Source organism: Podarcis liolepis (assembly GCF_965112155.1).
Source record: "Podarcis liolepis genome assembly, chromosome: 3".
In the NCBI taxonomy this organism is placed as follows: Eukaryota; Metazoa; Chordata; class Lepidosauria; order Squamata; family Lacertidae; genus Podarcis; species Podarcis liolepis.
This window is the reverse complement of record NC_139557.1, coordinates 119,411,446-119,483,534: the sequence shown is the minus strand read 5'-3', so window position 1 is coordinate 119,483,534 and position 72,089 is coordinate 119,411,446. Positions and strand designations below refer to the sequence as shown.

Sequence of the window (72,089 nt, the reverse complement as noted above, 5' to 3'; positions counted from 1 at the left end):
GACTGACAGAATGCAGGAATGCCTTTGCAGAGGCACGTGATTTTGGCAACATTCTTGTCCACGTCAGCCTAAGTCACAACGTCCCCAAAAAATTTCATTTATGCAATCTGCTTCTCCCTCCCAGCCCTCTCTTGGCAAGCTTTGGGGCTCCATTTGGTTTAAAAGCTGGCTTTGCCTGGCTTTGTCACCACAATTCATCCTGAGCCATGAAGATCCTTCACCTGTGCTTGGCAGTTCTCTCTTTGCTGCTCCTGGCTTCCCCAGGTAAGGGATGGAGAGGAAGAAGACAGAGGGACACCTGCCAGCCTATTATGGGGTGGAAGAGGGAGAGGAGTACAGTTGCTGTTCTGTGGCCTTGCAAAGGAAGCTCACTTTTCTTGCTAGAGACATTTCTTTAGTGGTAAAATTAGCATAAAAATGTATATATCAGACAAAACTGCTTACCAAAGTGTGTCTATTAGGGGATATATGCACTGTGTTGGTGAATTTCCCCCATTATGCCCATAATTGCTATGCAATTTACCCTGTTATAACCTATATTTTCATGCTATTGTCATGAAATTACACTTTTTCATGTACATTTTTAAAATACATTACTTGGAGGGAGAGCTGCCTTTCAGAGGATGGCTGTGCTTTGATGTTCACATGTTGACTTCATTATGGCAGAGTAATATAAGGAAAAGGGGACATGAGTGGCCCTGTGGTTTAAACTACTGAGCCTCTTGGGCTTGCTGATCAGAAGGTTGGTGGCTTGAATCCCCACGACGGGGTGAGCTCCCATTGCTCGGTCCCTGGTCCTGCCAACCTAGCAATTCGAAAGCACATCACGTGCAAGTAGATAAATAGGGACAGCTCTGGTGGGAAGGGAAACGGCGTTTCCGTGTGCTGCTCTGGTTCACCAGAAGCAGCTTAGTCATGCTGGCCACGTGACCCGGAAGCTGTCTGTGGTCAAACGCCGGCTCCCAGAGTTGTCTGCAACTGGAACTAACTGTCAAAACAGTCCGTTACCTTTTTATTAATATATGGAAAATGGCATCGCATGTAAAACTGGTAAGGAAAAACAAAAGGAGCCTCTTCTTTTCTCAGTTTGGTAAGATTTTATGCAATTCTATGCAAATTTATGGAATACGTTTTAGAAAATAAAATTTTGATTTGTCTCTTCCACAGGTCTGCCAATAAATTTGGGGTATAAAGTTTCTAATTAGTGGAAAATGTTTCTTGATGTAATATAGAGCCTTTTATTCTGGGTAGTCCTAGGGGCTCTGATGGCTTCAGTTCCAGGCTTTAGTTTCTCTATAACGTATAAGCCATGTGTGCCTCACTTCTTGCTGTCGTGTTTCGTGGACTGACACCCTCCACTCATGAGCAAATATCTGGATAAGCACATTTACCATTTCTCCTTGTGAATGTAGCAAGGCTGGTAAACACCAGGGGCCAGTGGCAAGGGGTGGGGTGGGGGGTAGGAGTTGGGATGCCACAGCACCCAGAGCGTCACAGAGCCACTCCTGTTCAAAGGGCTGTGCAGTTGTTCCTCTCTTTCATTCTATTGTGATTTAACTTCCTTCTCCCCACTTTTGTTTGTTTCTCTCTTTGCACAGGATCTGCACAAAACCAGGAACCTCAGAATATTTGGGATTGCTATCATAAGGCCAATGGTTTTTGCTCACCTCAAGGTTGTCCCAATAATTCTAAAAAGATTGGAATATGTGCTCCTAGAATTCCATGTTGCGACCGGTAATTTCAGCTTACCAAAAGGTAATTTCAGCTTACGCATTACCCCCTGGATTGATCATTTTAAGTACCCAATGCAGCGTTCCCTAAACTGATCATCCTTTGCCTGCAAGCTCAATTCCCCCATTGCAAAAATAAATATAAAAATACCTATGCCAGAATCAGCCAAGGGTGGCACAGCCCATATTGCCGCTTGATGCAAAATGGTAATTGCTGCTTTGCCATTCTGCCAGCACGGCTCCTAAGCCCATCTACCTGCTCCTCCTGCCATGGACTGATCTGCCACTGACACACACCATACCCTGTTGATTGCAGGCACAAAAGCGGCACTACCATTGTTGCCCATTTTAAGCAAGATGGTGCTGAGTTCTTTCGCCACAGGCAGAACCAGCGGGGCAGGAGGGGCACCAATGTGTTTGTTGTCTGGGGGGCTTCTGCCAGCAGAAGCAGGGTCCTCACCTGCCTCATGGCTGGTCCAGCTGTCTTTGGCCCCTTTGCCCTGTGACCTTATGCCAGATCTCCTTTGCCAAATCCCTAAACCACACCAGAGGGGCACATTTAATTTGTTGTGCGGCTTCATTCATTGTTTATCTCAGTGCCTAAGGGATGTCTATTCTGCAGCTTTAACAGATGCTGGGCTCTTACTCTGTGTGGTGTCCTGCCCTCCACCATTTAAGATTACCTCAGTATCACATCCCATACATTCCAGGCAAATCTCCCACTTTCAGTTCCAAGCAGATTCATTCTTATTTTATCTTTTAATTAAAGAACTTGAGGCAGTAGACTTTTGTCTTGGGTGTATACAGAGAAATTAGCAACTGGACTGAATGAACCCAAGGGTGTCCGTTCTCTTGTGTTTCTCAAAACACTCTCACAAAATGGGGTGCAAGCTTCCTGTTAACCTTGAACTCTTCTTCAGGGCCACAAAGACAAGAAATCCCTGCCGTGCATAACATCCAGTCTGCAGGAGAATATTGGAGACCTTGCAAGCTCACTCACTATTCTGTGACATATTTAATTGTACCTAGAAAAGAAAGTCCCCCAGGGATAAGGATGGGCTAGAGACTGCATTCAATTCTCATTGAAAGGGGAATCTATGTAATTCATAGCTTCTGGAAATGAAAAACTGAAACAGACCTATCCCTAACCAATGGTTTATTATCAGGAAAACTTTCTTGTGGTCCAACATGCCTTGCTTTGTATTTTTGTGTCTCAAACATGGTCACTTTGCTATGAAACCGAGTTAACTGTGGTCTTTTTGTTGCTGGTTTCTATGTTTTAGACGGGAGGAGTGATAGATGCCTTTGAAAAATGGAAGATGCTCCCTCTCTTTGAGAGCCGCTGGATCCCGCTTCATCCCCAGTTAGGGACTTCTTCTCCAAAGCATCCAGATTGAAAAAGCAACATTTTCAAGGCTTACCTGAGCTTGTGCCTTGCAATAAAAGCAGATCCAAAAGCCTTTTCCCCTCTGTTTTTCATTTCTAAGCATGAGTGTTATTGCTAGTGAAGCCAAAATGGCACCTTACATCCATGAGAAGGAGGTGTCAGCAAGCATGGTTTGTGAAGAGGCCCAAAATGCCATAAGAAAGGAAGACTAAAAGGGGATGAGGATCTCTATACAGTCTAGTGAGTAGGACTGGGCCACAATGTGGAAAATGAAGAGTGGTAAAATATGGAGGGTGGAATGGGAGGGAGAAGAAGAAGTTTCCTTTTAAATAGGAACCAATCTGAGTTGTACTCTTTGAAAAAGTATGCCAGTTGAAATTTAGTCATCCTTCCAAATTCACAGGTCTCTGAATTTTGGGGTTATTGAACTGACCAGACCAGATCTGGAAGTTTCCTCTTATAGATTCTAGGATTACAGGATGGGAAGTAGCCCTGGCTTTTACAGAAACTAGCCCCACAAAGCCCACTCATTACAGTATGTTGGGCATAATTGCATGCACATGTGCCTACCTGGAAGAATTCTTCATCCTAGGATCCCATGGCTTCCAGTTGGGTGAGATAAGAGAATGCACATCCATTCCTCTCTATGGCAACAGAGCTCACTCTTTTAAGATGTGAATGGTGGGTACTTAGCTCAATGGCTATATACCTCCAGACATAATTTTATGGGAGTGGTGCCTTTCCATAGTTCATACCATGCTTGAGGTGGCTTGCAAGATGGAAAATAATAATAATTACAACATAAAAATTTAGTCTTAAATCATTCAAAAACACACAAACTGAACAAATTAGACATAATTTATTGGATCCGAAATAAAGACACTAAAAGGTTTGCTTCTGGAGTTCTGCAGACATCCTGACTACACTTAAGATGGGTGGGGTATAAATACAGTGGTGTAGCCTTATTAGACTTTACTGATTGGTGGGCTCTGTGTTGCTCCCGGACAGGAGTAAGGATGTCCAATGACACCGAGGGTTGGTTCAGAGAAAGAGTTCTTTATTTCTGCTCTCCGGAAAAGCAGAAAGGCACTTGCGTGGTCAGTCCACAGCAAGTCCAAAGAAATGAGAAATTTCATGCAGTATATATATCCTCCTGGCACCCTCTCCCTCCTTCCCCAGGAATCCAACCACGTCAGCCTATACACGCAGGTTGACATCACATATGTTCCTGCTCCGGTATTTTTAACCATAAAAGGGTATTCCTTCCTGTACTTCTGACCATAAAAGGGTATTTCTGTTCTTCTACTCTTGGAGCAAGAGGTCACCAACTCCAAGAACACACTCTGGCGCTGTTCCCGGACTAGGTCTGTGCATCTTTGTGCTCTTTGTGGTCAGGATGTAAGATAAGGCCCAGAGTGTCATCCCTGTTCCACTCTGGAATGGACAAAGCCATCCGTCATTACCAGCCTTCATAGACTGATAAGAGAGAGAACTTTGAGCACTTGTTTATACAGCTGGGTGTTGGCTCAAGAGCTCAAGTTAAAGCATTTTAGCTAAGGTAAAATAGGGATTTTGGTGCAGTTTCAAACTGCCTGCACTGTCAGTTTTGGGTTTGGGAAACCCATTCCTTCAATGGTACCTCTAGTTACAAACTTAATTATTTCTGGCGATCCATTCTTAACCTGAAACTGTTCTTAACTAGAGGTGTGCTTTCGCTAATGGGGCCTCTTGCTGCCGCTGCGCTGCCGGCACACGATTTCCATTCTCATCCCGGGGCAAAGTTCTCAACGCGTGGTAACTCTTCCAGGTTAGCGAAGTTTGTAACCAGAAATGTTTCTAACCTGAGGCGTTTGTAACTGGAGGTACCACTGTAGTAAAATTATTATTCATAATAAAACAGGATGTCCCTATTTTCATGGAAGGAATTTGGGAGGATTTCTTGAGAACAGCAAGGGACCCTATATGGAGAAAGCAATGGGGAGACTCCATCTGTTTCTCTTCTTCCAAGAATCACAACTATAATTCAGTGTCCCCAACTCTTCCCCCTTGTGTCCTGCCCTGAAGGCCACAGCCTGCTGGCCTCTCTTGCCCATCTGTGCTGTGGCTGGCCTGTTTCTCCTTTGATCTCCTAGCGTAGAGTTTGGAGGTGACTTCTAATCCTAAAGTCCAAGAGAGAGAAGTGTGAGGAGGAGCAGGAAGATGTAAAACAGGGTGAAAGCTAAGATGTATCAGCCTAAAGAACAAAGAGATTCAGAGGTCCGCTGAGAGTGGAGGAAGCACACCACTCTAAGGGTGAATCTACACACAGGGGGAAAAATGTCGGGAAATCTACTGTTGAGAAGTGGAACTGTTATTTTTTCAACTCTGAAGCACATTTTTTCAACCTCTGAAGAACATCTTTCATATGATGTATATGCTGTTCTAGATTCTCTGAATAAATCAAAATTATATCAAAACAGTCCACCAGGACTCTGAGTATGTAGCTGATGAAATCTTAGAACGTTGCTGCTCCTGACTGAAATGTTATCTCCCGCTCTCTCCCTGCCTTCTCTTGGCAACCTTTGGGGCTCCATTTGGCTTAAAAGCTGGCATTCAGCTTTGCCACGTCAACTCATCCTGAGCCCTGAAGTTCCTTCACCTATGCTTGGCAGTTCTCTCTTTGCTGCTCCTGGCTTCCCCAGGATTTTTAGGAAGTCGTTAGTCTGCACCAGGCGTCCTATTGGGAAAACCCAGTTTTCTGAGTTCATGTTCTGGGAGTTGTGCAATAGGGGCAGTACAGGATTCCTTTTGGTGTACTGACCTCCCCGCTGCACCAAGGATTCCCTGCCTGAGCTGCTTCCTGGAGACACCTAGTTTGGTTGTCCTAGGGGATTTTAACATCCAGATCTGCCACAGTTATGTTTCAGAATGAAATAGCTTGGATCAAATTAAAATTTTATGAGGAGGATACAATGCCCAGGGGATTTATCCCTCAGGTAAATAACTCACGCTTCACCTGTCCCCACCAGATTGCTGGATCCTTGCAGTTACCTGAAGGAAGAGCATTTTCACAGGCTCATATCCCAAAATTATTATTAGTTGCGAGGCTATTCCCTCCCCCCCCCCCACAGGTGGAATAAATAAAGACAACGGACACAGCGATTTAGGTTAATGGGCGAAATGGCCACAACTTTATTGATTACAGGAGAGAAGGGTATTGGCTTTAGGCATTGGCCCCTAACCGACTATCCGGTCTAACCGGGAAGGGTTAAACACCAACAGGGGGAGCCACCCGAGATGCGTATCCCTAGGCGCTCCCCGAGGGGTTACCGCTCGGGGGCGCGCTTTAGGCCCTAGCCTCCGTAGGTTTCGGACGAGGCGTCGCCCCTCGGAGTCCTTTAACGAACTACCCTTCAAGCATTGGGGGAGGTGATGGCGTTCCTCCCCCCCAACCTCATCTGCATGACAATACCCCGGCCAATGCCTACCGCCAAAAACCAAGTGAGTTGTGACGATTTGCTACGAGGTAGGCGAAAAAACCAAGTGGCTCACAAAACCAGCCAATTAGCCAAATGGAAAAAACTCCTACCAGGCCCCTTGCGGCGACCAGCCGAAGCCCATAGCAAGATCGGTGGCAGGACCTAAAGGGCGGGTGGGTGGGAAACCGAGTGGTCTCCCAGGCGAAAAGGGGCGAGCCGAGGGCTGCCCCGACCTTAAGAGGCCTTTCTAAGGCCCGCCCCTGCCGCCAGCCGATTGGCTGGCAACACAGGGTATGCAAATTGGGGGAATCCCGGGGCCTCCCGCGAGGCTGGCACTCGCCTCGCGAGAGTGAGTGGGCGGTGTCGGGGATCCCGCAACCCCCCCCCTCCTGACGATCGGAATGGGCATTGCGTGGCTATTCCCTCCCCCCCCCAGGTGGAATAAATAAAGACAACGGACACAGCGATTTAGGTTAATGGGCGAAAATAGCCACAACTTTATTGATTACAGGAGAGAAGGGTATTGGCTTTAGGCATTGGCCCCTAACCGACTATCCGGTCTAACCGGGAAGGGTTAAACACCAACAGGGGGAGCCACCCGAGATGCGTATCCCTAGGCGCTCCCCGAGGGGTTACCGCTCGGGGGCGCGCTTTAGGCCCTAGCCTCCGTAGGTTTCAGACGAGGCGTCGCCCCTCGGAGTCCTTTAACGAACTACCCTTCAAGCATTGGGGGAGGTGATGGCGTTCCTCCCCCCCAACCTCATCTGCATGACAATACCCCGGCCAATGCCTACCGCCACCGAGCCGCAAGCCGGCTCGCCGCCAATACCCTTAGACCTGCAACCAATCCCTCACACCTTGAAAAATATCCGCCAACCAAATATCATTTCCCGCATCTGATAGATGCACGCCATCCCAGCGATAAAGCGTTTCCTTGTCAAACCGTATGCATGGGTGCTGAATGACCCGACCACCCAATGCGACCACTCTGCGCGCCACCGTGCGCTCCACAATCCTTCTAGCTTTATTCACCGCCACGGGTTTCTCTGCATCCCGCCAACAAACGCCTTTCCAGCAAGGATGACCAAATGATTGTAATGCTTTCATGGGAAGCCCTCAACCGTTCCAAGTCATTGATAATGCCCCACATCAAATTTACCCCTTTCCTATACGCCAAGTCGTTCTCGCCCAGCTGGATGACCAAGGCATTGGGTGGGCCCTCGGCAGCAATTCTTTTGGATACGACTGGGAAAAACTCTTCCCAACGCATACCCCGCCTAGTGATCCAAGATAATTTAACCCTGCTGGGTAGCTGAAGCTCTTTAACCCAGCCCCTGCGTTCGGCGCGTCGCTTTGCCCAATAAACGATGCTGTGGCCGAGGATCCACAGTCGGACCACACCAGTACCTGAAAAGAGAGAATCGGAGAACCGGATCAGGAGGAGTGCCCAAGTGGAAAGCTGGGGGGGAATTTTGCAAGGCTAGCGGATATAACCCTGGAATGCGTTGGATTTCCAGCGCCCCATGTCCATAATTCTTTCAGCCGGTAAGCCCATATGGGCGGCCGTGGTCGCCGCCCCAATGCGAAAGGAGTGCGCGGCGTACTCCTCTTGGGGAAGCCCGATGGAGGCAATTGCTTTGCGCATAACCCTCGTGAACTGCTGCTTTGAGAGGGAGGAACCGTCAGCATGCAAGAAAAAGGGGCCACTGGATACTGGTCTCACACACATGTATTTTCTAGCGTCCTTTACCGGGCAAGGGCCCGCCTTTTGAGTCGCCTGGAGGCGAACCAAGGCTCCCCTGCCAAGCTGATCAGTCTTTGAACTACGGATTTTTAACATTACATGGGAACTGCCCACCGTCACGTCTTCGAGCAATAGCCCCCTAGAGGCTGCGCGGTCCTCACATACCACTTCACCTATGCGTAGCGCGCCAAAAAATGCGAAAGAAAACGCAGCAGAAAATAATCTCGCCTCATATCTTGACCAACACAGGGCCCTCAACTTCCGACGGATTTGGGTGAGTATATCTAAAGTTATTGGTCTTCTCCTGTCCCTGCCGTGAGGTCTGGACCTGCGCCAGCCCTCAAGCATCTTACGCACCACGAAATGCGAACAGGGGTCCACAGAAAATAGAGTTTTAGAAAAGAAGGATATAGCCGCTGAATGGATATTGAGGGTTCTGGGGGCCCGGCCAAGATCTCTCAGGTGGACCAAATATTCTATGACTTCGGACTTAGATGGTGGCCTGCCTGACTTGGACCGCCCCTTCTTGATGCGGAAGGCTGTGAAGTCTAGCCATGCCTTATTATACGATCTCAGGGTAGAAGGCGCTAGCGCAGACAATACTCCCTTTATTGCTTCTCGCTGCCAATATTCCAGAGGTGCTCCGGGAATGGTTGCGGCTGCTGCTGCGCATCCGGCGCCAATGAGCGAAAGCGTTCCATCTGGAAACGAGATAGAGCATCCGCGATGTTATTATCGATACCAGGGACAAACTTGGCTGAAGCGTGAAGGTTCAACTGCAGGCAGGAAAGGACAAAGTACCTTAAAAGTGACGCTACTCTGGGTGAGCGTGACGATTGTTTATTCAAAACTGACACCACCGCTTGATTGTCCGTCCAGAAACAGACCCTATGGTTTTTGAACTGGTCTTCCCATAAGTGAATTGCAACTACGATGGGAAAGAATTCTAGGAATGTCAAGTCGCGCAGTATAGGTTTTCCTTGCCAGGAGGGGGGCCAGTGCTGGGCACACCACTGGCCCCTGAAGTAGACCCCAAAACCAAGGGATCCGGCCGCATCCGAATGTACTTGGAAATCGGACTGCAGCGCCAAGCTATCCTGCCACAGCGATATGCCGTTGAACCCCTCCAGGAATTGTAACCAAATGAGGAGGTCCGCCTTTACCGCCTTAGAAAGGCGTACCCTATGATGGGGTGACCGTAAGCCCATGGACAGCTTTGCTAGGCGGCCACAGAAAGGACGACCGGGGGAGATCACCCGGCAGGCAAAGTTGAGGTGCCCCAGGAGGGATTGAATTTGTCTCAAGGTGACCTTCTTTAGGGGCAGCATTTGGCCGATAAGCTCTCTTAAGGCAACCAATTTTTCAGCCGGTAAGCGTGAGGTTTGGGCTACAGTGTCGAGTTCAATGCCCAGGTAGGTCATAGTAGTGACCGGACCCTCAGTCTTCTCGCCTGCCAGAGGGACCCCCAGTTCACCAGCTAAGGATTCGAAGGCCAGGAGGAGGGACCTACACTCCCCTGCGTCGCTTGCCACCAAAATAAAATCATCGAGATAATGACCCACCCCTAGAGAGCCAGTTCTAAACTTTAGGGCCCATTCCAAGAAGGTGCTGAAGGTCTCGAACGCAGCACAGGCAATAGAACAACCCATGGGCATAGCTTTGTCAATGAAGTATGCTCCCTGGAATTTGAAACCCAACCAACGGTGGTCTTCCGGATGAACCGGGAGTAAGCGAAATGCTGACTCGATGTCGCATTTTGCCAAAAAGGCGCCCTTGCCAAAGCTCCGTACTAACTGCACAGCTTGATCGAACGAAGAGTACTTCACCATGCACATCTCTTGGGGAATGGCGTCATTAACTGAGGTTCCTTTGGGATAGGACAGGTTGTGTATCATTCTAAATTCACCTGGGGCCTTCTTTGGGACAATACCCAGCGGGGAGATATGAAGCCCCTCAATAGGCGGAGTTGCGAATGGGCCAGCAACCCTGCCGGCTGTAATTTCCTTCTGTATCTTTTTAAGCGCGATGTCGGGTCTTTCTAACACTGACTTCTGGTTAGGTGGGCAACCGGAATTGGGTGTAAAAGCAATCGGAATTCTAAAACCTTCAGAAAACCCTTCCTCAAGTAGGTGAGCTGCACGTCTATTTGGATAGAACTTCAAGAGTGCTCTCAAGGGCTCCAATTTTATCGGAGAGCACGCGAGGCCCAGGGAGATGTTAGTACCGAGCCCCGGTTGGCCCTTGGGCGGGGGCTGCAGATCCGGCGGAGCCACCCCTGTTTCCCCGGGAGAGGTGACCCCTGCCCCCCGAAAGGGCTGCTGCCTCCCTTTGAAACAGTTGACCGCAGGGTGGCTGCCTAAGCACCTCTCGCATTCGTGCAGGTACTTACAGGTAACGCGCTGACAGGTACCCTTGTTGAAGTCCCAGCACTGTCTACGGCGTTGGGTCTCCACCTTACCAGCTTTTGGCTGTTGAGCGGTCTTCTTCTCGATATTGGGCCCCACATGTTCAAACCAGCAGTTGTTGTCCTTTTGGTCCCAGCGGGTTGAAGACAGCAGCGAGGCATTCCTCCGAAAGTCTTCATCATACGCCAAAGCGGCCTCATCACCTGCCTGCTCCCGTGCCCTCCTGACGTGTGCCAGGTAGGACACGAGATGCGCGCCCCTCTTGGGATAACAACTTGACACCACAGCCATAAACACTTGATAGCCATTAAGCCAATTCTCAAAAGATCGCTCTACCCGGGGTACCCTGTACCTCCTTTTCCCATAGTACTTAATTTTCTCCCCTTTTCCCTTTACCTGGGCCGGGGGCAGCAAGGAAAACATATCCACGTAATTGCCATTCAATATCTTGTTCCTCTTCCTCTTAGAGAGGTGGTTACCCAGAACAAAGTCAGTGGCAGCGTTGGTTGAGACTTTAATGTCTGGGACCAAAGCCCCATCCTTCCAATCAAGCGTGCCATTAAATGCCTTCCTGTGAGAGTTGGCCCTTCGCTCATGCACCCATTGGGGAGCTCCAACTTCCTCCCCCTCCCCCCAATATGTCTCCATTGGAGCGTCACTATCCCCATCTGAAGAAGAGGTACCTGTTTCCTCCTCGGAGTCCGAAGTGTCCCTCTTTTTGCTTTTCTTCGACCGATGCTTCTTCTTCGCCTTCCGCTTACCGCCCCGTGGAGTGTCGTTGCGGGGGGCCTGGTCGCTGGCAGCGGCCACCTGCTGAGGTGGCAGCTCCTCCTTGGAAGATGACTCCTCCGAGGTGCTAGGTTGACTAGGGTTATCCTGGAAAACACTGGGAACGTCAATCACCTCCTGGCGCGGGGCTGATATAGAAGCAACCGCTGGCCTGGCCTTTTGTGCGCTCGACCTAGGTTTTTTAGCTGGTGCCTTGCCTTTCGGTGGACCTGACTTAGATTTTTGAGTTTTGGCAGTTTGTAAGCGTGTCCGTGGCCTGCTGGGGGCCTGCTCAACAACGCTAGCTGCACTAGTGGAGGGACCATCCTGACCCTGCTGGCTGGGGGGGGGTGTCCGGTATGCAATCTTGTGGCAACTCAACAATGTTCGGTGAGGGAGTGATAGGTGCTCTGCACTGCGCGTAGAATGCTTGCAGTGCGGAAAAGAGCTGAGCCACGACCTGCGGGTTACCTGAGCCTGTTGGCATTAGGGCATTACCATGCTGGGATTGTTGGAGGTTGCCGTTGTTCTCCATGCCCAAGCCGAAGGCAGCGCCTCGTGGAGGGGGCGCAAGTCAAGTCAAGTTTGTGAGCAGATCGAAAGTCTATTTTATTTATTTATTTATATATTTATTTATATATTTATTTATTTATTTATGTTATTATTATTTATTTATATATGTGTATATATATCTATATATCTTTTGTTTGTTTATTTGAATTTTTATTTATTTATTTATTTATTTATTTATTTATTTATATTAGTTTATTTATTTATGTGTGTGTGTATGTCTTTATGAGATTGGGGCTATACCGCTATCACTCCAACCCGGTAAAGTTGGCTGGAGACCTGGGAAAACACAGTAGGATCAAGTTGCCAGGAAATCTACTAAGTATGCCTCTGTTAACAATAGCCCTAATTACTGGTCGTTAGCCTTAAAACTTGCCCTGCTGGCTGGCAGGCTAATAGGGCTTTTATGGCAGCAAACAAGCTAGCCAGCAGCAATAGTTAGCCTTAATGCCACAGCACCGGTGTACCTATGGCAACGCTAAATAAATTACCCTATGTTGGGCTACACAATTACAGATCGGCTTCTATGAATTGTTATTACCAATAGCCAGATAATCGTAAATCTCCAGGCAGAGCAGGCCTGGAGAAAACAACAACAACAACTATTTATTTCCTATTTTTTTAACTACCCTATGTAGGCTTTGTATGCTGTTGCACCAACCCTTCTATTATTTTTTTAATTTTTTAATTTTTTTTTTTTTAAGAAAGGGGTTGTTCCCACGTGGTTTGCCTAGCCTAAAATGGCCGCTGGCCTAGCCTAAAATGGCCGCCGCCGGTAGGCCACGTGGGCAAACAAAGATGGCGGCCGAAAGCTCTCCCGTTGCCAGGCAACAGAGAAAACACCTCCCTGCAGCTGTAGCCACCCAAGCAGTAAGAAAAAACTAACCAGGAAAATCAAAGACCCAAGGCAAAACCGCGCTGCAGATAAAAGCCCCTGGTCAAACAGACGAGCCAAAACCAAACAACATAGGCCCCCAATGCTAGCTCTCTGCTAAACAACCAGCACCAGTATCCCCCCGCTCCCCCTTATAACCTTCCGTGAGCGCTGCAGCTGCTCACTACGGCGATCCGATCGTCCAAGGAAGGAGCGCGCAGGGCGGTGCGACACCAGCGGTGTGCCGATGAGGGGAAGATGCAGACAGTGGAGCTCCCGCGGCTCAGCTGAAGCGCGGCTGCCTGCTGGCGAGCTGCCGACCGGCTTCCGGCACGACGATCCGGGGCACGGCTAAAGCGCGGTAGCCGGCGAACCCAAGCTGCCTGCTGGCGTGCTGCCGACCGGCTTCCGGCACGACGATCCGGGGCACGGCTAAAGCGCGGTAGCTGGCGAACCCAAGCTCAGCTGATGGGCGGCCGCTTGCTTGCGAGCTGGATAGCGCAGCTAATGAGCGGCCGCTTGCTTCCGAGCTGAGGAGCAGAAGAGCGGTAGCTGGGCTCTGAATCCAAAGCTCAGCTGATCAGCCGCTTGCTTGCTCGCTGCTTCCCGGCTGCCGGCACGGCGATCTAAAGCAAAGCTGGAGCGCGGCAGATCCGACCCGCTGAAGCGGCAAGTCAGGTAGACGACGACCTCGCGGCGACCTAGTAATCCAAACCACGTCGTCTCACGACTGCTGGCGGTAGCTGGGGAGCTGCAGCGCGTCGCCGGCGCGAAGAACAGGAGCCCGGAAGCCCAACGATCAGCTGCAACGCGGCTGTAACCCGGAAGGGGGAAGGACGACTAGATCCAAACCGAGTGGTCTCCCAGGCGAAAAGGGGCGAGCCGAGGGCTGCCCCGACCTTAAGAGGCCTTTCTAAGGCCCGCCCCTGCCGCCAGCCGATTGGCTGGCAACACAGGGTATGCAAATTGGGGGAATCCCGGGGCCTCCCGCGAGGCTGGCACTCGCCTCGCGAGAGTGAGTGGGCGGTGTCGGGGATCCCGCAACCCCCCCTCCTCCTGACGATCGGAATGGGCATTGTAGTCACAATAGCATCAAACAGTTCTTTGAAAAAAATATCCAAGTCAAACAATTGAAGAGGTTGAGTGGGGACATGCAGGGCAAGGAGATTTCAAAGGTGAATTGATGGACTCTTCATCTTACTTGAAGGAAGGGCAATTTTCACATGTCTCCTCCTCCTCCTCCTCCTCCTCCTCCTCCTCCTCCTCCTCCTCCTCCGCCTCCTCCTAACTCACCACCACCATATCTCCCAGACACCTTTTTCAAACATGACTCAAGACAACTTTAAAAATAATTCAAAACTGGAGGGGATCTTATTCTCTGCTTGCTCCACCTGCCATTTCCCACTCTGCACCCCATAATAATTGGCCAGCCTGTCCTTCCTTTTCTCCTTTCCACCCTAGAAGATGACAAATCCCCCTTTCTCCTTCCCGACCCTGTTTCTGAAGCCGCTTCACTCTTCTGTTTAAAACCCCCTGGAGTCGCTGTCAGTATGGCTGTAGATTGGGGTTGATGGCATCTCCAGATCAGAAACATCCAAAGGGCAACAGGTTCAGGTCCAGTCCTGGTACTTTCAGGCGAAAGGTGCTTGGAACTGAAAGTGGGACACTTTGCATGGAATATATGGGAGCTATCTTAGATCCTGAGCTATCTAAACAAGGTGGAGGGGGGACGTTTTATGCCTCTGCACAACCATGCCTGCTGACACCTCCTTCTCATACAAGAAGTGAGGCATGCATGGCTTATGAGTTATAGAGAAACTAAAGCCTGTAATTGTACTCATCAGAGACTCAAGGACTACCCAGAAAAAAGGCTCTTTATTGCATCAAAAAACCTTTCCCACTAATTAGACGCTACATGTGCCAAATTTCTTGAGAGACTTGTGGAAGAGACAAATCTAAATATTATTTTTAAAAACGTATTCCACAGAGAGGTTAGGCTGGCCCGATTTTGGGTTCCGCCAGATTTTGTGCTGCGTTAAATTTGACAGAAGGAGCCTGTTGCTTTAACATCTCTAACCATGGTGTAGCTATTCGACACCTGGCAACAGAAAGAGAAAAAGTAACCCATGTTCCTGTCTCTACCTGGAACGGATGGGACATGTCTTGGTTGACTGAGTGGCTTAGAGGACTTGTAATAATGTTAATAGACTAATCTTGCTTCTTTTCTGCTCCTGTATACCCTGCTTAAATGCAATGCTTGCAAAATATGATGCGTAAAATGATGTCACGAATGATTCGGCCCCAGATTATAACACTGACATGAGAATACCAGCCAGTGCCTTGGGACGAGCCGTTGTTGTTGTTTAGTCTTTTAGTCGTGTCCGACTCTTCGTGACCCCATGGACCAGAGCACGCCAGGCACTTCTGTCCTCCACTGCCTCCCGCAGTTTGATCAAACTCATGCTAGTAGCTTCAAGAACACCATCCAACCATCTCATTCTCTGTCGTCCCCTTCTCCTTGTGCCCTCCATCTTTCCCAACATCAGGGTCTTTTCCAGGGAGTCTTCTCTTCTCATGAGGTGGCCAAAGTATTGGAGCCTCAGCTTCACGATCTGTCCTTCCAGTGAGCGCTCAGGGCTGATTTCCTTCAGAATGGAGAGGTTTGATCTTCTTGCAGTCCATGGGACTCTCAAGAGTCTCCTCCAGCACCATAATTCAAAAGCATCAATTCTTCGGCGATCAGCCTACTTTATGGTCCAGCTCTCACTTCCATACATCACTACTGGGAAAACCATGGCTTTTACTATACGGACCTTTGTTGGCAAGGTGATGTCTCTGCTTTTTAAGATGTTGTCTAGGTTTGCCATCGCCTTTCTCCCAAGGAGCAGGCGTCTTTTAATTTCGTCACTGCCTCCATTTCTTCCCCATCTATTTGCCAGGAGGTGATGGGCCCAGTGGCCATGATCTTCGTTTTTTTGATGTTGAGCTTCAGACCATATTTTGCGCTCTCCCGTAAGGCTGTCCAAAAGAAGAGGAGGGAATGAAAGAATGGGTTTCTGTGTAGTAAGTTTAAAACTGACTCACCCCCCCTTTTTGTTTTTTCAAAAGAGAGCACTTTTAAGTGCGTAAAACTTGAGCTGTTGAGCAAAAACATAAACAAGCTCTCTCCTTTATCAGTCACAGCAAGGGATGGCCTTGGCTCTCTAAGGGAACAAAGAAAACACGTCAGAACTTTATCTTGTGTGCTGACCACAAAATACGCGCAAGACCAACGTCCGGGAAAAACACCAAAAGCGTGTTCCTGGAGATTATGACATCTTCCCAGACAAGAGTAGGAAGAGGAAGATCCTTTTATGGTTGAGAGTACCAGAGCAGGAACATATGTGATGTCAACCTGCGTATACAAGTTGACGTGGCTGGGGAAGGGGGAGAGGATGCCTGGAGGATATATATACACTGCATGAAACTTGTCATTTCTTTGGACTTGCTGTGGACTTGATCACGCAAGTGCCTTCTGCTATCCAGAGACCAAAATAAACTCTTTCTTTGAACCAACTCGGTGTCATTTGACTTCCTTTCTCCTTTCCTGGAGCAACGCAGACCCAGTCGGTGAACTCCAATAAGGCTACACTGGCTGTATGCCAAGTTGGAAAAATGACAGTTTCACGTCTCAACAGTAGATTTCCCGACATTTCTCCCCGTTTGTTGATTCACCCTTAGAGTGGTGTGGTTCCTCCCTTCTCATGGACCTCTGAATCTCTTTGTTGTTTAGGCTGGTACACCTTAGCTTTCATCCTGTTTTACATCTTCCTCCTCCTCACACTTCTCTCTCTTGGAGTTTTGCTCTATTTTGAGTGTTACGCTTGCATTACGAGTGTTATGCTGAGGACTGTCTTTTTTTCCTATTTATTTTGCCTTTTTGTTTTTGAGGCACTTTTTTGGAATTGTTTTTCTGACTGTTTGGAACACAGTTCAGCTACTGATTGTGGGTTGGCAGTACATTGTTGATTGTTTTCACTTTATGAAACAATGCTCTCATTAGATAGTAAAATTCATGTTAAATTGATGTTTTAGGGGTTGTTTTTAAAAGTCTGGAATGGATTGATCCATTTTGCATTCATTTCTATGGGAAAGGGCACCTTAGTTTTGGAATGCTTTGGTTTTGGAACACACTTTCGGAACGGATTAAGTTTCAGAACCAAGGTACCACTGTATAGCCATTCAGCTAAGTACCCACCATTTACATCTTAAAAGAGTGAGCTCTGTTGCCATAGAGAGGAATGGATGTGCATTCTCTTATCTCACCAGGCTGGATGCCATGGGATCCTAGGATGAAGAATTCTTCCTGGTAGGCACATGTGCATGCAATTATGCCTAATATACTGTAATGAGTGGGCTTTGTGGAGTTAGTTTCTGTAAAAGCCTGGGCTACTTCCCATCCTGTAATTCTGTGGCTGGAGGGGCCTAGAATCTATAAGAGGAAATTTCCAGATCTGGTCTGGTCAGTTTAATAACTCCAAAATTCAAAGACCTGTGAATTTGGAAGGATGACTACCGTATTTTTTGCACCATTGGACGCACCAGACAATAGGACGCACTTTGTTTTAGAGGGGGGAGAACAAGGAAAAAAAAATCTCCCCCTCTCTGCCCAGCGCCCCTTCAGTGAAGCAGCAGGAGGCGCTGCACAGAGAGGGGGAAAACTTTCCCCCTCTTGTTTTCCTGCTCTAAAACAAGGTGTCCTTTAAGGTGCGTTCAGGCGGCTACCTTGGAAGCCTGGAGAGCGAGAGGGGTCGGTGTGCACTGACCCCTCTCGCTCTCCAGGCTTCAGGTTCCTTTCGACCTGCTCGCGACCCTCTCCCAGCTGGAGAGGTGACACGCAGCTATGGCAGGAGCCTCTATAGCAGCGCATCACCTCCCCAGCCAGGAGAGGGTCGCGGGGTGCTTCTTTAGCGCCGCGTGCGCTCTCCCGGCTGGAGAGGTGACGTGGGGCTGTAGAGGCTCCTGCCATAGCTGCGCTTCACCTCTCCAGCCGGGAGAGGGTCGCGGGGCTACGGCGTCTTCGCTCCATAGGACGCACACACATTTCCCCTTCATTTTTGAAGGGGAAAAAGTGCGTCCTATAGAGCGAATAATACGGTATATTTCAATTGGCATACTTTTTCAAAGAGTGCAACTCAGTTTGGTTACCATTTAAAGGGAAACTGAACAGAATTTCTTCTCCCTCTCATTCCACCCTCCATATTTTGTCACTCTTCATTTTCCACATTGTGGTCCAGTCCTACTCGCTAGACTGTTTTGAGAGATCCTCACCCCCTTTTAGTTTTCCTTTGTAATGACGTTTTGGGCCTCTGCACAAACCATGCCTGCCGAAACCTCCGTCTCATGGATGTAAGGTGCCATTTTGGCTTCACTAGCAATAACACTCGTGCTTAGAAATGAAAAACAGAGGGGAAAAGGCTTTTGGATCTGCTTTTATTGCAAGGCACAAGCTCAGGTAAGCCTTGAAAATGTTGCTTTTTCAATCTGGATGCTTTGGAGAAGAAGTCCCTAGCTGGGGATCAAGCGGGATCCAGCGGCTCTCAAAGAGAGGGAGCATCTTCCACTTTTCAAAGGCATCTATCACTCCTCCCGTCTAAAATGTAGAAACCAGCAACAAAAAGACAACAGTTAACTCAGTTTCATAGGAAAGCGATCATGCTTGAGACACGAAAACACAAAGCAAGGCATGTTGGACCACAAGAAAGATTTCATGATAATAAGCCATTGGGTAGGGATAGGTCTGTTTCAGTTTTTCAATTCCAGTAACTATGAATTACATAGATTCACCTTTCAATGAGAATTGAATCCAACCTCTTGCCCATCCTTACCCTTGGGGGACTTTCTTTTCTAGGTACAATTAAATATGTCACAGAATAGTGAGGGAGCTTTCAAGGTCTCCAATATTCTCCTGCAGACTGGATGTTATGCACGGCAGGGATTTGTTGTCTTTGTGGCCCTGAAGAAGAGTTCAGGGTTAACAGGAAGCTTGCACCCCATTTTGTGAGAGTGTTTTGAGAAACACAAGAGAACGGACACCCTTGGGTTCATTCAGTCCAGTTGCTAATTTCTCTGTATACACCCAAGACAAAAGTCTACTGCCTCAAGTTCTTTAATTAAAAGATAAAATAAGAATGAATCTGCTTGGAATTGAAAGTGGGAGATTTGCATGGAATGTATGGGATGTGAAACTGAGGTAATCTTATATGGTGGAGGGCAGGACACCACACAGAGTAAGAGCCCAGCATCTGTTAAAGCTGCAGAATAGACATCTCTTAGGCACTGAGATAAACAATGGATGAAGCTGCACAACAAATTAAATGTGCCCATCTGGTGTGGTTTAGGCATTTGGCAAAGGAGATCTGGCCTAAGCTCAGAGGGCAAAGGGGCCAAAGACAGCTGGACCAGCCATGAGGCAGGTGAGGACCCTGCTTCTGCTGGCAGAAGCCCCTCAGACTATAAACCCATTGGTGCCCCTCCTGCCCCGCTGGTTCTGCTTATGGTGAAAGAACTCAGCACCATCTTGCTTAAAATGGGCGACAATAGAAGTGCCGCTTTTGTGCCTGCAATCAACAGGGTATGGTGTGTGTCAGTGGCAGATCAGTCCATGGCAGGAGGAGCAGGTAGATGGGCTTAGGAGCCGTGCTGGCGGAATGGCAAAGCAGCAATTACCATTTTGCATCAAGCGGTAAAATGGGATGTGCCACCCTTGGCTGATTCTGGCATAGGTATTTTATTTTTATTTTTGCAATGGAGCAATTGAGCTTGCAGGCAAAGGATGATCAGTTTAGGGGACTCTGCATTGGGTACTTAAAGCGATCAATCCAGGGGGTAATGGGAGAGGGGTAGGAGGTGTAATTTTCTTTTGGTAAGCTGAAATTACCTGAAATTACCTGAAATCACCTTTGGCAACAGGAATAATTGTAAATACACTTTCCAATCCTTTTATGCTTAGTGGGACAACGTAGAGGGTAGCAAATACCATTGGCACTATGGCATTGCATAGTATTCTTTGGTTCCTGGTTCTGTGCAGATCCTGTGCAAAGAGAGAAACAAACATAAGTGGGTAGAAGGAAGTTAAATCACAATAGGATGAAAGAGAGGAACAACTCCACAGACCTTTGAACAGGAGTGGCTCTTTGACGCTCTGGGTGCTGTGGCATCCCAACTCCTACCCCCCACCCCACCCCTTTCCACTGGCCACTGGTGTTTACCAGCCTTGCTACATTCACAAGAAGAAATGGTAAATCTGCTTATCTAGATATTTGCTCATGAGTGGAGGGTTTCAGTCCACGAAACACGACAGCAAGAAGTGAGGCACACATGGCTTATAAGTTATAGAGAAACTAAAGCCTGGAACTGAAGCCATCAGAGCCCAAGGACTACCCAGAATAAAAGGCTCTATATTACATCAAGAAACATTTCCCCACTAATTAGATACTATATACCCCAAATTTATTGGCAGACTTTTGGAAGAGACAAATCAAAATTTTATTTTGTAAAACATATTCCATAAATTTGCATAGAATTCCATAAAATCTAACCAAACTGAGCAAAGAAGAGGCTCCTTTTGTTTTTCCTTACCAGTTTTACATGCAAAGCCATTTTCCATATATTAAAAAAAAGGTAAAGGACAGTTTTGACAGTTAATTCCAGTTGCAGACAACTCTGGGGTTGTGCGCTCATCCCGCTTTACAGGCTGAGGGAGCCGGCGTTTGACCACAGACAGCTTCCGGGTCACATGGCCAGCATGACTAAGCTGTTTCCCTTCCCACCAGAGCTGTCCCTATTTATCTACTTGCACGTGATGTGCTTTCGCATTGCTAGGTTGGCAGGACCAGGGACCAAGCAATGGGAGCTCACCCCGTCGTTGGGATTCAAACCGCCAACCTTCTGATCGGCAAGCCCAAGAGGCTCAGTGGTTTAAACCACAGGGTCACCCATGTCTTTTTTTCCTTATAATACTGTGCCATAATGAAGACAACATGTGAACATCAAAGTACAGCCGTCCTCTGAAAGTCAGCTCTCCCTCCAAGTAATGTGTTTAAAAAATGTACCTGAAAAAGTGTAATTTCATGACAATAGCATGAAAATATAGGTTATAATAGGGGAAATTGCATAGCAGTTATGGGCATAATGGGGGAAATTCAGCAACACAGTGCATATTTTCCCTAGTAGACACGCTTTGGTAGGCAATTTTGTCGGATATATACGTTTTTTATGCAAAGAATTCCCACTAAAGAGATTACCACTAAAGAAACATCTCTAGCAAGAAAAGTGAGCTTCCTTTGCAAGGCCACAGAAGAGCAACTGTACTCCTCTCCCTCCTCCACCCCATAATAGGCTGGCAGGTGTCCCTTTGCCTTCTTCCTCTCCATCCCTTACCTGGGGAAGCCAGGAGCAGCAAACAGAGAACTGCCAAGCACAGGTGAAGGATCTTCATGGCTCAGGATGAATTGTGGTGGCAAAGCCAGCTTTTCAGTCAAATGGAGCCCCAAAGCTTGCCAAGAGAGGGCTGGGAGGTAGAAGCAGATTGCATAATTTTAATTTCTTTGGGACATTGTGACTTAGGCTGACGTGGACAAGAATGTTGCCAAAATCACGTGCCTCTGCAAAGGCATTCCTGCATTCTGTCAGTCATAGCAGTTTCCACAGAAGATCACAAACATTCAGGATGTTCTGTATTCATGTTTCAGAGGGAGATATCTTAAATCAAATGAAACATTTATGAGGAGGATGCAATGCCCCACATAGGCAGTGCTAGGGGGATGTATCCCTCAGGTAAATGACACACCCCTCACCTGTCCCCAAAACATGGCTGGACCCTTGCGGTTACATGAAGGAAGGGGACTTTTCACATGCTCCCCTCCTACAATGATTATTCTTAGTAGTAGCCCGTGCTCCCCCCCCCTAAAAAATGTTTAGGGTTACTCTCATTTTCCTACTCATGTTGAAATACTGCTCCTCAATCTGGCCAAACTTAGATTCACAAAATGTTTAGGGGTATGCGTTACCCCTGCATCCCCCCCCCCCCCCGGAAATAGCACTGGTAGTAGTAATAGCTTCAAACAGTTCTTCCAAAAAAAAGAGATTCAAGTCCACCGATTGAAGAGGTTGTGTGGGACATGCAGGGCAAGGAGATTTCAAAGGTGAAATGATGGACTCTTTGCTTACTTGAAGGAAAGGCGATCTTCACATGCACCCTTGTCCTTCTTTTCATTCTTGCAATCATCATCATCATCATCATCATCCTTTTTCGCAAACACCTTTTTCTAACTAGACTCAAAGCAACTTACAAAAATATTTTCAAACATGAGGGGCAAGGAATATATGGAACCTAATCCTCAGCTAACGGATGTGGGTGTCGCTGTGGTCTAAATCACTGAGCCTTGGGCTTGCCAATCAAAATGTTGGCAATTCAAGGTCTAAGATTTACTGCATGTACAACTATAAAAGAAAATGTGATGAAAATTATGTATCGATGGTATGTAACACCGGTGAAACTAGCAAAAATGTATAAGACAAGTAATAAATGTTGGAAATGTAAAGAAAAAGAAGGTACATTTTATCATATGTGGTGGGAATGTAAGAACGTAAAAAGCTTTTGGGAAATGGTATATAATGAATTGAAGAAAATGTTGAAATATACATTTGTTAAGAAACCAGAAGCATTTTTATTAGGCATTACAGGCAATGAGATAAACAAGAAAGAAAAGAAGTTATTTTTATATGCAGTGACAATAGCAAGAATACTGATGGCCCAGAAATGGAAACAGGAGGAGCTATCTACGATAGAAGAATGGAGAACAAAAATGATGGACTATGCAGAATTGGATAGAATGACAGGCAGGATCCGAAATCGACGAGATCAAAGATTTACAGAAGATTGGGGAAAATTTATTGAATATTTGCAAAAACTAAGTGATAATCAGATTACGTTTGTAAGTTTTAATGAAGCTCTGTGATGGGAAAATGTCAAAATAAGTATTTAAAAAATGGATGGAATTTACAGTAATAATATAAACAATAAGGTAGAAATGTGCGAAAAGTAAAAATATGAAGGATTTGCAGACAAATTGAGGGAAGTCAAAAAAGAGAAATAAGATGTATGGAGTGTATAATTTTGTTTTGTATTTGAAAACATATATATAAGCCCTTCACGGCCTAGGACCCTCGTACCTACGGGACCGCCTTGCCTGGTATGCCCCACGGAGAGCCTCATGGTCCATAAATAACAACACCCTAGTGGTCCCAGGCCCTAAGGAAGTTAGATTGGCTTCAACCAGAGCCAGGGCCTTTTCAGCACTGGCCCCAACTTGGTGGAACGCTCTGTCTCATGAGACCAGGGCCCTTCAGGATCTGATTTCTTTCCGCAGGGCCTGTAAGACAGAGTTGTTCCGCCTGGCCTTTGGCTTGGAGCCAATTTGATTCCCTCCCCCCCCCCATTTTCTTTTTTCTTTTCCTTCTCCTGCAATGAGGCTACATTTTAATATTTTAATGTTCCATTATTTTAATGTTGTATTTTATTTTTGTTTTTAAGTTGTAATCATTCATCTTGTTTTTATTATTGCTTGTAAGCCGCTCTGAGCCCGGCCTTGGCTGGGGAGGGCGGGGTATAAATAAAAAATTATATATATATATATATATATATATATATATATATATATATATATATATAAAATAAATGTTGGCAATTCAAATCCCCATTACAGGGTGAGCACCCCTTGTTCAGTCCCAGCTCCTGGCAACCTAGCAGTTCGAAAGCACGTCAAAGTGCAAGTAGATAAATAGGTACCGCTCCGGCTTAAAGGTAAATGGTGTTTCTGTGTGCTGCTCTGATGTCGCCAGAAGCGGCTTAGTCATGCTGGGCACATGACCCAGAAAAACTGTCTGCGGACCAACATCGGCTCCCTCGGCCAGTAATGCGAGATGACCGCCGCAACCCCAGAGTCGCCCGCGACTGGACTTAAACAGTTCTTCCAGCTTCAAACAGTTCAAACAGCTTCAAAAGGGGGGGGGGGATTCAAGTCCACTGATTGAAGAGGTTGAGTGGGACATGCAGGGCAAGGAGATTTCAAAGGTGAAATGATGGACTCTTTGCTTACTTGAAGGAAGGGCAATCTTCACATGCTCTCTTGTCCTTTTTCTCATTCTTGCAATCATCACCATCATCATCCTTTTTCCTTTTTTAACTAGACTTAACTGTCAGGGGTCCTTTACATTTACCTTTTAATCCTCAGCTATTCAAACAAGATGGAGGGGAGAAGATCACAGTGAGCAAATGTCCAGCAGCTATTGAAGTTTTAGGATGGACAGTTATGGTGATCCCTTTCCACTGAGATAAACAATAGATGAAACTGAATATTAATCTAAACATGCAAATACCGTGTGATTTAAGGATTAGACCATGTGGATCTGGCAAAACCTCACAGAGCAAAGCAACCAAAGACAGGGCTGATCCCAGAGCCTTGAGGCAGGTGAGGACGCTGCTCCAGGGGGCAGAAGCCCCCAACCAGGCAGAATGCCCATGGGTGCCCCTCCTGTCCTGCTGCTTCTGCCAGTGGAGGAGAAGCACCAGCAGCATCAGCACTGATTTTGGAAAAGTTCACGGCCATTTGGGGCAGTACGGGATGTACCCACCTAGGCTGATTCTGCCATAGGTGTCTTTTGCAATTGACAAGGTATGAAAACAACTGGCTGTGCAACCAATTAAGCTTGCAATCAAAGGACGATGTATTCAGGGACCACTTAAGTAATTGACGCTTTGTGTAAGGAATGGAACAGGTAACTGGTACTCACTGCTCTATCAAAATGACATTCTGTGTAATAAAAAGGTTGCATTAGAGATACTTTGTACTGCCAGTGGTTGTTTAATTAATGAAAAACCTAATTAAGACAACTGTAAATCTTGCAGGCTGTATAATTAACCTACATAATGACTATAATGAGTTTTGTTTTGGTTATTTCTGTTTCTGAAGGAATAGAATGGCTCTAAGACATGGATGGGAAGATGGAGGGAGGAGAGATGAGTTTGTATTGATGCAGTTTTTACATAATGGATGAAATAATAAAGTTTTAATGGAAAACTCAAATGGATATAGCAGACAAATGCTATATTAAAGGAGGTTAAACTGGAATCAGATAAATGATCATCAACTTGTAAAGAAACCTGTTGTTCATGTTAGCAGGCATCATAAAAGTTTTCCAAGTTTTACGTAATGAAACTATTTTCTCAGTTCACTGGCTCCCTTTGCCTAAATCCGAGAAGGGATGTTCATTTAGGGTGGTAGCCTAAAGCTACTCAGATCAGAGGCTCCTGAAAATGATTGATCCAAAAAGTGCTACAAGAGGGGCATGGTGCGGGGAGGAGAAATGATACTTTCCTCTGGACACTTGTTTGATTCTCATTTGCCAAGCAGAAGTTCCCTTCTGCAACAATTATACAGTGGTGGAGAGCTCCCAATGTCGGTGAAGACAGCAGGACAAATGAATGGGAGGCAGATATAATCAGTTTGTGACAGGCCATATCCTGTGTAGAGGGAGCACAAATACCATGGTCCACAAGTGAAAGGAAAGTTCATTCAGAAGAGCATGAAACGGAGGCACAACTTCATAGGCCCCCCTAAAATAAATCTTGGCTGGACCCTTGCGGTTACCTGAACGAAGAGCACCTTTCACAACAATAATTGGCCAGCCTGTCCTTTTCCTTCTTCTTTCCACCGTAGAGGATGACTAAGCCATTTACTTAATTACTTACTTACTTACTTACTTACTTACTTAAGGTAAAGGGACCCCTGACCATTACGTCCAGTCGTGGCCGACTCTGGGGTTGCGGCGCTCATCTCGCTTTATTGGCCGAGGCATACAGCTTCCGGGTCATGTGGCCAGCATGACTAAGCCTCTTCTGGCAAACCAGAGCAGTGCACGGAAACACCGTTTACCTTTCCACCAGGGTGATACCTATTTATCTACTTTTCTTTGACGTGCTTTCGAACTGCTAGGTTGGCAGGAGCAGGGACCGAGCAACGGGAGCTCATCCCGTTGCAGGGATTCGAACCACCGACCTTCTGATCAGCGAAGCCAAGATAACAAAGAGAAAGAGAGCTCAAAGTCTGTTCTGGTAGAGGGTTTAGGCTCATGGTCAGAGGAAGTAGAGCTTGAAGGGTTAGAGAGAAAACCCATAGCAGACCTTTGGGACCAGAGTCTTGAGAGAAGCCTAGCCAGAAAGAACAGTACTGAGAGGAAATTTCCCGTATTTTGTTAATTTATTGATAATTCTCACTCACACAATATGCCACCCAAAAGATAAGAAACACTGTGAGGGAAACAACTTATGAAAGCTCTGAATGAGAGGAGAATGGAAAGAGTTTAGAAAATGTAACTAATATCAAACCTGAGGCAGGAGATCCAAAATTCACTGAAGGATTTGTAAAATGGAAGTTAGAACAAGAATATGAATTGGAATTAGAACAGATTAGATCTGCACAAGAAATAGAAAGAATTAAAGCTGAGAGCGAAAGACTTAAGGCTGAGAAGGAGAGTGAAAGAATTAGGGCTGAAAGTGAGAGCGAAAGAATGCAATTTCAGCTGGGAATGAGGAAACTGGAATTAGCAGCTATGGAGAATCAAAATAATAGTAATAACACCAGTAGTCCCACTCAAGTGAAGGTAGATTTAAAGCGCTTTCCTGAGTTTAAGGAAAAAGATTGCCTTGAGGCTTTCATTATACCATTTGAAAGAGCTTGTCAAGACTTTCAAGTGAAAGATGAGGACAAGATGACGATCCTTAGAGCCAGGATCAGTGGGTCATTAGCTGTAATTTATTCTCAAATGTCGGAGACCGATTAAAATATCTTATAAAGGAAAGACACCCTCCATCACTTCAAGAAGCCGCTAACTTAGCTGACCAAATAAACGAAATAAGGGACGATAGGTTTGATGAACCGAGTTTTGGTGGGAAAGTGTGGGGGACTAACAGAAATAAATTCCAACAAGCAAAGGGAAACCCCTCTTCAGAGAAAGACAAGGGAGATAGGCCATTGTCAAAAGGGCAAAATGACAAGGCCCAAGCCAACGCCAATCTCACTGAGGAGAAAGGGAGGAAAACAAACTATACAAATCCCAAAGAAGTTCAATGCTGGGGATGTCGAAAATTTGGCCACAAAAGATTTAGTTGTAGATCTGGAGGAGAAAAGTCTGGTAATCTAAGCCCTCAGAGAAGAACCTTTTGTATCAAAGAAGCTGAGGAGAACCAAGCTAGTCAGGACAGGCCGAAGCCGGCTGAAGTAGTAGAGGCTAAAGTGGCACATTGCTATGCTATAAAACAAATAATCTTATTTTAAAAAATGCTGGGGAAGATATTTGGATTGATGGGAAGAGATTTCTGGGGTTAAAAGACACCGGGTCTCAAGTCACTATTGTCCACCCAGAGATCATCTGTCCCACCAAAATAATTCCAGGGAAAGTTATGAAATTAAAAGGAATTTCTAAACACCCTGAGGTATTACCAGTTGCAGAAATCCATATTAAATTCCAAGATTGGTCAGGGAAGTGGCAGGTTGCTCTTTCTGAGGAGATCCCTACTACTGTGCTGATCGGATGGGATCTCTTAGAGCATGTACAGAGTTCTTTTGTAGTTACTCGCTCCAAGGGGGGTCAACAGTCACCCGATGCTGAGGGGAATGCTACTGTTGCCCAAGGAGACAGAGCTGAGGAACAGAACTCTGAGGGGAGAAAACCAAGCCCTGCTAGTCCCTTTTGTAAAAAGCCAAAAACATAGTTTTGCCCAAGAACAGAAAGAAGATGCTGATTTAGTTAATCGTTTTGAGGCAGACAAATCAGATGAAGCCAATATAACATGCTGGGAAGGGAGAGGGGAGCAATTGTGCAATCTACAAGAAATAAAGATAGCTCCTACATTAACCCTTAATCAGCAGGTGGAGGTTAAGCAGATCCTACAAGATTATAAAGACATTTTCAGTAACACTCCAGGCAGAGCTATAAAGGAGTTATACATCATATCGACACTGGGGATGCTAAGCCTATTGCTGCCAACCCCTACAGAATAACTGGAGAGTATGTGGGGAAAGTTAGCAATGAGGTAAGGGCGACGCTGAAGGCAGGGATGATAACCCCTTCGGAAAGCCGCTGGGCAGCACCCATAGTGTTATTAGACAAACCTGATGGATCTATTGGATTTTGACTGGATTATAGGAAGCTGAACCGTGTCACTAAAGCGGATGCATATCCAATGCCCCGTTTAGATGACCTGATTGAAGCTATAGGCCAGTGTCATTACATCACCTGCCTAGACTTGACAAAGGGGTACTATCAAGTAGAAATGGACCCCAGGGACCAGGAGAAAACTGCGTTCAGAAGTCCCTTAGGGCTGTTTGAGTTTAAAGTAATGCCCTTTGGCTTAAAGAATGCGCCAGCAACTTTTCAGCGATTGGTGGACAAAATCCTGAACGGATTAAGAGAGTTCACAGTTGCTTATTTGGACGATATGGCTGTGTACAGTCCAACTTGGGAGAGACACAAAGAGCACTTAGGGATAGTGCTACAGCGAATTAAAGAGGCGGGCTTGACCATCAAAGCCAGCAAATGCCAGATAGGGGTCTCGACTATTCAATTCCTGGGACACATGGTGGGAGGAGGAGGGATGAAACTTTTAGAGACAAAGGTAGAAGCCATTTCCAACTGGCCTACCCCTACCTCCAAGAAGAAAGTCAGAGCTTTCCTAGGACTAGCCGCTTATTATCGCAAATTTATTCCAAAATTTAGCGAGATAGCAGTGCCTTTATCTGTCCTAACGCAGAAGAAGGAGCCAGACAAGATTAACTGGACAGCAGCATGTCAGCAGGCGTTTGACGCCTTAAAAAGCGCCTTGACATCACATCCAGTCCTTGTTGCTCCTGATTATGATCGTGAGTTCACCGTCTTCACCGATGCATCTAATGCTGGGATCGGGGCCGTGCTGTGCCAACAGGGAGAGAAGGGCGACCTGCCTCCCATCACCTTCATAACCAAGAAACTACTACCAAGGGAAAGACATTATTCGACCATCGAGAAGGAATGCCTTGCCATCGTGTGGGCATTACAGAAACTGAAGCCGTACATCTGGGGCCGAACTTTTACTTTATGTACTGACCATTCACCCTTGCTGTGGCTGAGAACCATGAAGACCAACAGTAAGCTGATGAGGTGGGCCCTATCACTGCAAGACTTTAATTTTACGGTTAAAAATGTGAAAGGGACCCTGAACACCGTTGCAGACGCCTTATCCAGAAGACCTGCAATTGAAAGTTAAGTGAATGCTTAAGATGCAACAGGCTTTTGTATATATGTATATTTTACCAGAACCCAGTGTTTGATGTACAAATGTTAGGTGTGAAGTGAAGGGTGAAATGACAGGTTAGGAAATGTTTATTTGCCATAAAGATGTACTGCTGATTGATCAGGAGAATAACTAGGTTAAGTTATCCCTCCTGAGTCAATCTTCTTAAGGGGGGAGGAATGTGGCGTTTGCCTGGTGGGATGGGTCATAGGAAAGGGTTAAAATGGGTGTGATGTGATTGGCCAGTGAGAATTCAAGGGGGGAGTAAAAGTTAGAGTGGGAGACTTTGAAAGTCAGTTGAGGTTTGGGAGTTGAAGAAGGAAGAGGGAGGATTAGGTGTGGGGTGGTAGAGATGTATTGTGAGAGGAATTGTCAGGTGGCGTCAGATAGATAGTTGGGAAAAATCAGTTTGGAGTTGTTAGGAACTAAGATTAAGAAACTGACAAGAGAAAAATAAACTGAAACCATACGCTTGTTCCTGCATTTAAAAATAAACTTGATTATTTGTTAATGTTAACAACTGTCTGGACTCCGTGTGTCCCCATGAGAAGCGGGGTGGTGGCAGCGAAGAAAGCAATCACAGTGGTGGCACAGGGTCAATAGACCATCAAACATCCGGGGGCCCTGTGTGATCGCCACAGTAAGTAAGTAAGTAAATGGCTTAGTCATCCTATATGGGGTCAAGGAGAAGAGAAAGGACAGGCTGGCCAACTATTATTGTGAAAGGTGCCTTTCCTTCAGGTAACCACAAGGGTCCAGCAATGTGATGGGCACAGGTGAGGGGTGAGTTATTTACCTGAGGGATACATCCCCCTGGCACTGCCTATTCTCCTCATAAACTTTTTGTTTGATCCAAGCGATCTCCTTGTGAAACATGAATGCAGCAGATCTGAATGTTTGCGATCTGTAGTTGGGATCCTACTTCTGTGGAAACTGCTACGACTACCAGATTTCAGCAATATCTTCCCACAAGCATGTGATTTTGGCAACATTCTCCTCCATGTCAGCCTAAGTCAAAATGTTCCAAAGAAAATTAAAAATATGGGAAGCATGGGTGCAGCCAAGATTTATTTTAGGGGGGTCGGTTATGAAGTTGTGCCTCCGTTTCTTCCTCTTATGAATGAACTTTCCTTTTACTTGTGGACCATGGTATTTGTTCTTCCTCTACACAGGATATGGCCTGTCACAAACTGATTGTATCTGCCTCCCATTCATTTGTCCTGCTGTCTTCACTGACATTGGGAGCTGTCCACCACTGTATAATTGTTGCAGAAGGGAACTTCTGCTTAGCAAAGGAGAATCAAACAAGTGTCCAGAGGAAAGTATTATTTCTTCTCCCCGCACCATGCCCCTCTTGTAGCATTTTTTGGATCAATCATTTTCAGGAGCCTCTGATCTGAATAGCTTTAGGCTACCACCCTAAATGGACATCCCTTTTTGGATTTAGGCATAGGGAGCCAGTGAACTGAGAAAATAGTTTCATAACGTAAAACTTTTATGATGCCTGCTAACATGAACAACAGGTTTCTTTACAAGTTGATGATCATTTATCTGATTCCAGTTTAACCTCCTTTAATATAGCATTTTTCTGCTATATCCATTTGAGTTTTCCATTAAACCTTTATTATTTCCTCCATTATGTAAAAACTGCATCAATACAAACTCATCTCTCCTCCCTGCCTCTTCCCTCCATTCTGTGTCTTAGAGCCATTCTATTCCGTCAGAAACAGAAATAAGCAGTTGTCATAATTAGGTTTTTCATTAATTAAACAACCACTGGCAGTACAAAGTATCTCTAATGCAACCTTTTTATTACACAGAATGTCATTTTGATAGAGCAGTGAGTACTAGCTACCTGTTCCATTCCTTACACAAAGCCTCAATTACTTAAGTGGTCCCTGAATACATCGTCCTTTGATTGCAAGCTTAATTGGTTGCGCAGCCAGTTGTTTCCATACTTTGTCCATTGCAAAAGACACCTATGGCAGAATCAGCTTAGGGTGGCACATCCCTTATTCCCCCAAATGGCTGTGAACTTTTCCAAAATCAGTGCTGATGATACTGGTGCTTCTCCTCCACTGGCAGAAGCAGCTGGGCAGGAGGGGCACCCATGGGCATTGTGCTTGGTTGGGGGCTTCTGCCACCTGGAGCAGCGTCCTCACCTGCCTCAAGGCTCTGGGATCAGCCCTGTCTTTGGTTGCTTTGCTCTGTGAGGTTTTGCCCATTCTTCTCGGTCGAATTCTTCAATCACATGGTATTTGATTGTTTAGATTAATATGCAGTTTCATCTATTGTTTATCTCAGTGGAAAGGGATTACTATAACTGTCCATCCTAAAACTTCAATAGCTGCTGGACATTTGCTCAGTGTGATCTTCTCCCCTCCTTCTTGTTTGAATAGCTGAGGACTAAAAGGTAAAGGACCCTTGACAGTTAAGTCCAGTCGCGGACGACCCTGGAGTTGCTGAGCTCACCTTGCTTTACTGGCTGAGGGAGCCTACATTTGTCCGCAGACAGTTTTTCAACGTCATGTGGCCAGCATGACTAAGCCGTTTTGGTGAAATCAGAATAGTGCACGGAAACACCTTTTACCTTCCCGCAGGAGCGGTATCTATTTATCTACTTGCATTTTTTGGTGTGCTTTCGAACTGCTAGGTTTCCAGGAGCTGGGACCGAACAACGGGAGCTCACCATGTAACGGGGATTTGAACTGCCGACGTTTTGATTGGCAAGCCCAAGGCTCAGTGGTTTAGACCACAGCGCACCCGCGTCTGTTAGCTGAGGATTAGGTTGCATATATTCCTTGCAAAGGGTTCCACATTCAGTTCCAAGCACCTTGCGCATGAAAGCACCAGGCCTGAGCATGAAAGCTCAAATGAAACCTCAAAGCAGAGAAGGTTAACTCATCGGCCTTTGGATGTTTCTGTTCTGGAGATCCCATCACCCTGATCTTTAGTCACAAATAACAGTGACTCCAAGGAGTGCAGGGCAGAAGAGTGAAACAGCTTCAGAAACAGGGTTGGGAAGGGGGCTTAGCCTTCTTCAAGAGTGGAAAGGAGAAAGAAAAGGACAGGTTGGCCAATTATTATGGGGTGCAGAGTGGACATGGCAGGTGGAGCAAGCAGAGAAGCAGAGCCCCTCATGTTTGAAAATATTTTTGTAAGTGCCATTGAGTCTAGTTAGAAAAAGGTGTTTGCAAAAAAGGATGATGATGATGATGATGATGATTGCAAGAATGAGAAAAAGGACAAGAGAGCATGTGAAGATTGCCTTTCCTTCAAGTAAGCAAAGAGTCCATCATTTCACCTTTGAAATCTCCTTGCCTTGCATGTCCCACTCAACCTCTTTAATCGGTGGACTTGAATCTTTCTTTTTCTTTTTGGAAGAACTGTTTGAAGCTATTACTACTCCCAGTGCAATTTCATGGGGGGATGCAGGGGTAACGCATACCCCTAAACATTTTTTGAATCTAAGTTTGGCCAGATTAAGAATAATCATTGTGGGAGGTGAGCATGTGAAAAGTCCCCTTCCTTCACGTAACCGCAAGGGTCCAGCAATGTGGTGCGCACAGGTGAGGGGTGAGTTATTTACCTGAGGGATACATCCCCCTAGCACTGCCTATGTGGGGCATTGCATCCTCCTCATAAATGTTTCATTTGATTCAAGCTATCTCCCTCTGAAACATGAATACAGAACATCCTGAATGTTTGTGATCTTGTGTGGAAACTGCTATGACTGACAGAATGCAGGAATGCCTTTGCAGAGGCACGTGATTTTGGCAACATTCTTGTCCACGTCAGCCTAAGTCACAACGTCCCCAAAAAAATTCATTTATGCAATCTGCTTCTCCCTCCCAGCCCTCTCTTGGCAAGCTTTGGGGCTCCATTTGGTTTAAAAGCTGGCTTTGCCTGGCTTTGTCACCACAATTCATCCTGAGCCATGAAGATCCTTCACCTGTGCTTGGCAGTTCTCTCTTTGCTGCTCCTGGCTTCCCCAGGTAAGGGATGGAGAGGAAGAAGACAGAGGGACACCTGCCAGCCTATTATGGGGTGGAAGAGGGAGAGGAGTACAGTTGCTGTTCTGTGGCCTTGCAAAGGAAGCTCACTTTTCTTGCTAGAGACATTTCTTTAGTGGTAAAATTAACATAAAAATGTATATATCAGACAAAACTGCTTACCAAAGTGTGTCTATTAGGGGATATATGCACTGTGTTGGTGAATTTCCCCCATTATGCCCATAATTGCTATGCAATTTGCCCTGTTATAACCTATATTTTCATGCTATTGTCATGAAATTACACTTTTTCATGTACATTTTTAAAATACATTACTTGGAGGGAGAGCTGCCTTTCAGAGGACGGCTGTGCTTTGATGTTCACATGTTGACTTCATTATGGCAGAGTAATATAAGGAAAAGGGGACATGAGTGGCCCTGTGGTTTAAACTACTGAGCCTCTTGGGCTTGCTGATCAGAAGGTTGGTGGTTTGAATCCCCACGACGGGGTGAGCTCCCGTTGCTCGGTCCCTGGTCCTGCCAACCTAGCAATTCGAAAGCACATCACGTGCAAGTAGATAAATAGGGACAGCTCTGGTCGGAAGGGAAACGGCGTTTCCGTGTGCTGCTCTGGTTCACCAGAAGCAGCTTAGTCATGCTGGCCACGTGACCCGGAAGCTGTCTGTGGTCAAACGCCGGCTCCCAGAGTTGTCTGCAACTGGAATTAACTGTCAAAACAGTCCGTTACCTTTTTTTTAATATATGGAAAATGGCATCGCATGTAAAACTGGTAAGGAAAAACAAAAGGAGCCTCTTCTTTTCTCAGTTTGGTAAGATTTTATGCAATTCTATGCAAATTTATGGAATACGTTTTAGAAAATAAAATTTTGATTTGTCTCTTCCACAGGTCTGCCAATAAATTTGGGGTATAAAGTTTCTAATTAGTGGAAAATGTTTCTTGATGTAATATAGAGCCTTTTATTCTGGGTAGTCCTAGGGGCTCTGATGGCTTCAGTTCCAGGCTTTAGTTTCTCTATAACGTATAAGCCATGTGTGCCTCACTTCTTGCTGTCGTGTTTCGTGGACTGACACCCTCCACTCATGAGCAAATATCTGGATAAGCACATTTACCATTTCTCCTTGTGAATGTAGCAAGGGTGGTAAACACCAGTGGCCAGTGGCAAGGGGTGGGGTGGGGGGTAGGAGTTGGGATGCCACAGCACCCAGAGCGTCACAGAGCCACTCCTGTTCAAAGGGCTGTGGAGTTGTTCCTCTCTTTCATTCTATTGTGATTTAACTTCCTTCTCCCCACTTTTGTTTGTTTCTCTCTTTGCACAGGATCTGCACAAAACCAGGAACCTCAGAATATTTGGGATTGCTATCATAAGGCCAATGGTTTTTGCTCAACTCGAGGTTGTCCCAATAATTCTAAAAAGATTGGAATATGTACTCCTAGAATTCCATGTTGCGACCGGTAATTTCAGCTTACCAAAAGGTAATTTCAGCTTACGCATTACCCCCTGGATTGATCATTTTAAGTACCCAATGCAGCGTCCCCTAAACTGATCATCCTTTGCCTGCAAGCTCAATTCCCCCATTGCAAAAATAAATATAAAAATACCTATGCCAGAATCAGCCCAGGGTGGCACATCCCATATTGCCGCTTGATGCAAAATGGTAATTGCTGCTTTGCCATTCTGCCAGCACGGCTCCTAAGCCCATCTACCTGCTCCTCCTGCCATGGACTGATCTGCCACTGACACACACCATACCCTGTTGATTGCAGGCACAAAAGCGGCACTACCATTGTTGCCCATTTTAAGCAAGATGGTGCTGAGTTCTTTCGCCACAGGCAGAACCAGCGGGGCAGGAGGGGCACCAATGTGTTTGTTGTCTGGGGGGCTTCTGCCAGCAGAAGCAGGGTCCTCACCTGCCTCATGGCTGGTCCAGCTGTCTTTGGCCCCTTTGCCCTGTGACCTTATGCCAGATCTCCTTTGCCAAATCCCTAAACCACACCAGAGGGGCACATTTAATTTGTTGTGCGGCTTCATCCATTGTTTATCTCAGTGCCTAAGGGATGTCTATTCTGCAGCTTTAACAGATGCTGGGCTCTTACTCTGTGTGGTGTCCTGCCCTCCACCATTTAAGATTACCTCAGTATCACATCCCATACATTCCATGCAAATCTCCCACTTTCAGTTCCAAGCAGATTCATTCTTATTTTATCTTTTAATTAAAGAACTTGAGGCAGTAGACTTTTGTCTTGGGTGTATACAGAGAAATTAGCAACTGGACTGAATGAACCCAAGGGTGTCCGTTCTCTTGTGTTTCTCAAAACACTCTCACAAAATGGGGTGCAAGCTTCCTGTTAACCCTGAACTCTTCTTCAGGGCCACAAAGACAAGAAATCCCTGCCGTGCATAACATCCAGTCTGCAGGAGAATATTGGAGACCTTGCAAGCTCACTCACTATTCTGTGACATATTTAATTGTACCTAGAAAAGAAAGTCCCCCAGGGATAAGGATGGGCTAGAGACTGCATTCAATTCTCATTGAAAGGGGAATCTATGTAATTCATAGCTTCTGGAAATGAAAAACTGAAACAGACCTATCCCTAACCAATGGTTTATTATCAGGAAAACTTTCTTGTGGTCCAACATGCCTTGCTTTGTATTTTTGTGTCTCAAACATGGTCACTTTGCTATGAAACCGAGTTAACTGTGGTCTTTTTGTTGCTGGTTTCTATGTTTTAGACGGGAGGAGTGATAGATGCCTTTGAAAAATGGAAGATGCTCCCTCTCTTTGAGAGCCGCTGGATCCCGCTTCATCCCCAGTTAGGGACTTCTTCTCCAAAGCATCCAGATTGAAAAAGCAACATTTTCAAGGCTTACCTGAGCTTGTGCCTTGCAATAAAAGCAGATCCAAAAGCCTTTTCCCCTCTGTTTTTCATTTCTAAGCATGAGTGTTATTGCTAGTGAAGCCAAAATGGCACCTTACATCCATGAGAAGGAGGTGTCAGCAAGCATGGTTTGTGAAGAGGCCCAAAATGCCATAAGAAAGGAAGACTAAAAGGGGATGAGGATCTCTATACAGTCTAGTGAGTAGGACTGGGCCACAATGTGGAAAATGAAGAGTGGTAAAATATGGAGGGTGGAATGGGAGGGAGAAGAAGAAGTTTCCTTTTAAATAGGAACCAATCTGAGTTGTACTCTTTGAAAAAGTATGCCAGTTGAAATTTAGTCATCCTTCCAAATTCACAGGTCTCTGAATTTTGGGGTTATTGAACTGACCAGACCAGATCTGGAAGTTTCCTCTTATAGATTCTAGGATTACAGGATGGGAAGTAGCCCTGGCTTTTACAGAAACTAGCCCCACAAAGCCCACTCATTACAGTATGTTGGGCATAATTGCATGCACATGTGCCTACCTGGAAGAATTCTTCATCCTAGGATCCCATGGCTTCCAGTTGGGTGAGATAAGAGAATGCACATCCATTCCTCTCTATGGCAACAGAGCTCACTCTTTTAAGATGTGAATGGTGGGTACTTAGCTCAATGGCTATATACCTCCAGACATAATTTTATGGGAGTGGTGCCTTTCCATAGTTCATACCATGCTTGAGGTGGCTTGCAAGATGGAAAATAATAATAATTACAACATAAAAATTTAGTCTTAAATCATTCAAAAACACACAAACTGAACAAATTAGACATAATTTATTGGATCCGAAATAAAGACACTAAAAGGTTTGCTTCTGGAGATCTGCAGACATCCTGACTACACTTAAGATGGGTGGGGTATAAATACAGTGGTGTGCCTTATTAGACTTTACTGATTGGTGGGCTCTGTGTTGCTCCCGGACAGGAGTAAGGATGTCCAATGACACCGAGGGTTGGTTCAGAGAAAGAGTTCTTTATTTCTGCTCTCCGGAAAAGCAGAAAGGCACTTGCGTGGTCAGTCCACAGCAAGTCCAAAGAAATGAGAAATTTCATGCAGTATATATATCCTCCTGGCACCCTCTCCCTCCTTCCCCAGGAATCCAACCACGTCAGCCTATACACGCAGGTTGACATCACATATGTTCCTGCTCCGGTATTTTTAACCATAAAAGGGTATTCCTTCCTGTACTTCTGACCATAAAAGGGTATTTCTGTTCTTCTACTCTTGGAGCAAGAGGTCACCAACTCCAAGAACACACTCTGGCGCTGTTCCCGGACTAGGTCTGTGCATCTTTGTGCTCTTTGTGGTCAGGATGTAAGATAAGGCCCAGAGTGTCATCCCTGTTCCACTCTGGAATGGACAAAGCCATCCGTCATTACCAGCCTTCATAGACTGATAAGAGAGAGAACTTTGAGCACTTGTTTATACAGCTGGGTTTTGGCTCAAGAGCTCAAGTTAAAGCATTTTAGCTCAGGTAAAATAGGGATTTTGGTGCAGTTTCAAACTGCCTGCACTGTCAGTTTTGGGTTTGGGAAACCCATTCCTTCAATGGTACCTCTAGTTACAAACTTAATTATTTCTGGCGATCCATTCTTAACCTGAAACTGTTCTTAACTAGAGGTGTGCTTTCGCTAATGGGGCCTCTTGCTGCCGCCGCGCTGCCGGCACACGATTTCCATTCTCATCCCGGGGCAAAGTTCTCAACGCGTGGTAACTCTTCCAGGTTAGCGAAGTTTGTAACCAGAAATGTTTCTAACCTGAGGCGTTTGTAACTGGAGGTACCACTGTAGTAAAATTATTATTCATAATAAAACAGGATGTCCCTATTTTCATGGAAGGAATTTGGGAGGATTTCTTGAGAACAGCAAGGGACCCTATATGGAGAAAGCAATGGGGAGACTCCATCTGTTTCTCTTCTTCCAAGAATCACAACTATAATTCAGTGTCCCCAACTCTTCCCCCTTGTGTCCTGCCCTGAAGGCCACAGCCTGCTGGCCTCTCTTGCCCATCTGTGCTGTGGCTGGCCTGTTTCTCCTTTGATCTCCTAGCGTAGAGTTTGGAGGTGACTTCTAATCCTAAAGTCCAAGAGAGAAGTGTGAAGAGGAGCAGGAAGATGTAAAACAGGGTGAAAGCTAAGATGTACCAGCCTAAAGAACAAAGAGATTCAGAGGTCCGCTGAGAGTGGAGGAAGCATACCACTCTAAGGGTGAATCTACACACAGGGGGAGAAATGTCGGGAAATCTACTGTTGAGAAGTGGAACTGTTATTTTTTCAACTCTGAAGCACATTTTTTCAACCTCTGAAGAACATCTTTCATATGATGTATATGCTGTTCTAGATTCTCTGAATAAATCAAAATTATATCAAAACAGTCCACCAGGACTCTGAGTATGTAGCTGATGAAATCTTAGAACGTTGCTGCTCCTGACTGAAATGTTATCTCCTGCTCTCTCCCTGCCTTCTCTTGGCGACCTTTGGGGCTCCATTTGGCTTAAAAGCTGGCATTCGGCTTTGCTTTGCCACGTCAACTCATCCTGAGCCCTGAAGATCCTTCACCTATGCTTGGCAGTTCTCTCTTTGCTGCTCCTGGCTTCCCCAGGATTTTTAGGAAGTCGTTAGTCTGCACCAGGTGTCCTATTGTGAAGACCCAGTTTTCTGAGTTCATGTTCTCGGAGTTGTGCAATAGGGGCAGTACAGGATTTCTTTTGGTGTACTGACCTCCCCGCTGCACCAAGGATTCCCTGCCTGAGCGGCTTCCTGGGGACACCTAGTTTGGTTGTCCTAGGGGATTTTAACATCCAGATCTGCTGCAGTCATGTTTCAGAATGAAATAGCTTGGTTCAAATGAAAATTTTATGAGGAGGATACAATGCCCAGGGGATTTATCCCTCAGGTAAATAACTCACGCTTCACCTGTCCCCACCAGATTGCTGGATCCTTGCAGTTACCTGAAGGAAGAGCATTTTCACAGGCTCATATCCCAAAATTATTATTAGTTGTAGTCACAATAGCATCAAACAGTTCTTTGAAAAAAATATCCAAGTCAACCAATTGAAGAGGTTGAGTGGGCACATGCAGGGCAAGGAGATTTCAAAGGTGAATTGATGGACTCTTCAGCTTACTTGAAGGAAGGGCAATTTTCACATGTCTCCTCCTCCTCCTCTTCCTAACTCACCACCACCATATCTCCCAGACACCTTTTTCAAACAGGACTCAAGACAACTTTAAAAATAATTCAAAACTGGAGGGGCTCTGCTTCTCTGCTTCCTCCACCTGCCATTTCCCACTCTGCACCCCATAATAATTGGCCAGCCTGTCCTTCCCTTTCTCCTTTCCACCCTAGAAGATGACAAATCCCCCTTTCTCCTTCCCAACCCTGTTTCTGAAGCCGCTTCACTCTTCTGTTTAAAACCCCCTGGAGTCGCTGTCAGTATGGCTGTAGATTGGGGTTGATGGCATCCCCAGATCAGAAACATCCAAAGGGCAACAGGTTCAGGTCCAGTCCTGGTACTTTCAGGCCAAAGGTGCTTGGAACTGAAAGTGGGACACTTTGCATGGAATATATGGGAGCTATCTTAGATCCTGAGCTATCTAAACAAGGTGGAGGGGGGACGTTTTATGCCTCTGCACAACCATGCCTGCTGACACCTCCTTCTCATACAAGAAGTGAGGCATGCATGGCTTATGAGTTATAGAGAAACTAAAGCCTGTAATTGTACTCATCAGAGACTCAAGGACTACCCAGAAAAAAGGCTCTTCTAAATGCATCAAAAAACCTTTCCCACTAATTAGACGCTACATGCGCCAAATTTCTTGAGAGACTTGTGGAAGAGACAAATCTAAATATTATTTTTAAAAACGTATTCCACAGAGAGGTTAGGCTGGCCCGATTTTGGGTTCCGCCAGATTTTGTGTTGCGTTAAATTTGACAGAAGGAGCCTGTTGCTTTAACATCTCTAACCATGGTGTAGCTATTTGACACCTGGCAACAGAAAGAGAGAAAGTAACCCATGTTCCTGTCTCTACCTGGAACGGATGGGACATGTCTTGGTTGACTGAGTGGCTTAGAGGACTTGTAATGATGTTAATGGACTAATCTTGCTTCTTTTCTGCTCCTGTATACCCTGCTTAAATGCAATGCTTGCAAAATATGATGCGTAAAATGATGTCACGAATGATTCGGCCCCAGATTATAACACTGACATGAGAATACCAGCCCGTGCCTTGGGACGAGCCATAAGGCTGTCCAAAAGAAGAGGAGGGAATGAAGGAATGGGTTTCTGTGTAGTAAGTTTAAAACTGACTCACCCCCCTTTTTGTTTTTTCAAAAGAGAGCACTTTTAAGTGCGTAAAACTTGAGCTGTTGAGCAAAAACATAAACGAGCTCTCTCCTTTATCAGTCACGGCAAGGGATGGCCTTGGCTCTCTAAGGGAACAAAGAAAACACGTCAGAACTTTATCTTGAGTGCTGACCACAAAATACGCGCAAGACCAACATCCAGGAAAAACACCCAAAGCGTGTTCCTGGAGATTATGACATCTTCCCAGACAAGAGTAGGAAGAGGAAGATCCTTTTATGGTTGAGAGTACCAGAGCAGGAACATATGTGATGTCAACCTGCGTATACAAGTTGACGTGGCTGGGGAAGGGGGAGAGGATGCCTGGAGGATATATATACACTGCATGAAACTTGTCATTTCTTTGGACTTGCTGTGGACTTGATCACGCAACTGCCTTCTGCTATCCAGAGAGCAAAATAAACTCTTTCTTTGAACCAACTCGGTGTCATTTGACTTCCTTTCTCCTTTCCCGGAGCAACGCAGACCCAGTCGGTGAACTCCAATAAGGCTACACTGGCTGTATGCCAAGTTGGAAAAATGACAGTTTCACATCTCAGCAGTAGATTTCCCGACATTTCTCCCCGTTTGTTGATTCACCCTTAGAGTGGTGTGGTTCCTCCCCTCTCAGCGGACCTCTGAATGTCTTTGTTGTTTAGGCTGATACACCTTAGCTTTCATCCTGTTTTACATCTTCCTCCTCCTCACACTTCTCTCTCTTGGAGTTTTGCTCTATTTTGAGTGTTACGCTTGCATTACGAGTGTTATGCTGAGGACTGTCTTTTTTCCTATTTATTTTGCCTTTTTGTTTTTGAGGCACTGTTTTGGAATTGTTTTTCTGACTGTTTGAAACACAGTTCAGCTACTGATTGTGGGTTGGCAGTACATTGTTGATTGTTTTCACTTTATGAAACAATGCTCTCATTAGATAGTAAAATTCATGTTAAATTGATGTTTTAGGCGTTGTTTTTAAAAGTCTGGAATGGATTGATCCATTTTGCATTCATTTCTATGGGAAAGGGCACCTTAGTTTTGGAACGCACTTCCGGAACGGATTAAGTTATATGTATAGCCATTCAGCTAAATACCCACCATTTAAATCTTAAAAGAGTGAGCTCTGTTGCCATAGAGAGGAATGGATGTGCATTCTCTTATCTCACCCGACTGGATGCCATGGGATCCTAGGATGAAGAATTCTGCCTGGTAGGCACATGTGCATGCAATTATGCCTAATATACTGTAATGAGTGGGCTTTGTGGAGTTAGTTTCTGTAAAAGCCTGGGCTACTTCCCATCCTGTAATTCTGTGGCTGGAGGGGCCTAGAATCTATAAGAGGCAATTTCCAGATCTGGTCTGGTCAGTTTATTAACTCCAAAATTCAAAGACCTGTGAATTTGGAAGGATGGCTATATTTCAATTGGCATACTTTTTCAAAGAGTGCAACTCAGTTTGGTTACCATTTAAAGGGAAACTGAACAGAATTTCTTCTCCCTCTCATTCCACCCTCCATATTTTGTCACTCTTCATTTTCCACATTGTGGTCCAGTCCTACTCGCTAGACTGTTTTGAGAGATCCTCGCCTCCTTTTAGTTTTCCTTTGTAATGATGTCTTAGGCCTCTGCACAACCATGCCTGCTGACACCTCCGTCTCATGGATGTAAGGTGCCATTTTGGCTTCACTAGCAAGAACACTCATGCTTAGAAATGAAAAACAGAGGGGAAAAGGCTTTTGGATGTGCTTTTATTGCAAGGCACAAGCTCATGTAAGCCTTGAAAATGTTGCTTTTTCAATCTGGATGCTTTGGAGAAGAAGTCCCTAGCTAGGGATCAAGCGGGATCCAGTGGCTCTCAAAGAGAGGGAGCATCTTCCACTTTTCAAAGGCATCTATCACTCCTCCCGTCTAAAATGTAGAAACCAGCAACAAAAAGACAACAGTTAACTCAGTTTCATAGGAACGCGATCATGCTTAAGACACGAAAACACAAAGCAAGGCATGTTGGACCACAAGAAAGATTTCATGATAATAAGCCATTGGGTAGGGATAGGTCTGTTTCAGTTTTTCAATTCCAGTAACTATGAATTACATAGATTCACCTTTCAATGAGAATTGAACCCAATCTCTTGCCCATCCTTAGCCTTGGGGGACTTTCTTTTCTAGGTACAATTAAATATGTCACAGAATAGTGAGCAAGCTTTCAAGGTCTCCAATATTCTCCTGCAGACTGGATGTTATGCACGGCAGGGATTTCTTGTCTTTGTGGCCCTGAGGAAGAGTTCTGGGTTAACAGGAAGCTTGCTCACCAGTTTGTGACAATGTTTTGAGAAACAGGAGAGATACTGGCACCCTAGGATTCCTTCAGTCCAGTTGCTAATTTCTCTGCCAGGACCCAAGACAAAAGTCTACTGCCTCAAGTTCTTTAATTAAAAGATAAAATAAGAATGAATCTGCTTGGAACTGAAAGTGGGAGATTTGCATGGAATGTATGGGATGTGAAACTGAGGTAATCTTAGACGGGGGAGGGCAGGACACCACACAGAGTAAGTGCACAGCATCTGTTAAAGCTGCAGAATAGACATCCCTTAGGCACTGAGATAAACAATGGATGAAGGTGCACAACAAATTAAATGTGCCCATACGGTGTGGTTTAGGCATTTGGCAAAGGAGATCTGGCCTAAGCTCAGAGGGCGAAGGGGCCAAAGACAGCTGGACCAGCCATGAGGCAGGTGAGGACCCTGCTTCTGCTGGCAGAAGCCCCTCAGACTATAAACCCATTGGTGCCCCTCCTGCCCCGCTGGTTCTGCCTGTGGTGAAAGAACTCAGCACCATCTTGCTTAAAATGGGCAACAATAGAAGTGCCGCTTTTGTGCCTGCAATCAACAGGGTATGGTGTGTGTCAGCGGCAGATCAGGCCATGGCAGGAGGATCAGGAAGATGGGCTTAGGAGCCTTGCTGGCGGAATGGCCAAGCAGCAATTAGCATTTTGCATCAAGCGGTAAAATGGGATGTGCAACCCTTGGCTGATTCTGGCATAGGTATTTTATTTTTATTTTTGCAATGGAGCAATTGAGCTTGCAGGCAAAGGATGATCAGTTTGGGGGACGCTGAATTGGGTACTTAAAATGATCAATCCAGGGGGTAATGGGAGAGGGGTAGGAGGTGTAATTCTCTTTTGGTAAGCTGAAATTACCTTTGGCAACAGGGAGAATTATAAATACACCTTCCAATCCTTTTATAATTATTGGGACAACGTGTAGGGTAGCAAGTACCATTGGCATTATGGCATTGCCTTCTATTCTTTGGTTCCTGGTACTGTGAAGATCCTGTACAAAGAGAGAAACAAACATAACTGTCCACTGGGGAGAAGGAAGTTAAATCACAACTGGATGAAAGAGAGGAACAACTCCACAGCCCTTTGAACAGGAGTGGCTATGTGACTCTCTGGGTGCTGTGACATCCCAACTCCTACCCCCCACCCCACCCCTTGCCACTGGCCACTGGTGTTTTCCACCCTTGCTACATTCACAAGGAGAAAAGGTAAATGTGCTTATCCAGATATTTGCTCATGAGTTGAGGGTTTCAGTCCACGAAACACGACAGCAAGAAGTGAGGCACACATGGCTTATAAGTTATAGAGAAACTAAAGCCTGGAACTGAAGCCATCAGAGCCCAAGGACTACCCAGAATAAAAGGCTCTATATTACATCAAGAAACATTTCCCCACTAATTAGATACTATATACCCCAAATTTATTGGCAGACTTGTGGAATAGACAAATCAAAATTTTATTTTGTAAAACATATTCCATAAATTTGCATAGAATTCCATAAAATCTAACCAAACTGAGCAAAGAAGAGGCTGCTTTTGTTTTTCCTTACCAGTTTTAGATGCAAAGCCATTTTACATATATTAAAAAAAGGTAAAGGACAGTTTTGACAGTTAATTCCAGTTGCAGACAACTCTGGGGTTGTGTGCTCATCCCGCTTTACAAGCTGAGGGAGCCGGCGTTTGACCACAGACAGCTTCCGGGTCACATGGCCAGCATGACTAAGCTGTTTACCTTCCCGCCAGAGTGGTACCTATTTATCTACTTGCACTTTGATGTGCTTTCGAATTGCTAGGTTGGCAGGACCAGGGACCGAGCAATGGGAGCTCACCCCGTCGTTGGGATTCAAACCGCCAACCTTCTGATCGGCAAGCCCAAGAGGCTCAGTGGTTTAAACCACAGGGTCACCCATGTCCTTTTTTCCTTATAATACTGTGCCATAATGAAGACAACATGTGAACATCAAAGTACAGCCGTCCTCTGAAAGTCAGCTCTCCCTCCAAGTAATGTGTTTAAAAAATGTACCTGAAAAAGTGTAATTTCATGACAATAGCATGAAAATATAGGTTATAATAGGGGAAATTGCATAGCAGTTATGGGCATAATGGGGGAAATTCAGCAACACAGTGCATATTTTCCCTAGTAGACACGCTTTGGTAGGCAATTTTGTCGGATATATACATTTTTTATGCAAAGAATTCCCACTAAAGAGATTACCACTAAAGAAACATCTCTAGCAAGAAAAGTGAGCTTCCTTTGCAAGGCCACAGAAGAGCAACTGTACTCCTCTCCCTCCTCCAACCCATAATAGGCTGGCAGGTGTCCCTCTGCTTTCTTCCTCTCCATCCCTTACCCGGGGAAGCCAGGAGCAGCAAACAGAGAACTGCCAAGCACAGGTGAAGGATCTTCATGGCTCAGGATGAATTGTGGTGGCAAAGCCAGCTTTTCAGTCAAATGGAGCCCCAAAGCTTGCCAAGAGAGGGCTGGGAGGGAGAAGTAGATTTCATAATTTTAATTTCTTTGGGACATTGTGACTTAGGCTGACGTGGACGAGAATGTTGCCAAAATCACGTGCCTCTGCAAAGGCATTCCTGCATTCTGTCAGTCATACCAGTTTCCACAGAAGATCACAAACATTCAGGTGTGCTGTATTCATGTTTCAGAGGGAGATAGCTTGAATCAAATGAAACATTTATGAGGAGGATGCAATGCCCCACATAGGCAGCGCTAGGGGGATGTATCCCTCAGGTAAATGACACACCCCTCACCTGTCCCCAAAACATTGCTGGACCCTTGCGGTTACGTGAAGGAAGGGGACTTTTCACATGCTCGCCTCCTACAATGATTATTCTTAGTAGTAGCCCGTGCTCCCCCCCCCTAAAAAATGTTTAGGGTTACTCTCATTTTCCTACTCATGCTGAAATACTGCTCCTCAATCTGGCCAAACTTAGATTCACAAAATGTTTAGGGGTATGCGTTACCCCTGCATCCCCCCCCCCCCCGGAAATAGCACTGGTAGTAGTAATAGCTTCAAACAGTTCTTCCAAAAAAGAGAGATTCAAGTCCACTGATTGAAGAGGTTGAGTGGGACATGCAGGGCAAGGAGATTTCAAAGGTGAAACGATGGACTCTTTGCTTACTTGAAGGAAGGGCAATCTTCACATGCTCTCTTGTCCTTTTTCTCATTCTTGCAATCATCATCATCATCATCACCATCATCATCCTTTTTCCTTTTTTAACTAGACTTAACTGTCAGGGGTCCTTTACATTTACCTTTTAATCCTCAGCTATTCAAACAAGATGGAGGGGAGAAGATCACAGTGAGCAAATGCCCAGCAGCTATTGAAGTTTTAGGATGGACAGTTATGGTGATCCCTTTCCACTGAGATAAACAATAGATGAAACTGAATATTAATCTAAACAATCAAATACCATGTGATTTAAGGATTAGACCATGTGGATCTGGCAAAACCTCACAGAGCAAAGCAACCAAAGACAGGGCTGATCCCAGAGCCTTGAGGCAGGTGAGGACGCTGCTCCAGGTGGCAGAAGCCCCCAACCAGGCAGAATGCCCATGGGTGCCCCTCCTGCCCTGCTGCTTCTGCCAGTGGAGGAGAAGCACCAGCATCATCAGCACTGATTTTGGAAAATATCACGGCCATTTAGGGCAGTACGGGAAGTGCCGCCCTAGGCTGATTCTGCCATAGGTGTCTTTTGCAATTGACAAGGTATGAAAACAACTGGCTGTGCAACCAATTAAGCTTGCAATCAAAGGACGATGTATTCAGGGACCACTTAAGTAATTGACGCTTTGTGTAAGGAATGGAACAGGTAGCTAGTACTCACTGCTCTATCAAAATGACATTCTGTGTAATAAAAAGGTTGCATTAGAGATACTTTGTACTGCCAGTGGTTGTTTAATTAATGAAAAACCTAATTAAGACAACTGTAAATCTTGCAGGCTGTATAATTAACCTACATAATGACTATAATGAGTTTTGTTTTGGTTATTTCTGTTTCTGAAGGAATAGAATGGCTCTAAGACATGGATGGGAAGATGGAGGGAGGAGAGATGAGTTTGTATCGATGCAGTTTTTACATAATGGATGAAATAATAAAGTTTTAATGGAAAACTCAAATGGATATAGCAGACAAATGCTATATTAAAGGAGGTTAAACTGGAATCAGATAAATGATCATCAACTTGTAAAGAAACCTGTTGTTCATGTTAGCAGGCATCATAAAAGTTTTCCAAGTTTTACGTAATGAAACTATTTTCTCAGTTCACTGGCTCCCTTTGCCTAAATCCGAGAAGGGATGTTCATTTAGGGTGGTAGCCTAAAGCTACTCAGATCAGAGGCTCCTGAAAATGATTGATCCAAAAAATGCTACAAGAGGGGCATGGTGCGGGGAGGAGAAATGATACTTTCCTCTGGACACTTGCTTGATTCTCATTCGCCAAGCAGAAGTTCCCTTCTGCAACAATTATACAGTGGTGGACAGCTCCCAATGTCAGTGAAGACAGCAGGACATCATCAACAGGAGGCAGATATAATCGGTTTGTAACAGGCCAAATCCTGTGTAGAGGGAGCACAAATACCATGGTCCACAAGTGAAAGGAAAGTTGATTCAGAAGAGCAAGAAACGGAGGCACAACTTCATAGGCCCCCCTAAAATAAATCTTGGCTGGACCCTTGCGGTTACCTGAACGAAGAGCACCTTTCACAACAATAATTGGCCAGCCTGTCCTTTTCCTTCTCCTTTCCACCGTAGAGGATGACTAAGCCATTTACTTAATTACTTACTTACTTATTTACTTACTTAAGGTAAAGGGACCCCTGACCATTACGTCCAGTCATGGCCGACTCTGGGGCTGTGGCGCTCATCTCGCTTTATTGGCATACAGCTTCCGGGTCATGTGGCCAGCATGACTAAGCCACTTCTGGCAAACCAGAGCAGCTCATGGAAACACCGTTTACCTTTCCACCAGAGTGGTACCTATTTATCTACTTTTCTTTGACGTGCTTTCGAACTGCTAGGTTGGCAGGAGCAGGGACCGAGCAACGGGAGCTCATCCCGTTGCAGGGATTCGAACCACCGACCTTCTGATCAGCGAAGCCAAGATAACAAAGAGAAAGAGAGCTCAAAGTCTGTTCTGGTAGAGGGTTTAGGCTCATGGTCAGAGGAAGTAGAGCTTGAAGGGTTAGAGAGAAAACCCATAGCAGACCTTTGGGACCAGAGTCTTGAGAGAAGCCTAGCCAGAAAGAACAGTACTGAGAGGAAATTTCCCGTATTTTGTTAATTTATTGATAATTCTCACTCACACAATATGCCACTCAAAAATATAAGAAACCCTGTGAGGGAAACAACTTATGAAAGCTCTGAAGGAGAGGAGAATGGAAATGCTCAGAGAGTAGAGCAGAGTTTAGAAAATGTAACTAATATCAAACCTGAGGCAGGAGATCCAAACTTCACTGAAGGATTTGTAAAATGGAAGTTAGAACAAGAATATAAATTGGAATTAGAAAAGATTAGATCTGCACAAGAAATAGAAAGAATTAAAGCTGAGAGCGAAAGACTTAAGGCTGAGAAGGAGAGTGAAAGACTTAATAAGGCTGAGCAGGAGAGCGAAAGAATTAGGGCTGAAAGTGAGAGCGAAAGAATGCAATTTCAGTTGGAAATGAGGAAACTGGAATTAGCAGCTATGGAGAATCAAAATAATAGTAATAACACCAGTAGTCCAACTCAAGTGAAGTTAGATTTAAAGCGCTTTCCTGAGTTTAAGGAAAAAGATTGCCCTGAGGCTTTCATTATACCATTTGAAAGAGCTTGTCAAGACTTTCAAGTGAAAGATGAGGACAAGATGACGATCCTTAGAGCCAGGATCAGTGGGTCATTAGCTGTAATTTATTCTCAAATGTCGGAGACCGATTAAAATATCTTATAAAGGAAAGACACCCTCCATCACTTCAAGAAGCTGCTAACTTAGTTGACCAAATAAACGAAATAAGGGACCATAGGTTTGATGAACCAAGTTTTGGCGGGAAAGTGTGGGGGACTAACAGAAATAAATTCCAACAAGCAAAGGGAAACCCCTCTTCAGAGAAAGACAAGGGAGATAGGCCATTGTCAAAAGGGCAAAATGACAAGGCCCAAGCCAACGCCAGTCTCACTGAGGAGAAAGGATGGAAAACAAACTATACAAATCCCAAAGGAGTTCAATGCTGGGGATGTGGAAAATTTGGCCACAAAAGATTTAATTGTAGATCTGGAGGAGAAAAGTCTGGTAATATAAGCCCTCAGAGAAGAACCTTTTGTATCAAAGAAGCTGAGGAGAGCCAAGCTAGTCAGGACAGGCCGAAGCCTGCTGAAGTAGTGGAGGCTAAAGTGGCACATTGCTATGCTATAAAACAAGATAATCTTCTTTTTAAAAATGCTGGGGAAGATATTTGGATTGAAGGGAAGAGATTTCTGGGGTTAAAAGACACCGGGTCTCAGGTCACTATTGTCCACCCAGAGATCATCTGTCCCACCAAAATAATTCCAGGGAAAGTTATGGAATTAAAAGGAATTTCTAAACACCCTGAGGTATTACCAGTTGCAGAAATCCATATTAAATTCCAAGATTGGTCAGGGAAGTGGCAGGTTGCTCTTTCTGAGGAGATTCCTACCACTGTGCTGATCGGATGGGATCTCTTAGAGCATGTACAGAGTTCTTTTGTAGTTACTCGCTCCAAGGGGGGTCAACCGTCACCCGATGCTGAGGGGAATGCTACTGTTGCCCAAGGAGACAGAGCATTGTAAAAAGCCAAAAACATAGTTTTGCCCAAGAACAGAAAGAAGATGCTGATTTAGTTAATTGTTTTGAGGCAGACAAATCAGATGAAGCCGATATAACATGCTGGGAAGGGAGAGGGGAGCAATTGTGCAATCTACAAGAAATAAAGATAGCTCCTACATTAACCCTTAATCAGCAGGTGGAGGTTAAGCAGATCCTACAAGATTATAAAGACATTTTCAGTAACACTCCAGGCAGAGCTATAAAGGAGTTATACATCATATCGACACTGGGGATGCTAAGCCTATTGCTGTCAACCCCTACAGAATAACTGGAGAGTATGTGGGGAAAGTTAGCAATGAGGTAAGGGCGATGCTGAAGGCAGGGATGATAATGAAGGGGTGAAGGTCAGGATGACCAATGGAGAGCCAGGCTAAGGACCTCTAAAGCCATTTAAGAACCTCTGACACCATTTTAGAGAGCAAACTAGAAGCTAAAAGCATAAAGTCATTTTAGAAAGCTAAAGACTATTTCTCTTTCTCATGTTTGTCACTTTGCCACCTTTTGCAGAGGCAGCAAGCATGCAAGCTTGTGGGTGCAGCTAGCTTGCCCCTGCAGGAAGTTTGCCAGTTGAGGTTAAGCCATTTCTGAGAAACGACCCCTGACAAAGGCAAGTAGCAGGATGTTTGCTGACCGCCAGGCTCCAGATATAACGCTTAGGTGTGAAGTTGCTAAACCACAAGGACATTTCTTGGAAGCGGGGGGTTCAGGGGCACTTCCTGGAACTATTAAAGAGGTTAAGTAGATTATAAGCCAGTAGCGCCACCTAGTGGAATAGGCAACTTGGAACCGAAAGGACACACCAAATTTATTCATTGGTTGAGCTTTAATGAATATGTATCAATGACCATAGGAAATTGTCAATCATTGGCTAAAGGGATGCCAAGGGGCTGAACTATGCTTTGCAAGAAGGTATATGAGTTAGCTACCCCCAAGGAGGGGTGGGCATTCTTCATTTTCCTGAATGCACCCTATTTGCTTTTTGTCGGACAAAAATCCAAATAAAAAAACTTTTTCTTTAAGAAACTTTGCTGCCTGATTTTTACATTCCTGGTCTGAATACCGATGTCCCTTTCATTTCTGGTGCCAAAAGTGACTCGGATCAGAAGGACTTTAAGTGTCCTCAGAGACCAGGAGGCAGCTCCCTTGCCCTCTGGGCAGAGACAGGGGAGGGCCAACAGACCTCCTGGCTTCCAAGTGCACACCGAACCTTTTCTTCGGAGGGGGGCAGAAGGCAACTTGACCCTCTTGCTGTATCCTGGGACAGAGGACAACGGATTTGAAGAGCCGAGGTTGGGAGGACAGGGCAGAGAACAGCCGGCTGGGGTGAGTACATGGCAACAAGCCCTGAGGGGATAGGAAATCCTCCTTTTAATTAAGGAGAAGGGAGATCCTGATCAAATCTCCAGCGTGGATAGTGGCATTAAGTAGAAGGGTTGACTGCTGACAACCACCCACGCTTTGGTATTAGGAAGGAGAAAAGGGGGGGCACAGGGTGGTTAGTGTGTCGTGCAAGCGTCCAACGAGAGAGGCATTTTGTGCATGTATGTGTGTTACCCCGGGGCATTCCCCTGGGGTCGTAGCAACAAGTACTCCATTTCCCAGTCGGGCGACCGCACCTGGGTGAGAAAAGTTGCGAAATGAATGTGTGAGTGTTTGGTGTGGGGACGCTGTACAGGGCCATACTGAAAATGGGAGGGGGGAGGCTTGAAAGGCTTGAAAGGTCCAGTAATCCCCCTTCAATGTATGTTAAACAACTTCAAGAAAGGATTCAGCAGAGACTATGGCATAGACCAGGGGGGACATCCTGACCAGATCCCCTATATAGACAACTGGCTGAAGGTTGTAGATGACAACCTGCCCCCCTGGTTGAAGAAATGCAGGACTGAACATTGCAAAGTCATGGCCCTTAGGGCTGAAATTAGAGGAGGGCAGGCAGGAAGATGTCTCAAGAAGTCCATTTATCAGGGACCCGAGGCAGAAGTCCTGGCCCCAGCCCCATATGTTCCAGAGGCCGTGGTGGTCCCCTTGGGAGGACAGGGACAGCTCCCTCGTGTCAGGTTTTGGAGAGGGAAGACGTCCAGAAGAAGTGCAGTGTTTATGGAGAAGAGTGTACAGAACAGTAAACAGTTATTACTGCATTAACAGAGGAAAAAATAAATAAATACCCACTTTTGAGAAAAGACCATGAAACAGGATGCTACTATAGAATTAATGTAACAGGATCTTGAACAGACAAATGAAGGACTTAATAGATTAAACACAAGTCATTTAGAAGAGAGGTCTCAACTAATTCAAGACCTCCAGAGGTATGGAAGAGAATTTGACAACCTCAGAGAGGTTTTAGCTGAGAAAGACAAAGAAATTTCTGCTATTATTTCAAATACAAATGTGTATTCTGAGCAGATTAATATTCTGAAATGTCAGATCAAGTGCAAAGAGGATGAAATGCAAGACAGGGAAATAGTGTTGTCTAAGGCTGAAAGGGAAGTCCAGTTACTGAAAAATCTACAAACCAAAGGTGTGAACAGTGGAGGCAGAAAGCTTTCAGAACTTTCTGAGCAGTTAAATGCAATAAAATCAGAACTGGCTGAGGAAAAAAAAAAAATGAAAACGCTAGTAAAACAAAAGAGAATGAAGAATTTGTTAGGCAAATCAAAGAGACTAGCCAAACAGTTAAAGATCTTCATTCTGCAATAAATACTTGTGATGTTACTTACAACAACAAACTCATGGAGTGTGACTCACAAATTAAATTGCTTAAAGAACAAATAAGTAAATCAGCTAAAAATTGCAAGAAACAGAAATAGAATGTAAGGAGGAACAGACCATCTTAAATCCCAGGTCGATGAACATATCTCTGCAAAGGAGAAATTGAACAAGTTACTAAAATTAAAAGAAAAACAAAGAACAAAGTTTTGTGAATGAGCTGAAATCAGTGAAAGATTCACACAAAAGGGATGAAGATTTAACTAATTTATCCAGACAACTTGCTGAACATACTGACCATCTAGAAATTGTCAAAAGGTCACTGCAAAAAAGGCAGAGATTGTGATATCCCTAAAAGACAAGCTTAAAGTTGTGGAGCAGCAGGCTTTTGCAGAATCCTGATCCAAAACTTCAGAATTTTAGCAAAACCTCTAAATGAAGTTACCAGAGGAAGGGAAAGAGACCCCTTTGAGTGGGGACCGGCCCAACAAGAAGCCTTTGAGACTATCAAGCAATTAGATTCCACAGTGAAAGGCTGGCCACCCTGTCTGTGGCCTGTCGCTGCCACCGCCACACTAGTGGAAGAAACAGGCAAGTTCACGTTTGGCCAGGAGATGCATGTGAATGTGCCCCATTCGGTTCTCACCCTTATGGAATATAAGGGGTACGCAGGCTGAAACAGGCTTTGCCCAATCCATTGAGAAGTCTGCAGGCGCAGTGGAAGCTTGTGAAGCAGACGTGCCTGATGTTCTAGAGAGACCAAAGGGTCCTAGCCATTTTAAGGGCCAGCCTTGATTCTTGGCTGTTGGCAATACTCCAAGGGAGGAAGCCCTGGGTAGCGTGGCAGCCACTGAAGACAGCATGTCAGGCCACAGTGGCAGCCAGACCAGAGGGGCCTGGAAGCCCAGAAGGGGCTGTAGGACGCCCAGAAAGCCCAGAGGGGGCTAGAGGATGCCCAGAAAAAGTACCAAGCCCAGAGGGGGCTGAGGCTGTTTTGGGAAGCTGTTTCTACGCTTCAATAAATCTGTGTGATGGACTGTGGGCTGGAGAGAGGCTGAGAACTGGGAACAGGAAGGCAGTTACAAGTTGTTCCTCAGGCAGCAGAGCACCCAGAAGTGGGGGTGCAAGCCAGGCAAGCCGTTCCAAGAGTTCTAAGAAAGCCAAAGTCTCCAAGAGTTATTTGTCCTCTGAGGTGAAGTCCAACAGCGAAAGGCATTGCCATGCAATTGGCAGCTGGATGCAAGGCTAACATCTATATTGATTCTAAATATGCCTTCTTAACCCTGCATGCGCATGGCGCCCTATGGAAAGAGCGGGGCTTGAGTGGAGCCCACGGGAAAGCTCTGAAATACGTTCCAGAAGTTGAGACGTTACTGGAAGCAGTATGGGTCCCGAAGAGATTGCCGTGATGCACTGCAAAGGCCATGGGAGAGGCCGGGACATGGTCACTAGGAGCAACCGGAAGGCAGACAACGCAGCTCGTGAAGCAGTTTTGAAACCTCCACCAGCACTCAACGCAGCCCTCATCCCACAACTCACTCCAGACAATGTGGAACCACGCTACACACCGGAGGAACAACAGTGGGCACGCCAGGAAGGAGCAACACTCCAGGAGGGATGGTTCCATCTACCAGACAACCGTGTTGTCTAGCATCTAGCCAGCGTGATTGTAAAGAACTACCACGAGTCTACTCACATAGGAAGCCCAGCTGCTAAAGCACACCTTGGGAGAATACTCTACATCCCCAACCTATCCCAACTAATTGCTGCTATCTCCCAAAAGTGTGTCCTGTGCGCCAAGAACACCCCCAGACAAGGCCACCTTCCCCCACCGGGTGTACAACACGTGGGCTTTACCCCTATGGAAAGCCTGATTGTGGACTTCACTGAACTACCACCAACTAGGGGTATCAAATACCTGCTTGTGCTTGTCTGCACCCTGACAGAGGCATACCCCACTAGAACAGAGATACCTCGTGAAGTGTCCAAGAAACTGTTACATGAACTCATACCCCGATTTGGCCTCCCCAGAAGTATTGGCAGTGACAATGGCCCTGCCTTCATTGATAAAGTTGTGCAAGAAGTGTGCAAGGCGCTGCAGATAAACTGAAGGCTACACACAGTCTACAGACCCCAGAGTTTGGGAAAACCTGAACTTATGAATCGCACCTTGAAGACCCACTTGGCCAAGTTGACCCGGGAGACGGGACTACACTGGATAGATGTCCTGCCCATTGCCTTGTTTCGGATTCGGAGCGCTCCAACCAAGAGACTGAGACTATCACCCTTTGAACTTTTGTATGGCAGACCAACCCCTTTCGTCCGAGACATCCCCGCCAGTTTGGGGCGGGTGGGAGATCACATCACTCAGGAACAAGTGCAATTCCTGTCCCCGTGTGTGTTTGCTTCCCTTTCCAGGTACTACCTCAAGCCTACACCGTGCAGTCTCCCTGAGCCGGTCCACCAGTTCCAGCCGGGTGACAGCGTGGAAGCGCAACCCCCTCATCCCTAAGTGGCGAGGCCCGTATACCGTCCTCCTCTCCATCCCAACTGCGGTGAGAGTAGCCGACGTGATTCCCTGGGTGCATCACACGCGTCTGATCATCACCTTGTGTCTGACGCTACCGGAAACGCATTGGGCCACGGGCAACGAGATCCTGCAACTGATCATCACAAGGACTTTCACAAGGACTTTCCCCTTTTCTCTATTATGTTCTGTATTGATTTGCTCTATGTCCTACTGCCCTTTTTGCTCTATGTCCTATTGTCCTGACCCCACCGAGCCATACCGACCCTATTGGCCTGCGGACCTCTGCTATGACTGGTTCGTCTTGCCAGTGGTAAGAAATGGCGTGCTCATTGGCTATTGGGAACAGGGGTTTGATGAGGTTGCCGTATTGAAACATCCCACTACCCCACTGTGGCTTCTCTTCCACACCACTGTCCAGCGCACATGGGTACTGCTCCTACGGGAAGTTGCAGAGACGGTCGAAATCTATCGAGTTCTGGACCGCTCTTGCTGTTGTGGGGGGGTAACCAACTGTCACTCAGGGGGTAGAGCACTGTACCAACCCCATCTGGTAGACCAGGTCCTAATCTTAATCCAGGTGTTGCATGGGACGGAGCCTATCTTAATGCAAATATTGCAGGGGAGGGAGCCTGAACCAGGTGCGCATTGAAATTGCTGAACAAGTGCCAGTAAATCCTGCAGCCCCACCTGTGGTTGTCGTGGTGGCTCGAGCCTCCCAAAATCCCAGAATACTGCCTGAACTACTGGGCCTGGTAACTCCACATCTAATACCCTTGAATGTGGTAGGGTATTCTTGTGGCTGCATAAGGGTTACCACCCCAGGCTTCAGCCTCCATAGGCCCTGGTCAGAGACCACGTAGGTGACCTCCACCCAGTAGGACCAGCCTTTGAACTTTACAGAGTCTATTGTCATCCCTATAGTTCCCGAGGCCTAGCAGCATATCACTCCCAGACGGCCACTTTTCCCTGTGTATAGTGAGAACGCTACGTGTGTGCACGCTGTTCACGCCGTAGCAGGGCCAGGAGTTAGAGGCCCCATGCCCTGGCCTTCGTGGGCCACCATCCCTTTGGCCTGCGGTATTACCCTTTTTGTGGTATTTCTGTGTTGGTGGTACAGTTCTTTGTTCTGGGGCACCGAACATCCCTCGAATCAGGATGTGGATCATACCCTGCCTCCTGATGGTTCTCACCTCTCAAACGGCCCCCGGGTAGAGGGAAAACACCTTCCTGAACATGACCACGGCTGTGGCCAAGAGCCTGAACCCAAGAGTGCTGGGTATGCGTGCGAGGTCAAGATTCTGAATACCACCTACGTGGTTGCCCAGCACCATATTTGAAGACTTGACAGGGTCATAGAGGAAGGCCAGTGTATCCACAGGAGTGTACATTTTCCTGGCTCTCTATGATATTGTACCTATAGGTCCATCAAGCGAAAATGGTGAACCGTGACCGGTCAGCATTTTCGTGATGGAAAGGGGGGAATGAAGGGGTGAAGGTCAGGATGACCAATGGAGAGCCAGGCTAAGGACCTCTAAAGCCATTTAAGAACCTCTGACACCATTTTAGAGAGCAAACTAGAAGCTAAAAGCATAAAGTCATTTTAGAAAGCTAAAGACTATTTCTCTTTCTCATGTTTGTCACTTTGCCACCTTTTGCAGAGGCAGCAAGCATGCAAGCTTGTGGGTGCAGCTAGCTTGCCCCTGCAGGAAGTTTGCCAGTTGAGGTTAAGCCATTTCTGAGAAACGACCCCTGACAAAGGCAAGTAGCAGGATGTTTGCTGACCGCCAGGCTCCAGATATAACGCTTAGGTGTGAAGTTGCTAAACCACAAGGACATTTCTTGGAAGCGGGGGGTTCAGGGGCACTTCCTGGAACTATTAAAGAGGTTAAGTAGATTATAAGCCAGTAGCGCCACCTAGTGGAATAGGCAACTTGGAACCGAAAGGACACACCAAATTTATTCATTGGTTGAGCTTTAATGAATATGTATCAATGACCATAGGAAATTGTCAATCATTGGCTAAAGGGATGCCAAGGGGCTGAACTATGCTTTGCAAGAAGGTATATGAGTTAGCTACCCCCAAGGAGGGGTGGGCATTCTTCATTTTCCTGAATGCACCCTATTTGCTTTTTGTCGGACAAAAATCCAAATAAAAAAACTTTTTCTTTAAGAAACTTTGCTGCCTGATTTTTACATTCCTGGTCTGAATACCGATGTCCCTTTCAATAACCCCTTCGGAAAGCCGCTGGGCAGCACCCATAGTGTTATTAGACAAACCTGATGGATCTATTGGATTTTGACTGGATTATAGGAAGCTGAACCGGGTCACTAAAGCGGATGCATATCCAATGCCCCGTTTAGATGACCTGATCGAAGCTATAGGCCAGTGTCATTACATCACCTGCCTAGACTTGACAAAGGGGTACTATCAAGTAGAAATGGGCCCTAGGGACCAGGAGAAAACTGCGTTCAGAAGTCCCTTAGGGCTGTTTGAGTTTAAAGTAATGCCCTTTGGCTTAAAGAATGCGCCAGCAACTTTTCAGCGATTGGTGGACAAAATCCTGAACGGATTAAGAGAGTTCACAGTTGCTTATTTGGACGATATGGCTGTGTACAGTCCAACTTGGGAGAGACACAAAGAGCACTTAGGGATAGTGCTACAGCGAATTAAAGAGGCGGGCTTGACCATCAAAGCCAGCAAATGCCAGATAGGGGTCTCGACTATTCAATTCCTGGGACACATGGTGGGAGGAGGAGGGATGAAACTTTTAGAGACAAAGGTAGAGGCCATTTCCAACTGGCCTACCCCTACCTCCAAGAAGAAAGTCAGAGCTTTCCTAGGACTAGCCGCTTATTATCGCAAATTTATTCCAAAATTTAGCGAGATAGCAGTGCCTTTATCTGTCCTAACGCAGAAGAAGGAGCCAGACAAGATTAACTGGACAGCAGCATGTCAGCAGGCGTTTGACGCCTTAAAAAGCGCCTTGACATCACATCCAGTCCTTGTTGCTCCTGATTATGATCGTGAGTTCACCGTCTTCACCGATGCATCCAATGCCGGGATCGGGGCCGTGCTGTGCCAACAGGGAGAGAAGGGCGACCTGCATCCCATCACCTTCATAACCAAGAAACTACTACCAAGGGAAAGACATTATTCGACCATCGAGAAGGAATGCCTTGCCATCGTGTGGGCATTACAGAAACTGAAGCCGTACATCTGGGGCCGAACTTTTACTTTATGTACTGACCATTCACCCTTGCTGTGGCTGAGAACCATGAAGACCAACAGTAAGCTGATGAGGTGGGCCCTATCACTGCAAGACTTTAATTTTACGGTTAAAAATGTGAAAGGGACCCTGAACACCGTTGCAGACGCCTTATCCAGAAGACCTGCAATTGAAAGTTAAGTGAATGCTTAAGATGCAACAGGCTTTTGTATATATGTATATTTTACCAGAACCCAGTGTTTGATGTACAAATGTTAGGTGTGAAGTGAAGGGTGAAATGACAGGTTAGGAAATGTTTATTTGCCATAAAGATGTACTGCTGATTGATCAGGAGAATAACTAGGTTAAGTTATCCCTCCTGAGTCAATCTTCTTAAGGGGGGAGGAATGTGGCGTTTGCCTGGTGGGATGGGTCATAGGAAAGGGTTAAAATGGGTGTGATGTGATTGGCCAGTGAGAATTCAAGGGGGGAGTAAAAGTTAGAGTGGGAGACTTTGAAAGTCAGTTGAGGTTTGGGAGTTGAAGAAGGAAGAGGGAGGATTAAGTGTGGGTTGGCAGAGATGTATTGTGAGAGGAATTGTCAGGTGGAGTCAGATAGATAGTTGGGAAAAATCAGTTTGGAGTGGTTAGGAACTAAGATTAAGAAACTGACAAGAGAAAAATAAACTGAAACCATACGCTTGTTCCTGCATTTAAAAATAAACTTGATTATTTGTTAATATTAACAGCTGTCTGGACTCGGTGTGTCCCCGTGAGAAGCATGGTGGTGGCAGCGAAGAAAGCAATCACAGTGATGGCACAGGGTCAATAGACCGTCAAACGTCCGGGGGCCCTGTGTGGTCGCCACAGTAAGTAAGTAAGTAAATGGCTTAGTCATCCTCTATGGTGTAAAGGAGAAGGGAAAGGACAGGCTGGCCAATTGTTATTGTGAAAGGTGCCCTTCCTTCAGGTAACCACAAGGGTCCAGCAATGTGATGGGAACAGGTGAGGGGTGAGTTATTTACCTGAGGGATACACCCCCCTGGCACTGCCTATTCTCCTCATAAACTTTTTGTTTGATCCAAGCGATCTCCTTGTGAAACATGAATGCAGCAGATCTGAATGTTTGCGATCTGTAGTTGGGATCCTACTTCTGTGGAAACTGCTATGACTACCAGATTTCAGCAATATCTTCCCAGAAGCATGTGATTTTGGCAACATTCTCCTCCATGTCAGCCTAAGTCAAAATCTTCCAAACAAATTTAAAATATGGGAAGCATAGGTGCAGCCAAGATTTATTTTAGGGGGGTCGGCTATGAAGTTGTGCCTCCGTTTCGTCCTCTTATGAATGAACTTTCCTTTTACTTGTGGACCATGGTATTTGTTCTTCCTCTACACAGGATATGGCCTATCACAAACTGATTGTATCTGCCTCCCATTCATTTGTCCTGCTGTCTTCACTGACATTGGGAGCTGTCCACCACTGTATAATTGTTGCAGAAGGGAACTTCAGCTTAGCAAAGGAGAATCAAACAAGTGTCCAGAGGAAAGTATTATTTCTTCTCCCCGCACCATGCCCCTCTTGTGGCATTTCTTGGATCAATCATTTTCAGGAGCCTCTGATCTGAGTAGCTTTAGGCTACCACCCTAAATGGACATCCCTTCTTGGATTTAGGCATAGGGAGTCAGTGAACTGAGAAAATAGTTTCATTACGTAAAACTTTTATGATGCCTGCTAACATGAACCATAGGTTTCTTTACAAGTTGATGATCATTTATCTGATTCCAGTTTAACCTCCTTTAATATAGCATTTTTCTGCTATATCCATTTGTTTTCCATTAAACCTTTATTATTTCCTCTATTATGTAAAAACTGCATCAATACAAACTCATCTCTCCTCCCTTCCTCTTCCCTCCATTCTGTGTCTTAGAGCCATTCTATTCCATCAGAAACAGAAATAAGCAGATGTCATAATAAGGTTTTTCATTAATTAAACAACCACTGGCAGTACAAAGTATTTCTAATGCAACCTTTTTATTACACAGAATGTCATTTTGATAGAGCAGTGAGTACCAGCTACCTGTTCCATTCGTTACACAAAGCACCAGTTACTTAAGTGGTCCCTGAATACATGGTACTTTGATTGCAAGCTTAATTGGTTGCACAGCCAGTTGTTTCCATACTTTGTCCATTGCAAAAGACACCTATGGCAGAATCAGGTTAGGGTGGCACATCCCTTATTCCCCCAAATGGCTGTGAACTTTTCCAAAATCAGTGCTGATGATACTGGTGCTTCTCCTCCACTGGCAGAAGCATCAGGGCAGGAGGGGCATCCATGGGCATTGTGCCTGGTTGGGGGCTTCTGCAAGCTTAATTGGTTGCTTTGCTCTGTGAGGTTTTGCCAATTCTTCTTGGTCGAATTCTTCAATCACATGGTATTTGATTGTTTAGATCAATATGCAGTTTCATCTATTGTTTATCTCAGTGGAAAGGGATTACCATAACTGTCCATCCTAAAACTTCAATAGCTGCTGGACATTTGCTCAGTGTGATTTTCTCCCCTCCATCTTGTTTGAATAGCTGAGGGTTAAAAGGTAAAGGACCCAGTCCAGTCGCGAACGACCCTGGAGTTGCTGAGCTCACCTTGCTTTACTGGCTGAGGGAGCCTACATTTGTCCGCAGACAGTTTTTCAATGTCATGTGGCTAGCATGACTAAGCCGCTTCTGGCGAAATCAGAACAGTGCACACAAACACCTTTTAACTTCCCGCAGGAGCAGTACCTATTTATCTACTTGCATTTTTTGGTGTGCTTTCGAACTGCTAGGTTGCCAGGAGCTGGGACCGAACAACGGGAGCTCACCATGTAACGGGGATTTGAACTGCCGACGTTTTGATTGGCAAGCCCAAGGCTCAGTGGTTTAGACCACAGCGCACCCATGTCTGTTAGTGAGGATTAGGTTGCATATATTCCTTGCGAAGGGATCCATATTCAGGTTCAAGCACCTTGCGCATGAAAGCACCAGGCCTGAGCATGAAAGCTCAAATGAAACCTCAAAGCAGAGAACGTTAACTCATCGGCCTTTGGATGTTTCTGATCTGGAAATCCCATCACCCCTGATCTTTAGTCACAAATAACAGCGACTCCAAGGAGCGCAGGGCAGAAGAGTGAAGCAGCTTCAGAAACAGGGTTGGGAAGGGGGAAAGGGGGCTTAGTCATCTTCAAGGGTGGAAAGGAGAAAGGAAAGGACAGGTTGGCCAATTATGATGGGGTGCAGAGTGGAACATGGCAGGTGGAGCAAGGAGAGAAGCAGAGCCCCTCCTGTTTGAAAATATTTTTGTAAGTTGCTTTGAGTCTAGTTAGAAAAAGGTGTTTGCGAAAAAGGATGATGATGATGATTGCAAGAATGAGAAAAAGGACAAGAGAGCATGTGAAGATTGCCTTGACTTCAAGTAAGCAAAGAGTCCATCATTTCACCTTTGAAATCTCCTTGCCTTGCATGTCCCACTCAACCTCTTCAATCGGTGGACTTGAATCTTTCTTTTTCTTTTTGGAAGAACTGTTTGAAGCTATTACTACTCCCAGTGCTATTTCATGGGGGGATGCAGGGGTAACGCATACCCCTAAACATTTTTTGAATCTAAGTTTGGCCAGATTAAGAATAATCATTGTGGGAGGTGAGCATGTGAAAAGTCCCCTTCCTTCACGTAACCGCAAGGGTCCAGCAATGTGGTGGGCACAGGTGAGGGGTGAGTTATTTACCTGAGGGATACATCCCCCTAGCACTGCCTATGTGGGGCATTGCATCCTCCTCATAAATGTTTCATTTGATTCAAGCTATCTCCCTCTGAAACATGAATACAGAACATCCTGAATGTTTGTGATCTTGTGTGGAAACTGCTATGACTGACAGAATGCAGGAATGCCTTTGCAGAGGCACGTGATTTTGGCAACATTCTTGTCCACGTCAGCCTAAGTCACAACGTCCCCAAAAAATTTCATTTATGCAATCTGCTTCTCCCTCCCAGCCCTCTCTTGGCAAGCTTTGGGGCTCCATTTGGTTTAAAAGCTGGCTTTGCCTGGCTTTGTCACCACAATTCATCCTGAGCCATGAAGATCCTTCACCTGTGCTTGGCAGTTCTCTCTTTGCTGCTCCTGGCTTCCCCAGGTAAGGGATGGAGAGGAAGAAGACAGAGGGACACCTGCCAGCCTATTATGGGGTGGAAGAGGGAGAGGAGTACAGTTGCTGTTCTGTGGCCTTGCAAAGGAAGCTCACTTTTCTTGCTAGAGACATTTCTTTAGTGGTAAAATTAGCATAAAAATGTATATATCAGACAAAACTGCTTACCAAAGTGTGTCTATTAGGGGATATATGCACTGTGTTGGTGAATTTCCCCCATTATGCCCATAATTGCTATGCAATTTACCCTGTTATAACCTATATTTTCATGCTATTGTCATGAAATTACACTTTTTCATGTACATTTTTAAAATACATTACTTGGAGGGAGAGCTGCCTTTCAGAGGATGGCTGTGCTTTGATGTTCACATGTTGACTTCATTATGGCAGAGTAATATAAGGAAAAGGGGACATGAGTGGCCCTGTGGTTTAAACTACTGAGCCTCTTGGGCTTGCTGATCAGAAGGTTGGTGGCTTGAATCCCCACGACGGGGTGAGCTCCCATTGCTCGGTCCCTGGTCCTGCCAACCTAGCAATTCGAAAGCACATCACGTGCAAGTAGATAAATAGGGACAGCTCTGGTGGGAAGGGAAACGGCGTTTCCGTGTGCTGCTCTGGTTCACCAGAAGCAGCTTAGTCATGCTGGCCACGTGACCCGGAAGCTGTCTGTGGTCAAACGCCGGCTCCCAGAGTTGTCTGCAACTGGAACTAACTGTCAAAACAGTCCGTTACCTTTTTATTAATATATGGAAAATGGCATCGCATGTAAAACTGGTAAGGAAAAACAAAAGGAGCCTCTTCTTTTCTCAGTTTGGTAAGATTTTATGCAATTCTATGCAAATTTATGGAATACGTTTTAGAAAATAAAATTTTGATTTGTCTCTTCCACAGGTCTGCCAATAAATTTGGGGTATAAAGTTTCTAATTAGTGGAAAATGTTTCTTGATGTAATATAGAGCCTTTTATTCTGGGTAGTCCTAGGGGCTCTGATGGCTTCAGTTCCAGGCTTTAGTTTCTCTATAACGTATAAGCCATGTGTGCCTCACTTCTTGCTGTCGTGTTTCGTGGACTGACACCCTCCACTCATGAGCAAATATCTGGATAAGCACATTTACCATTTCTCCTTGTGAATGTAGCAAGGCTGGTAAACACCAGGGGCCAGTGGCAAGGGGTGGGGTGGGGGGTAGGAGTTGGGATGCCACAGCACCCAGAGCGTCACAGAGCCACTCCTGTTCAAAGGGCTGTGCAGTTGTTCCTCTCTTTCATTCTATTGTGATTTAACTTCCTTCTCCCCACTTTTGTTTGTTTCTCTCTTTGCACAGGATCTGCACAAAACCAGGAACCTCAGAATATTTGGGATTGCTATCATAAGGCCAATGGTTTTTGCTCACCTCAAGGTTGTCCCAATAATTCTAAAAAGATTGGAATATGTGCTCCTAGAATTCCATGTTGCGACCGGTAATTTCAGCTTACCAAAAGGTAATTTCAGCTTACGCATTACCCCCTGGATTGATCATTTTAAGTACCCAATGCAGCGTTCCCTAAACTGATCATCCTTTGCCTGCAAGCTCAATTCCCCCATTGCAAAAATAAATATAAAAATACCTATGCCAGAATCAGCCAAGGGTGGCACATCCCATATTGCCGCTTGATGCAAAATGGTAATTGCTGCTTTGCCATTCTGCCAGCACGGCTCCTAAGCCCATCTACCTGCTCCTCCTGCCATGGACTGATCTGCCACTGACACACACCATACCCTGTTGATTGCAGGCACAGAAGCGGCACTACCATTGTTGCCCATTTTAAGCAAGATGGTGCTGAGTTCTTTCGCCACAGGCAGAACCAGCGGGGCAGGAGGGGCAGCAATGGGTTTGTTGTCTGGGGGGCTTCTGCCAGCAGAAGCAGGGTCCTCACCTGCCTCATGGCTGGTCCAGCTGTCTTTGGCCCCTTTGCCCTGTGACCTTATGCCAGATCTCCTTTGCCAAATCCCTAAACCACACCAGAGGGGCACATTTAATTTGTTGTGCGGCTTCATCCATTGTTTATCTCAGTGCCTAAGGGATGTCTATTCTGCAGCTTTAACAGATGCGGGGCTCTTACTCTGTGTGGTGTCCTGCCCTCCACCATTTAAGATTACCTCAGTATCACATCCCATACATTCCATGCAAATCTCCCACTTTCAGTTCCAAGCAGATTCATTCTTATTTTATCTTTTAATTAAAGAACTTGAGGCAGTAGACTTTTGTCTTGGGTGTATACAGAGAAATTAGCAACTGGACTGAATGAACCCCAGGGTGTCCGTTCTCTTGTGTTTCTCAAAACACTCTCACAAAATGGGGTGCAAGCTTCCTGTTAACCCTGAACTCTTCTTCAGGGCCACAAAGACAAGAAATCCCTGCCGTGCATAACATCCAGTCTGCAGGAGAATATTGGAGACCTTGCAAGCTCACTCACTATTCTGTGACATATTTAATTGTACCTAGAAAAGAAAGTCCCCCAGGGATAAGGATGGGCTAGAGACTGCATTCAATTCTCATTGAAAGGGGAATCTATGTAATTCATAGCTTCTGGAAATGAAAAACTGAAACAGACCTATCCCTAACCAATGGTTTATTATCAGGAAAACTTTCTTGTGGTCCAACATGCCTTGCTTTGTATTTTTGTGTCTCAAACATGGTCACTTTGCTATGAAACCGAGTTAACTGTGGTCTTTTTGTTGCTGGTTTCTATGTTTTAGACGGGAGGAGTGATAGATGCCTTTGAAAAATGGAAGATGCTCCCTCTCTTTGAGAGCCGCTGGATCCCGCTTCATCCCCAGTTAGGGACTTCTTCTCCAAAGCATCCAGATTGAAAAAGCAACATTTTCAAGGCTTACCTGAGCTTGTGCCTTGCAATAAAAGCAGATCCAAAAGCCTTTTCCCCTCTGTTTTTCATTTCTAAGCATGAGTGTTATTGCTAGTGAAGCCAAAATGGCACCTTACATCCATGAGAAGGAGGTGTCAGCAAGCATGGTTTGTGAAGAGGCCCAAAATGCCATAAGAAAGGAAGACTAAAAGGGGATGAGGATCTCTATACAGTCTAGTGAGTAGGACTGGGCCACAATGTGGAAAATGAAGAGTGGTAAAATATGGAGGGTGGAATGGGAGGGAGAAGAAGAAGTTTCCTTTTAAATAGGAACCAATCTGAGTTGTACTCTTTGAAAAAGTATGCCAGTTGAAATTTAGTCATCCTTCCAAATTCACAGGTCTCTGAATTTTGGGGTTATTGAACTGACCAGACCAGATCTGGAAGTTTCCTCTTATAGATTCTAGGATTACAGGATGGGAAGTAGCCCTGGCTTTTACAGAAACTAGCCCCACAAAGCCCACTCATTACAGTATGTTGGGCATAATTGCATGCACATGTGCCTACCTGGAAGAATTCTTCATCCTAGGATCCCATGGCTTCCAGTTGGGTGAGATAAGAGAATGCACATCCATTCCTCTCTATGGCAACAGAGCTCACTCTTTTAAGATGTGAATGGTGGGTACTTAGCTCAATGGCTATATACCTCCAGACATAATTTTATGGGAGTGGTGCCTTTCCATAGTTCATACCATGCTTGAGGTGGCTTGCAAGATGGAAAATAATAATAATTACAACATAAAAATTTAGTCTTAAATCATTCAAAAACACACAAACTGAACAAATTAGACATAATTTATTGGATCCGAAATAAAGACACTAAAAGGTTTGCTTCTGGAGATCTGCAGACATCCTGACTACACTTAAGATGGGTGGGGTATAAATACAGTGGTGTAGCCTTATTAGACTTTACTGATTGGTGGGCTCTGTGTTGCTCCCGGACAGGAGTAAGGATGTCCAATGACACAGAGGGTTGGTTCAGAGAAAGAGTTCTTTATTTCTGCTCTCCGGAAAAGCAGAAAGGCACTTGCGTGGTCAGTCCACAGCAAGTCCAAAGAAATGAGAAATTTCATGCAGTATATATATCCTCCTGGCACCCTCTCCCTCCTTCCCCAGGAATCCAACCACGTCAGCCTATACACGCAGGTTGACATCACATATGTTCCTGCTCCGGTATTTTTAACCATAAAAGGGTATTCCTTCCTGTACTTCTGACCATAAAAGGGTATTTCTGTTCTTCTACTCTTGGAGCAAGAGGTCACCAACTCCAAGAACACACTCTGGCGCTGTTCCCGGACTAGGTCTGTGCATCTTTGTGCTCTTTGTGGTCAGGATGTAAGATAAGGCCCAGAGTGTCATCCCTGTTCCACTCTGGAATGGACAAAGCCATCCGTCATTACCAGCCTTCATAGACTGATAAGAGAGAGAACTTTGAGCACTTGTTTATACAGCTGGGTTTTGGCTCAAGAGCTCAAGTTAAAGCATTTTAGCTCAGGTAAAATAGGGATTTTGGTGCAGTTTCAAACTGCCTGCACTGTCAGTTTTGGGTTTGGGAAACCCATTCCTTCAATGGTACCTCTAGTTACAAACTTAATTATTTCTGGCGATCCATTCTTAACCTGAAACTGTTCTTAACTAGAGGTGTGCTTTCGCTAATGGGGCCTCTTGCTGCCGCTGCGCTGCCGGCACACGATTTCCATTCTCATCCCGGGGCAAAGTTCTCAACTCGTGGTAACTCTTCCAGGTTAGCGAAGTTTGTAACCAGAAATGTTTCTAACCTGAGGCGTTTGTAACTGGAGGTACCACTGTAGTAAAATTATTATTCATAATAAAACAGGATGTCCCTATTTTCATGGAAGGAATTTGGGAGGATTTCTTGAGAACAGCAAGGGACCCTATATGGAGAAAGCAATGGGGAGACTCCATCTGTTTCTCTTCTTCCAAGAATCACAACTATAATTCAGTGTCCCCAACTCTTCCCCCTTGTGTCCTGCCCTGAAGGCCACAGCCTGCTGGCCTCTCTTGCCCATCTGTGCTGTGGCTGGCCTGTTTCTCCTTTGATCTCCTAGCGTAGAGTTTGGAGGTGACTTCTAATCCTAAAGTCCAAGAGAGAAGTGTGAGGAGGAGCAGGAAGATGTAAAACAGGGTGAAAGCTAAGGTGTATCAGCCTAAAGAACAAAGAGATTCAGAGGTCCGCTGAGAGTGGAGGAAGCACACCACTCTAAGGGTGAATCTACACACAGGGGGAAAAATGTCGGGAAATCTACTGTTGAGAAGTGGAACTGTTATTTTTTCAACTCTGAAGCACATTTTTTCAACCTCTGAAGAACATCTTTCATATGATGTATATGCTGTTCTAGATTCTCTGAATAAATCAAAATTATATCAAAACAGTCCACCAGGACTCTGAGTATGTAGCTGATGAAATCTTAGAACGTTGCTGCTCCTGACTGAAATGTTATCTCCCGCTCTCTCCCTGCCTTCTCTTGGCAACCTTTGGGGCTCCATTTGGCTTAAAAGCTGGCATTCAGCTTTGCCACGTCAACTCATCCTGAGCCCTGAAGATCCTTCACCTATGCTTGGCAGTTCTCTCTTTGCTGCTCCTGGCTTCCCCAGGATTTTTAGGAAGTCGTTAGTCTGCACCAGGCGTCCTATTGGGAAAACCCAGTTTTCTGAGTTCATGTTCTGGGAGTTGTGCAATAGGGGCAGTACAGGATTCCTTTTGGTGTACTGACCTCCCCGCTGCACCAAGGATTCCCTGCCTGAGCTGCTTCCTGGAGACACCTAGTTTGGTTGTCCTAGGGGATTTTAACATCCAGATCTGCCACAGTTATGTTTCAGAATGAAATAGCTTGGATCAAATGAAAATTTTATGAGGAGGATACAATGCCCAGGGGATTTATCCCTCAGGTAAATAACTCACGCTTCACCTGTCCCCACCAGATTGCTGGATCCTTGCAGTTACCTGAAGGAAGAGCATTTTCACAGGCTCATATCCCAAAATTATTATTAGTTGCGAGGCTATTCCCTCCCCCCCCCCACAGGTGGAATAAATAAAGACAACGGACACAGCGATTTAGGTTAATGGGCGAAAATGGCCACAACTTTATTGATTACAGGAGAGAAGGGTATTGGCTTTAGGCATTGGCCCCTAACCGACTATCCGGTCTAACCGGGAAGGGTTAAACACCAACAGGGGGAGCCACCCGAGATGCGTATCCCTAGGCGCTCCCCGAGGGGTTACCGCTCGGGGGCGCGCTTTAGGCCCTAGCCTCCGTAGGTTTCGGACGAGGCGTCGCCCCTCGGAGTCCTTTAACGAACTACCCTTCAAGCATTGGGGGAGGTGATGGCGTTCCTCCCCCCCAACCTCATCTGCATGACAATACCCCGGCCAATGCCTACCGCCAAAAACCAAGTGAGTTGTGACGATTTGCTACGAGGTAGGCGAAAAAACCAAGTGGCTCACAAAACCAGCCAATTAGCCAAATGGAAAAAAAACTCCTACCAGGCCCCTTGCGGCGACCAGCCGAAGCCCATAGCAAGATCGGTGGCAGGACCTAAAGGGCGGGTGGGTGGGAAACCGAGTGGTCTCCCAGGCGAAAAGGGGCGAGCCGAGGGCTGCCCCGACCTTAAGAGGCCTTTCTAAGGCCCGCCCCTGCCGCCAGCCGATTGGCTGGCAACACAGGGTATGCAAATTGGGGGAATCCCGGGGCCTCCCGCGAGGCTGGCACTCGCCTCGCGAGAGTGAGTGGGCGGTGTCGGGGATCCCGCAACCCCCCCCTCCTGACGATCGGAATGGGCATTGCGTGGCTATTCCCTCCCCCCCCCACAGGTGGAATAAATAAAGACAACGGACACAGCGATTTAGGTTAATGGGCGAAAATGGCCACAACTTTATTGATTACAGGAGAGAAGGGTATTGGCTTTAGGCATTGGCCCCTAACCGACTATCCGGTCTAACCGGGAAGGGTTAAACACCAACAGGGGGAGCCACCCGAGATGCGTATCCCTAGGCGCTCCCCGAGGGGTTACCGCTCGGGGGCGCGCTTTAGGCCCTAGCCTCCGTAGGTTTCGGACGAGGCGTCGCCCCTCGGAGTCCTTTAACGAACTACCCTTCAAGCATTGGGGGAGGTGATGGTGTTCCTCCCCCCCAACCTCATCTGCATGACAATACCCCGGCCAATGCCTACCGCCACCGAGCCGCAAGCCGGCTCGCCGCCAATACCCTTAGACCTGCAACCAATCCCTCACACCTTGAAAAATATCCGCCAACCAAATATCATTTCCCGCATCTGATAGATGCACGCCATCCCAGCGATAAAGCGTTTCCTTGTCAAACCGTATGCATGGGTGCTGAATGACCCGACCACCCAATGCGACCACTCTGCGCGCCACCGTGCGCTCCACAATCCTTCTAGCTTTATTCACCGCCACGGGTTTCTCTGCATCCCGCCAACAACGCCTTTCCAGCAAGGATGACCAAATGATTGTAATGCTTTCATGGGAAGCCCTCAACCGTTCCAAGTCATTGATAATGCCCCACATCAAATTTACCCCTTTCCTATACGCCAAGTCGTTCTCGCCCAGCTGGATGACCAAGGCATTGGGTGGGCCCTCGGCAGCAATTCTTTTGGATACGACTGGGAAAAACTCTTCCCAACGCATACCCCGCCTAGTGATCCAAGATAATTTAACCCTGCTGGGTAGCTGAAGCTCTTTAACCCAGCCCCTGCGTTCGGCGCGTCGCTTTGCCCAATAAACGATGCTGTGGCCGAGGATCCACAGTCGGACCACACCAGTACCTGAAAAGAGAGAATCGGAGAACCGGATCAGGAGGAGTGCCCAAGTGGAAAGCTGGGGGGGAATTTTGCAAGGCTAGCGGATATAACCCTGGAATGCGTTGGATTTCCAGCGCCCCATGTCCATAATTCTTTCAGCCGGTAAGCCCATATGGGCGGCCGTGGTCGCCGCCCCAATGCGAAAGGAGTGCGCGGCGTACTCCTCTTGGGGAAGCCCGATGGAGGCAATTGCTTTGCGCATAACCCTCGTGAACTGCTGCTTTGAGAGGGAGGAACCGTCAGCATGCAAGAAAAAGGGGCCACTGGATACTGGTCTCACACACATGTATTTTCTAGCGTCCTTTACCGGGCAAGGGCCCGCCTTTTGAGTCGCCTGGAGGCGAACCAAGGCTCCCCTGCCAAGCTGATCAGTCTTTGAACTACGGATTTTTAACATTACATGGGAACTGCCCACCGTCACGTCTTCGAGCAATAGCCCCCTAGAGGCTGCGCGGTCCTCACATACCACTTCACCTATGCGTAGCGCGCCAAAAAATGCGAAAGAAAACGCAGCAGAAAATAATCTCGCCTCATATCTTGACCAACACAGGGCCCTCAACTTCCGACGGATTTGGGTGAGTATATCTAAAGTTATTGGTCTTCTCCTGTCCCTGCCGTGAGGTCTGGACCTGCGCCAGCCCTCAAGCATCTTACGCACCACGAAATGCGAACAGGGGTCCACAGAAAATAGAGTTTTAGAAAAGAAGGATATAGCCGCTGAATGGATATTGAGGGTTCTGGGGGCCCGGCCAAGATCTCTCAGGTGGACCAAATATTCTATGACTTCGGACTTAGATGGTGGCCTGCCTGACTTGGACCGCCCCTTCTTGATGCGGAAGGCTGTGAAGTCTAGCCATGCCTTATTATACGATCTCAGGGTAGAAGGCGCTAGCGCAGACAATACTCCCTTTATTGCTTCTCGCTGCCAATATTCCAAAAGGTGCTCCGGGAATGGTTGCGGCTGCTGCTGCGCATCCGGCGCCAATGAGCGAAAGCGTTCCATCTGGAAACGAGATAGAGCATCCGCGATGTTATTATCGATACCAGGGACAAACTTGGCTGAAGCGTGAAGGTTCAACTGCAGGCAGGAAAGGACAAAGTACCTTAAAAGGGACGCTACTCTGGGTGAGCGTGATGATTGTTTATTCAAAACTGACACCACCGCTTGATTGTCCGTCCAGAAACAGACCCTATGGTTTTTGAACTGGTCTTCCCATAAGTGAATTGCAACTACGATGGGAAAGAATTCTAGGAATGTCAAGTCGCGCAGTATAGGTTTTCCTTGCCAGGAGGGGGGCCAGTGCTGGGCACACCACTGGCCCCTGAAGTAGACCCCAAAACCAAGGGATCCGGCCGCATCCGAATGTACTTGGAAATCGGACTGCAGCGCCAAGCTATCCTGCCACAGCGATATGCCGTTGAACCCCTCCAGGAATTGTAACCAAATGAGGAGGTCCGCCTTTACCGCCTTAGAAAGGCGTACCCTATGATGGGGTGACCGTAAGCCCATGGACAGCTTTGCTAGGCGGCCACAGAAAGGACGACCGGGGGAGATCACCCGGCAGGCAAAGTTGAGGTGCCCCAGGAGGGATTGAATTTGTCTCAAGGTGACCATCTTTAGGGGCAGCATTTGGCCGATAAGCTCTCTTAAGGCAACCAATTTTTCAGCCGGTAAGCGTGAGGTTTGGGCTACAGTGTCGAGTTCAATGCCCAGGTAGGTCATAGTAGTGACCGGACCCTCAGTCTTCTCGCCTGCCAGAGGGACCCCCAGTTCACCAGCTAAGGATTCGAAGGCCAGGAGGAGGGACCTACACTCCCCTGCGTCGCTTGCCACCAAAATAAAATCATCGAGATAATGACCCACCCCTAGAGAGCCAGTTCTAAACTTTAGGGCCCATTCCAAGAAGGTGCTGAAGGTCTCGAACGCAGCACAGGCAATAGAACAACCCATGGGCATAGCTTTGTCAATGAAGTATGCTCCCT

At 46.1% G+C, this 72,089-nt stretch overlaps 3 long non-coding RNA genes across 3 annotated transcripts; 1 reads left to right on the top strand and 2 right to left on the bottom strand.

Annotated features, from left to right (window-relative positions):
* Positions 1–18,391: 18,391 nt before the first annotated feature.
* Positions 18,392–28,253, bottom strand: LOC310702861. Its single transcript, XR_014523715.1, has 3 exons — positions 27,480–28,253; positions 19,876–20,008; positions 18,392–18,568 (listed from the first exon to the last, which is right to left on the bottom strand). It is a non-coding gene; the product is annotated as an uncharacterized lncRNA (long non-coding RNA).
* A 4,275-nt stretch (positions 28,254–32,528) lies between these two features.
* LOC310702892 lies at positions 32,529–36,226 on the top strand. The gene is made up of 2 exons (XR_014523758.1): positions 32,529–34,794; positions 36,053–36,226. It is a non-coding gene; the product is annotated as an uncharacterized lncRNA (long non-coding RNA).
* A 6,090-nt stretch (positions 36,227–42,316) lies between these two features.
* LOC310702883 lies at positions 42,317–50,060 on the bottom strand. Its single transcript, XR_014523743.1, has 3 exons — positions 49,498–50,060; positions 43,767–43,899; positions 42,317–42,478 (listed from the first exon to the last, which is right to left on the bottom strand). It is a non-coding gene; the product is annotated as an uncharacterized lncRNA (long non-coding RNA).
* Between the last annotated feature and the right edge of the window lie 22,029 nt (positions 50,061–72,089).